The 72,089-nt window shown below is 39.2% G+C and overlaps 1 pseudogene; it reads right to left on the bottom strand.

Annotated features, from left to right (window-relative positions):
- Positions 1–30,083: 30,083 nt before the first annotated feature.
- On the bottom strand, positions 30,084–45,689 carry LOC130046069 (uncharacterized; annotated as a pseudogene).
- Between the last annotated feature and the right edge of the window lie 26,400 nt (positions 45,690–72,089).

Below are 72,089 nucleotides of genomic sequence, written 5' to 3' on the forward strand. Positions count from 1 at the left end.
GAATTTGATCCCCATTCTATTGCTTTTTGCTTACAAAACCATGAAAACAGTCCGTACCCATGGAGGCATGTCTCCTCTGTAACATATGTTCTCTTGAACATAGATATCTCCCTCTTTCTTTCCTGTCACATTTCCCTAAGAAAATCACTTTAAATAAAACTATTTAATTTCAAAGACTAAAATAAAATGTTTACCTCATAATGTTATGGGTAAAGCTAAGTAACAGTATGCTCAATAAACAATACCAAAGAATTATATGCTCTCTCTCTTTTCTCTTCTCTCTCTCTATATATATTATATATACACATATATATTCATATATACATAAATATACTTCTTTTTTCTATCTATAGATAGATAGACAGACATCTTACCCGCATGTCTACATTTGAAAACTCTGGAAAAATTAAGAAACTTCTCTGGACCAGTTCTGACTTTGAGGATTCTCCTTCTACCAGATACATTTTGAAAATACAGAAACCAATTGACTAACCTGATGGGTCTAGACCTACTTTGTTCAAGACTAGGTTTGGGGAAGTGAAATCTTCCCTAAATTGACAAGTACAAGGTACTCTGTTATTACTCAGAGATGAGGATAATTCAACTGTATTAAGGAACAGACAGAAAATCCATGCCTACTTAGGTCCTTACAGATTGTATTAATTGACACTCTCTTGAAAAAAATATTTTACTGTTTCCCCTCAGTTCACACTCTTTTTCATAAATAGGGTTTAAATTTCCTCTTCCTAGGTAGGTACCCAGGTTTTTTTGCAACATACATAAAGAAAATAAGCCATAAAATCAAGTATGTAAGACATTTTATTTTAGGTAACACCCATAAGAGTGATTCCTATAATCTACACTTAAATTAAAGTCTACCAAAGAATATAAAAGCTAAACTATAGATTCCAACAAGGCGGGAAGAAATAAAAAAAATATAGTAAATTTCATGAACAAGTGAAATGTTGAAGTATTTTGAGATTTCAGAACACTCAACCAGCCTTGCATGCAGCCAACAAGGCCGACCCGAGTTCGATTCCTCCGCCCCTCTCGGAGAGCCCGGCAAGCTACCGAGAGTATTCGATATGCCAGAAGAAGCAAACATTTTAAAATAAACATAAAAATGGTTACATTATACATGAGCCTATTTTTTCAAGGAAAATAGAAACAATGATTATAAGTGGCATCTTGTTAAGAAATCTAGACACCATATTCAAAGTAGTCAAACCCTTTCAAATGAACATGGCTTTATCATACCTTATTTATACACTCTACACAAGTCACAAAATATATTGCAATCAGTAAAAAATGTGATGTGAAGATATGCATATTAGTCACAATGAAATTTTTAATTTTCACCTTGTACTACTAGTAATTATATGAAATTGATATTTAAAAAGTCCCTGGTACAGTACTCAGCTTGTTATATATTTTAATCATTAATTAAACCTAAGCTTCCATTAAATGTATATTCATTGGAGTTATTAAACATCTTTTTATTTTAATTTGTTTTAAAGGAAACAATGTTTACACTTTATTATATGTAATCATTACATAGGAATACTTTTTTAAATTTTTTATTAGTGAAACGCCATGAGGTACAGTTGTCGACTTACAAATTTTTGTGCTTGGGTTTCAGTTATACAATGATCAAGTATCCATCCCTCCACCAGTGCCTATTTTCCACCACCAATGATCCCAGTATCCCTCCCACCCACCCCCATCCCTCCATCCCAAACCCACCTCTGTGGCAGGGATTCCCTTTTGTCCTCTCTCTCCTTTTGGGCGCTATAGTTAGAAAAAGAGGCATTGAGTGGCAATCATGTTTTGTCTATAGCCTACTTTCACCATGCATCTCCCATCCTGGGAGGATACCCCCAACACCCTTTACTTAGTGTTCCCTTCACTATCTGAGCTGCCCTTTCCCCTAACATGTGCAACTAGCCTCCAAGCCATAGAGTGAACATCCTGATACATCGGATATTCTTGGGTATAAGTTTCCTATTTTGTTACTTTATATTCCACAGATGAATGCAATCTTTCTATCTCTGTTCCTCTCTTTCTGACTCATTTCACTTAGCATGATATTTTCCATTGTAGTACTACTTGTATGTAAATTTCATAATTTCATCTTTTCTAATAATTGCATAGTACTCCATTGTGTAGATAGACCAAAATTTTTTTGACCAGTCATCTATTCTCGGGTACTCAGGTTTTTACCAGATTTTGGCTATTGTGAACAGTGCAGTAATGAACATAGACGTGCAGATGTCATTTTTACTGTACTTTTTTGCATCTCTGGGATATATTCCTGGGAGTGGTATTGCTGGGTCAAATGGGAGCTCAATTTATAATTTTTTGAGAATCGTCTGTACTGTTTTCCAAAAGGGCTGAACCAGTCAGCATTCCCACCAACAATGAAGGAGAGTCACTTTCTCGCCACATCCAATCCAGCACCGGTTGCTTTTGTAATTTTGGATATGGGCCAGTCTCTGTGGTATGAGATGGTATCTCATTTTTGTTTTGATCTGCATCTCCCTGATGACTAGTGATGTAGAGAATTTTCTCATGTGCCTTTTTACATTCAGATTTCTTCTTTGAGAAAGTTTCTGTTCATTTTGTAGCCCCATTTTTTGATAGTGTTGGATGTTTTCTTCTTGTGGAGTTCAACCAGTGCTTTGTATATCCTTGATGTAACCCCTAGTGAGATGGGTGTTGGGTGAATATCCTTTCTCATTCTGTAGACTGTCTTTGTATTTTGGTCTCTGCTTCTTTTGAGATGTAGAAGCTTCTTAGTTTAAGATAGTCTCATTTGCCTATCTCTGTTTTCACTTTCTTGGCCAGTGGCAAGACATCTTTGAAGATACTGTTCGCTTCAATGTCCTGGAGGGTTTTGCGAACCTTGTCTTCAATGTACCTTATGGATTCCTGTCTGATGTTGCGGTGTTTATCCATTTCGATCTTACCTTTGTACATGGTGTTAGGCAGAGATCTGAGCCTACTTTTTTTTCATGTAGCTGTCCAGTTTTGCCAGCACAAGTTGTTAAAGAGGCTTTCCTTGCTTCACTTCACACGTCTTGCTCCATTATCAAAGATTAGATGATCATATGTTTGGAGGAAGATGTCAGTATATTCAACCCTGTTCCATTGGTCTGCTGTCTGCCTTTGTTCCAGTACCATGCTGTTTTAATTATTACTGCTTTGTAGTAGTAGAGTTTGAAGTTAGGGAGGTTGATTCCTCCCATTTTCTTTTTCCCAATAATTGCTTTAGCTATTCGGGGGGTGGGGGGGAGGGATATTGTTCCATATAAATTTCAGGAGTGGTATTGTTCCATATAAATTTCAGGAGTGTTTGCTCCATTTCTTCGAAGAATGTCATGGGTATCGTAATAGGGATCACATTGAATTTGTACAGTGCTTTAGGGAGTATTGTCATTTCGACAATGTTAATGCTTCATCCATGAGCATGGGTTGTCTTTCTTTTTTCTCATGTCCTCTTTTATTTCCTGAAGCAGTGTTTTGTAGTTTTCTTTGTAAAGGTCTTTTATTTCCTTTGTTAAGCTGATTCCTGCACAATTGTAAATGGGATGTTTTTTATATCACTTTCTTCTCTCTCACTATTTGCATATAGGAAAAACATGGACTTTTGGGTATCGATTTTATAGCCTGCATCTTTTCTATACAAGTCTATTGTTTCTAGGAATTCCTGAGAAATTCTTGCAGAGCTATACATGTTCCCCTTAACACGGCTTTAGCTGTATCCCATAGGTTCTGGTAGCTTGTGTCTTCATTCTCCTTTGTTTCCAGATATCTTTTGATTTCATCCTTGACTTCCTACTTGACCCCTTCGTTGTTTAACATTGAGTTGTTTAATTTGTAGGTGTTTTATTTGGTTCTCCGTGTCTGTATGTGATTCACTTCTATCTTCAGTGCATCTGGTCTGAAAAGATTGTTGATACTATTTCTATATTCCTGATTCTATTGAGGTATGTTTTGTGGCTTAACACATGGTCTCTTATGGAAAATGTTCTGTTTTCACTGGAGAATAATGTGTATTCTTTCTTTATTGTGGTGTAAAGCCCTGCATAGGTGTATAAGTCCCTCTCTTTTATTTCTTCCTTCAAAGCCAATGTTTCCTTGGTGAGTTCTGTTCTTGTTGATTTATCCAGAGGTGCTAAGGCGATGTTGAAGTCTCCAGCTACTCTTGGGTTGTTATAAATATCCTTCTTAAAATATGTTAGCATTTGTTCTAAATATTTAGCTGCCCCCTCATTATGCATATATACATTTAAGAGTGTGATTTCTTCCTGTTGTACATATCTCTTGATAAATTGGAAATGTCCTTCACTGTCCCTTCTAATCTTTTTCAACCTAAAATTTATGTTGTTGGATACTAGTATGGCCAGCTGAGTTTTTTTGAGGGAGGTGTTTGCTTTCAGGATTGTTTTCCATCCTTTAACTTTGAGTCTGTGTTTGCTCTGACTGTTTAGATGAGTTTCTTGTAGGCAACAGATTGTTGGATTCTATCGCTCAATCCATTTTGCCATTCTGTGTCTCTTAATTGGTGAATTTATTTATTTATTTTGTTTTTTGGGTCACACCCAGCAATGCACAGGGGTTACTCCTGGCTCTGCACTCAGAAATTACCCCTGGCCGTGCTCATGGGACCATATGGGAATCTGGGAATTGAACCAGGGTAGGCTGTGTGCAAGGCAAATGCCAAACCCTCTGTGCTATTGTTCCAGCCCCCTTAATTGGTGAATTTAGACCATTAACATTGAGAGATTATTGTTATGGAGTTTTGTGTCATCTATCTGTATGGCTTGTTGTGCTTGTAGGGTTTTTCTTGTTTTATAATAGTCCTTTTAGCCCTTCTTTTAGGTTTGGTTTTGAGTCTATGAAGTTCCTGAGCTGTTGTTTATCCACAAAATAGTGCACCATTCCTGGGGCTGGAGTGATAGCACAGCAGGTAGAGAGTTCGCCTGCATGTGGCCGACCGAGTTTCAATTCCCAGCATCCCATATGATTCCCTGAGCACTGCCAGGGGTAATTCCTGAGTGATGAGCCAGGAGTGACCCCTGCATATAGCCAGGTATGACCCAAAAAGAAAAGAAAACAAATCAAACAAAAAAAACTAGTGTACAGTTCCTTCGAGTTTGAGTGAGAGTTGAGTGAAAGCTGGATAGAGTATTCTTGGTGAAGCGTTCATTTCAGTGAGATTTTTTACTATGTCACACTATTGCCTTCAGGCTTGGAGGGAAAATTCCCTCTGATAGGGGTGCTCCTTTGTTGAGACTGTCCCTGACCTTCTGGTACTCCAGTGATTCTAATGTTGTTACTCTTAGAATCATGTACTAGAGCTCTGATTCACTCTAGAGCTATTTTCAGGTCTTTTGCCGTTGTTTGTTTTTGTTGTCTGTAGGTTTCCTGCAGCTGATCTTCCAGCTCACTGATTCTGTCTTCAGCTGTGGCCATTCTACTGTTGAGGGCACAGACTGAGTTTTTTATTTCATCTACCGAATCTTTTGTTCATGACATTTCTGTGCATAGCTTTCCAATTTCTGCTCTCATTTCTTCCTGGATTTTCTCAATTGTCTGATCCATTGTTTTTTTCATGTCCTTCAATTTACTGGATATCTGATTCACTGTTTCATTGAGTTCATTGAATATCCTCATTACTTCATATCTGAATTTTTTCAGAGCAGTCCCTTAGGTGAGTAGCACCTACTGAGGCTTCTAGACTCTTTTCATCGTGCCCCCCTCATGGTGGGGATTTGCGTTGTTTCTTCATGATGATATAGAGGTATGGAGACTGAGATGTTACACAAGATTGCTGGGTATGGGTAATCTACCTGTGGTCACTCAGCTCAAAATTAGGCCATGCATCTTCTACAGAGGCCACACCCACTTTTGAAGATGCCATGCCCCCTACGGTTACCTGATGTGTGTGTGTGGGGGGGGTACAAACTGAGGTATAAAGAAGTCCTAGAGGATGCCTGGGGCTCAGACATGGAGAAATACAAGTCCTGGCTTTGAGTAAAGACTGACCTGAGGGATGAAGAAGACCGGGCACTAAATATCTTTTAAAAATGTGAATCCTTGTAATCTATCAGGCTGGAGCAATAGCACAGCGGTAGGGCAGTAGGGGGTTTGCCTTGCACAAATTCAGCTGAGCTGAGTCGGTTTGATTCCTCTGCCCCTCTTGGAGAGCCTGGCAAGCTACAAAGAGTATCTTGCCTGCACAGCAAAGCCTGGCAAGTTACCCATGACATATTCAATATGCCAAACACAGTAATAACAATTCTCAAAATGGAGACGTTATTGGGCCCACTCGAGCAAATCGATGAACAATGGGAGGACAGTGACAGTGACAGTGAATCCTTGTAAAATATTTGAGCCCATAGCCCTTTCACACTATTTTGCAAATATATGCCTTATGAAAAGAGGAGCAGGCCCAGTAATGTCTCCATTGTGAGACTTGGTCCGCTAGAGCAAATCGATGAAAAACAGGAGGACAGACAGACAGACAGAAAAGAGGAGAAAGAAATCAGAAAATAAAAATGGGACTAATGACTGACAGGCTCCACAGGGCAGTAAGTTCCCTAGTCCTAAAGACGGCGCTAAAGAGGCAAATATTATCTCAAGATCAGAATGCCTGGGGAAGTGGGACAGGAGACAGAGGGATGCCGAGAGAAGGGAAGGAAATGTTTGAAAGAAGCAACCGATGCTGGCGTGGATGTGGCGAAAGGGACACTCCTTCACTGTTGGTGGGAATGTCCACAGGTTCAGCCCTTCTGGAAAACAGTATGGACGATTCTCAAAAAATTAGAAATTGAGCTCCCATTTGACCCAGCAATACCACTCCTGGGAATATATCCCAGAGAGGCAAAAATGTATAGTCGAAGTGACATCTGCACTTGTTTGTTCATTGCAGCACTCTTTACAATAGCCAGAAACTGGAAGAAACCTGAATGCCCAAGAACAGATGACTGGTTAAAGAAACTTTGGTACATCTACACAATGGAGTACTATGTAGCTCTTAGAAAAGATGAAGTCATGAAATTTACATACAAGTGGTACAATATGGAAAGTATCATGCTAAGCGAAATGAGTCAGAAAGAGAGGGATAGACATAGAAAGATTGCATTCATCTGGGGGATATAAAGTAACAAAGTATGAGATTAATACCCAAGAATAGCTGAGATCAGCACCAGGAGGATTACTCCATAACTTAGAGGCCAGCCAGGTATCCTAGAGAAAAGGGCAGTTCAGATAGAGAAGGGAGCACCAAATAAAGTATGTTTGGAGGATCCTCCCAGGAGGGGAGATGCATGTCGAAAGTAGACTATGGACTGAACATGTTTGCTACTCAATGCCTCTTTTGCAGACCACAACACCCAAAAGGAGAGAGAGAACACAGGGGATTGCCCTGCCACAGAGACAGGGGGGATGGGGGGATGGGGGTGGGAGGGATATTATCCATGGTGGTGGAAAATGGGCACTGGTGGAGGGATGGGTATCTGATCATTGTATAATTGAAACCAAAGCACAAAAAATTGTAAATCTACAACTTTAAAAAAAATAAAATAAAATAAAAGGGGGAAAAAAAAAAGAACTGCTGATCCTAAATTTTATGGGCACCTATGACCAAAGTAGAAATCTGTTTTCTCTTACTTTCAAATGTCAAGTTTAAAAACTTATACTTTTTTGCTCAGTGGATGTCCAGCAAGCAATTTAAGTTTGACCAAAGACTTGATTTGTCACATTATTTATAGCCATGCTAAATTCCAACCACCTATTGACTTTTTTTTTATAATTTTACTAGCTAAATTCTTTATTACTTAGAACTTTTTTCCATCTAGGTAGTTGAAATTACAACCATATGATAGAAAACATAAAAACATTTCTGTATTTTATTTTTTCTTGGAAAAATATATTCAACTCTAATAATTCTAAACTCTAAGAATTATTTCATTTTTTAAAAAATTTTTTTCCCTTTATTTTATTTTATTGTTTTTTACAGTTGTAGATTTACAATTTTTTGTGCTTTGGTTTCAATTATACAAAGATCAGATACCCATCCCTCCACCAGTGCCCATTTTCCACCACCATGGATAATATGCCTCCCACCCCCTTCCCCCCATCCGCCCTGTCTCTGTGGCAGGGCAATCCCCTGTGTTCTCTCTCTCCTTTTGGGTGTTGTGGTCTGCAAAAGAGGCATTGAGTGGCAAACATGTTCAGTACATAGTCTACATTCGACATGAATCTCCCCTCCTGGGAGGATCCTCCAAACATCCTTTATTTAGTGCTCCATTCTCTATCTGAACTGCCCTTTCCTCTAGGATACCCGGCTGGCCTCTAAGTTATGGAGTAATCGTCCTGGTGCTGATCTCAGCTATTCTTGGGTATTAATCTCATACTTTGTTACTTTATATCCCCCAGATGAATGCAATCTTTCTATGTCTATCCCTCTCTCTCTGACTCATTTCGCTTAGCATGATACTTTCCATATTGTACCACTTGTATGTAAATTTCATGACTTTATCTTTTCTAACAGCTACATAGTACTCCATTGTATAGATGTACCAAAGTTTCATTAACCAGTCATCTGTTCTTGGGCATTCAGGTTTCTTCCAGTTTCTGGCTATTGTAAAGAGTGCTGCAATGAACAAACAAGTGCAGATGTCACTTCGACTATACATTTTTGCCTCTCTGGGATATATTCCCAGGAGTGGTATTGCTGGGTCAAATGGGAGCTCAATTTCTAATTTTTTGAGAATCGTCCATACTGTTTTCCAGAAGGGCAGAACCAGTGGACATTCCCACCAACAGTGAAGGAGTGTCCCTTTCTCGCCACATCCACGCCAGCATCGGTTGCTTTTGTTCTTTTGAATGTGGGCCAGTCTCTGAGGTGTGAGATGGTATCTCATTGTGGTTTTGATCTACATCTCCCTGATGATTAATGATGTAGAGCATTTTCTCATGTGCTTTTTTGCCATTCGGATTTCTTCTTTGAGAAAGTTTCTGTTCATTTCCTCACCCCATTTTTGGATGGGGTTGGATGTTTTCTTCTTGTGGAGTTTAACCAGTATTTTGTATATCCTGGATATCAACCCCTTGTCAGATGTGTATTCGGTGAATATCCTTTCCCATTCTGTAGACTGTCTTTGTATTTTGGTCACTGTTTCTTTGGAGGTGCAGAAGCTTCTTAGTTTAAGATAGTCCCATTTATCTATCTCTGTTTTCACTTGCTCGGCCAGTGGCATGGCATCTTTGAAGATACCATTAGCTTCAATGTCATGGAAGGTTTTGCCAACTTTATCTTCAATGTACCTTATGGTTTCTGGTCTGATGTTGAGGTCTTTAATCCGTTTTGACCTTACTTTTGTACATGGTGATAAGCAGAGTTCTGAGCCTATTTTTTTGCATGTAGCCGTCCAGTGATGCCAACACAATTTATTAAAGAGGCTTTCCTTACTCCACTTCACATTACTTGCACCTTTATCAAAGATTAGATGAGCATATGATTGAGGGGAGATGTCAGTGTATTCAACCCTGTTCCATTGGTCTGCAGTTCTGCCTTTGTTCCAGTACCATGCTGTTTTAATTATTATCGATTTGTAGTACAGTTTGAAGTTCGGGAGGTTGATTCCTCCCATTTTCTTTTTCCCAAGAATTGCTTTAGCTATTCTTGGAGGCTTATTGTTCCATATAAATTTCAGGAGTGTTTGCTCCATTTCTTTGAAGAATGTCATGGGTATCCTTATAGGGATTGCATTGAATTTATACAATGCTTTCGGTAGTATTGCCATTTTGACAATGTTAAGTCTCCCGACCCATGAGCAGGGGATATCTTTCCATTTCCTCATGTCCTCTTTTATTTCCTGAAGTAGCGTTTTGTAGTTTTCTTTGTACAGGTCCTTTACTTCCTTAGTTAAGCTGATTCCTAGGTACTTGATTTTCTGGGGCACAATTGTGAACGGGATTGTTTCTTTCATGTTGCTTTCTTCTCTCTCACTGTTTGCGTATAGGAAAGCCATGGACTTTTGGGTATTGATTTTATAACCTGCAACTTTACTATACGAGTCTATTGTTTCTAGGAGTTTTTTGGTGGAAGTTACTGGGTTCTCTAAGTAGAGTATCATATCACCTGCGAATAGTGAGAGCTTGATTTCTTCCTTTCCTACCTGAATGCCCTTAATATCTTTTTCCTGCCTAATCACTATTGCAAGTACTTCCAGTACTATATTGAACAGCAGTGGAGAGAGTGGGCATCCCTGTCTCGTCCCTGATCTTAGAGGGAAGGCTCTCAGTTTTTCCCCATTGAGGATGATGCTTGCTGTAGGCTTGTGGTAGATGGCTTTAATTATGTTGAGGAAGGTCCCCTCTATACCCATTTTGGCAAGGGTTTTCATCATAAAGGGGTGCAGGATCTTATCAAATGCTTTCTCTGCATCTATTGATATGATCATATGCTTTTTATCTTTTCTTTTGTTGATATGGTGGATTATGTTGATTGATTTCCGAATGTTAAACCATCCTTGCGTCCCTGGGATGAATCCTACTTGGTCATGGTGTATGATCTTTTTGATGAGTAGTTGGATTCTATTTGCTAATAGTTTGTTGAGGATCTTTGCATCTGTGTTCATCAGGGATATCGGCCTGTAATTCTCTTTCTTTGTGGTATCTCTGTCTGCTTTTGGTATCAGTGTGATATTTGCTTCGAAGGAACTGTTCGGACGTGTTTTTGATATTTCAATTTCGTGGAAAAGCTTAAAAAGCATTGGGAGTAAGTCCTCTTCAAAGATTTGGAAGAATTCACTAGTGAATCCATCCGGGCCAGGACTTTTGTGCTTGGGGAGACTTTTTATTACCAGTTCAATTTCCTTGATGGTGATAGGTCTGTTCAGGTATTCCAGGTCTTTTTGGGAGTCTGTAGGAGTCTAGGAATTTATCCATTTCCTCGAGGTTTTCATGTTCCGTGGCATAAAGCTTCTCAAAGTACTCCCTGAGGATCCTCTGAATTTCTGTGGTTTCTGTTGTAATGACCCCCTTTTCATTTCTGATTCGGTTTATTAGGGTTTTCTCTCTCCCTTTTTTTGTGAGTTTTTCTAGAGCCATATCGATCTTGTTAATTTTCTCAAAGAACCAGCTCTTGGTTTCATTGATCTTTCGGATTGTTTTTTGGGTTTCCATCTCGTTAATCTCTGCTATGAGTTTTATTATTTCCTTTCTCCTGTTCGGGTTGTGCTCCTTTTTTTGGTCCTTCTCCAAGCTCTTAAGCTGTGAGGTTAGGTTACTTATGTGTGCTCGCTCCTCCTTCCTGAGGAATGCTTGTAGAGCTATAAACTTTCCTCTTAACACAGCCTTTGCTGTGTCCCATAAGTTTTGGTAACTCGTGTTCTCATTTTCATTCATTTCTAGGAATCTTTTGATTTCCTCTTTGATTTCCTGTCTAATCCACTCGTTGTTCAATAGTGCACTGTTTAATTTCCAGGTGTTTGATTTAGTTTTCTGTTTTTGTGTGTGATTTACTTCTAATTTCAGTGCATTATGGTCTGAGAAGATTGTTGATACAATCTCTACCTTCTTAATTTTATGGAGGCATGTTTTGTGGCTCAGCATGTGGTCTATCTTGGAGAATGTTCCATGTACGCTTGAGAAGAATGTGTATTCAGCTTTTTGTGGATGAAGTGTCCTGTATATATCTACTAAGTCCCTTTCTTCCATTGTTTCCCTCAAATGAAGTATGTCCTTGCTAAGCTTGAGTCTGGTTGATCTATCAAGAGGTGACAAAGCAGTGTTGAAGTCTTCCACTAGTATTGTGTTGCTATTGATGTCTTTTTCCAAATCTATGAGTAGTTGTTTTAAGTACTTTGCTGGTCCCTCATTAGGTGCATATACATTTATTATTGTAGGTTCTTCCTGTTGTACAGATCCTTTGATCAATAAGAAATGGCCTTCACTGTCTCTTATGACCTTCCTCACTCTGAAATCGATGTGGTCTGATATAAGGATGGCTACCCCAGCTTTTTTATGGGAGCTGTTTGCCTGTAGGATTGTTTTCCAGCCTTTGACTCTGAGTCTGTGTTTGCTTTGACTATTGAGATGCGTTTCTTGCAGGCAGCAGAATGTTGGGTTCAATTTTCTAATCCATCCTGCCACTCTATGTCTTTTAATTGGTGTGTTTAGCCCATTGACATTGAGAGAGATTATTGTTATGGGATTTTGTCCCATTGTTCTGTTAAAATTTGGTGTATTTGAGGGGCCTTTTTTGCCTTAAAGTAGCCCATTTAGTTGTTCTTGTAACCATGGTTTTGAGTCTATGAAGTTCCTGAGCTGTTGTTTGTCTGTGTAACTGTGTGTTGTTCCTTCTATTATGAATGAGAGTCTTGCTGGGAAAAGTATTTTTGGGGAGGCATTTATTTCATTGAGTTTTTTTACTATGTCCCACCACTGTTTTCGGGCCATGAGGGTTTCATCAGAAAAATCAGCTGTGAATTTTAAGGATGCTCCTTTGTAAGAGATTTCTTTCTTCGATCTTGCTGCTTTCAGAATTTTGTCTCTGTCTAAGGTTTTGGTCATTTTGATCAGAATGTGTCTTGGGGTATTTTTATTCGGATTTCTTCTAGCTGGTGCCCTTTGGGCCTCCTGAATGTGGTCACAAGTTTTCTTCAGCTCTGGAAACGTTGTGGCAATGATGTCTTTGACAGTTTCTTCTTCATGGAGGTTTTCTTCCTGTCCCTCTGGGACTCCAATAATTCTTATATTACCCCTCTTGGTTTCATCACGATCTTCTCTTGCCATCTGTTCCCGAATTGTGAGTCTCTTTTCCATTTTCTGCTCTTTTCTGGAGAGTCTCTGAACTTCATCCTCGAGCTCACTGATTCTGTTCTCAGCAGCTGTTACTCTGCTGCTGAGGCCTTCCACTGAGCTTTTCAATTCGCCTATGAGATTTTTCAGGTCTGACATTTCTGATTGCATTTTCCTCATTTCTGCCTTCAGATCCTCTTGTCTTCTATTGGCATTGGTTTCCATTGTTTCTTTTAATTCCCTAAGCATCCTAAGTAGCTCCCTTCTGAATTCCTTGTCAGAGAGGTTGTCTAACACTACAGTACTGTTGGTGTCATCTGGGCTAGACTCTTCAATATGAATGTTTGGTGGGCTTTTGCGTTGCTTTACCATTGTGAGAGGTGTGGTTTAGTCCTTCACAATCACTGTTACTATTCTGCTTTATATGCAGTGTGAGTTAAGATAGGCTTATGAGTTATTGGCTACTGTGTTTCTAGTGGCTGAGCTAAAATAGAGAAGTTTCCATCTAAGAGGGTAGCTTATGGTTCCTATGGCATTCGTAGTGGGAAAATATTTCGCGGCCGCATCAGCAGCCGCGGCTCCGGAAAGAGTCCCTGGCACGTGGCGAGGAGTTGGGAACGTCTCCTGTTTGGAATTGGAGCCGTTCAGCTTTGTTGCCCAGAGCTGGGCCTCTGTGCCCGTCCCACGCAGATCAGGGGTTGAAAACCAGCTTTCTAGGGGCTGGTTCTAGCTGCGTGTGCCCAGAGAGGGACCCAGACCCTTGGGGGTGGGCTGTACCTGTTGGAATTGGAGCCGTTCAGCTTTGTTGCCCAGAGCTGGGCCTCTCTGCCCGTCCCACGCAGATAAGGGGTTGATAACTGGCTTTCTAGGGGCTGGTTCTAGCTGCGCGTGCCCAGAGAGGGACCCAGGCCCTTGGGGGTGGGCTGTACCTGTTGGAATTGGAGCCGTTCAGCTTTGTTGCCCAGAGCTGGGCCTCTGTGCCCGTCCCACGCAGATCAGGGGTTGAAAACCGGCTTTCTAGCCACCTATTGACTTTTAATAGAATTTTTAGAATATGACATTTTAAATTTTGTACCTACTTTAATAAACTATATGATTCTGTATTCCTGAACCTAAAGGTAGAGTTCTAAGAACATATGATATTAAATTTGCAGTAATTAATTACTCCATTTTTCATGAAAAATTAATAGTTTTACAATGTCCTCACATATATTTTAGTCTCTAAAACATAATGGTACCACCCTATAAGTTCAATAACTTTGCCTCACTTAAAAATGGGAATGATGGATGCTATACAAAAAACTTTTAGAAATTTGTACTTCCAGAATTTTTAAGGATTTCCGCTGTCATTGGGGGTAGATGAGAGGGTAGTGTTTGAGACCACGCCCAGCTCTGCTCAGGGAACACTCTGCAGTTTTGAGGATCAAATCTGGGTAGGCTACATGCAAGACACACCCATCTCTCTGGGTCCTTCCATTAGTGTATAATATGTATCCAGTTAATTTACTTTCCTTGTATGTAATACCAAGTTATTGCTATTTCTACTATATTATTCAAAGTTCAATACTTCTTGAGAAAAAATTTAAAAGGTAGCTGTCACTGCTGTTACTTATCCCATTACACAGATGGTGTCCAGATGATCCAGATGATCAGCATCTTTTTCTCTCCCCAGGTTTTTTTTTAATGTCTCACTTACGTATTTTTGATACATGAGTATTACATTTTCTCTACCAGGAACTCTCTTTTTTCTTACAAACCTCCACCATCCCCTTTTTCCCATTTTTACCGTTAGTATTTGTTCATTTACAACATTAGGATTTCTTTGAAGATATTAGAAATTCACCTGCAAATAGGGCAAGAAGGAACAGACAGGAGAGTCAGAACTCTCCAGGGTGTAAGTGGAAGATTTCACATACAAGGAAGCTTAAATGAAGGTTTGTCAGGTGACTGCAAGTGCCACGTTCCTATCAGCCAGACCTCTACAAGTTTGGATAAAGACTTAACTCACACTTGCAGACCACGTGTTCTCAGCAGCACATTACAGAACAAGGTTGCATTCTGAAACAACATATAGTGCAGAAGTAAACACAAATCCTAAGAAGAGGGAAACTGGGTCTAGCTCACAGGACAAATGGCAGTAAAATCCCCTCAATGACCTTTACCAATATTAAAACTCAAGTCTTACAGTTGCCAAAACTTATTCAGAAGTAAAGTAGATCTATTGAAATGTCAGTTAAAGGAAAGTGTGATGGGAAGAATATTATAAAGATTTATGTGCAAATATTTGTTAGAACCAGTTACTACATTCCAATGAAATTTTTTATCCATTAGTGAAGTCTTAATACATTGAATAACTTTTGTCTGTAGTGTGTAACTGCACTCCTGGTCATCTTTGTAAATATACAGACACACATGCATACAACCCGTCAGAAGCACTCAGAACAACACAGGCAGCCTATGAGAAGCCAGTGAAAAAGATGAGGATCTGGGGAGATCTCGGTTGTGAGGTGGAAAATGAGTCCCAATAAAAGAACTCGAGGTGTTTCTCTAGAGAACACCCTGGGTGCCTCAGAAGCTCAACTTCCTGGGCAGAATGTTTTAAATGGTAGGATATGGAGACCAGTGCAGAAGACTTTCAAATGCTGTTCTACATCAGAAGTCACTTTTAGACATCTATCATTTAAATAGATTTCTGACGCTGTCTCTCTAGGACATCCCCACCTACGAACTTATACTCACTCACTGAACAAGTCTGTGTTAAGAGACCACACCGAGGGCTGGAGCACTAGTACAGAGGGGAGGGTGCCAGCTTTGCATGTGGCCTGCAGAGATTCGTTCCCTGGCAACCCATCTGGTCCTCTAGCCTAGCAAGAGCGATCCCTGAGCACAGAGCCAAGATTAATCCCTGAGCGCTGCTAGGTTTGGGTCAAAAACAACAAAGGAATCATATCCTGGGAGTAGGGAGAGGCAGTCCAGTCACTCGGTGCCCGCCTTTATGCGTGAGACTGAATTTGCTCCCAGCACTGCTCTACATCCGTCTCAAACATAAAGGCTTCCATCAGTCGCCCTTGGACCCACCAGAAATTTCAGTAAACGCCAGCAGCAACTTTCATTATTGTGACAATGTAAAACTCTCCCACAAATTTCCAAAACATCCCTGATGAAAACTACAAACCTACTTAGTACCTATAATCCTGAAATTCAGTATCAGTACTAATTCCTCAAGGATGGCATGTGTGGAATGACTTGGCATATACCCTACACCATGCACACATTTGTGGGTTCTTAGCTTTCTCATTCACAGTGCTAATCTCAATCATATTTGTTTTTCAAGTCTTCATCTCAATTAAAATAGAATCTCCAGGAGCAAAAGGACTGTCTTGTTAACACTGCCATATCAAATGGCCAGAATTGTATGTGTTGGGTAAGTTTTATAGAATTGAGTAAATTCAAGTTACTTATATCAACAGTGAATTTAGTTCCTATTTGATCTTTTTAAGAGTAAACATAGGCTAAGTTTTTGATGCAAAAATATTTTTTTCACTTAGAAGGTGCTTTATTGGATTATATGGTACATTTATAAGCATAACTAGAGTAAAACCCAGGACACCGCAGGAACAACCCGGGCAAGTGGGAGAGGACAAAGAGAAGAGGAGCCTGTTGGCTTGGGAGAGGAATTTTCTCTAAAGGGACCCAACAGTGGGCCATTTTGGTGGAGGCTGGGGAGAAAACCAGGGAAGAAGAGCAGTACGAGGAAAACCTTGGCATCAGAAAATCTCCAGGGTAGCAGAAACTGGGGCATCACCAGCTAGGGCCTGCGGGTGCTGCTGTCACTAGGAACAGTACTTGTCGCACTCTCTGGAACAACAGCTAAGCTCTTCACGTCATTGCTACTGGGAGGAGGGAAACAGGGAACAGCAGCTCAGCTTCCCCTGAAAGGGCTGGGGACCAAGTAAGTCAGTTACTTCCTGCTGAAAACCTTCAGGAGAGGACGATGCTGTGGAGATTCTATCTACCCCGCTTCAGGATATTCCAGAAGGTATCCCGCAGATACCTGACCAAGTGCAAGACCTTCCCCAACAATGAGAAATGCCCCGGTTGTGCAGGGGATACACACAGGAAGGAACAGAACCTTTCCTGACAGTGGGGTCGACCTACGATTCCTGCTGTGAAAGGAAGTTTCAGAAACCAAGGAGATGAAGGAAGTTTCTGGATAACTATCTCCACACCCACCTCTGGAGGCCAATTTACAGCTGCTGCTCCTGTGGGTGCTGAGTATGTGGGGATGGCCAGGGAGGGAAATTGTGTCCCTAGGAAATTGCAATACAACACATTCTTTCCATCAATTCCTTTAATACTAAACTGAGTTCATGGGGTTTTTTTGTTTGATTTTTTGTTTTTAATTTTTATTAGTAAGACACCATGAGGTACATTTGTAGACTTACAAATTTTTGTTCTTGGGTTTCAATTACTCAATGATCAAATACCCATCCCTCCACCAGTGCCCATTTCCCACCACCACGGATCCCAGTATCCCTCCAACCCCCCATCACCCCCCACCCCACCCTGCCTCTGTGGCAGGGAATTTGCAAGAATATTTTAAATACAAACAAGATTAGTTAAAAATAAACTTTAAAGGGACCATATAGGCATTGGAAATATTGGGGTCAGTTTGTTTCTTTACCATTGTGACTTCTCCTTATATAGTTTAGGGGAAAAGTCACTATCTGCCCAGTCCAAGCTTCTAAGGTGGGGGTGGAAGGCACACGCTCTGCACTCAGCAGTAAATAGCACTGTAGCACTGTCCTGCCATTGTTCATCAGTTTGATCAAGCAGGCACTAGTAATGTTTCCATCGTGAGACTCTTACTGTTTTTGGCATATCAAATATGCCACAAGGGGTTTTCAAGGCTCTGCTCTGCGGGCAGTATACTCTCAGTAGCTTGCTAGGCTCTCCGAGAGGGATGGAGGAATCGTATCCAGGTTGGCCGCTTGCAAGGCAAACGCCCTACCTGCTGTGCTATCCCAGAGAGACTGAATTCTGATACACAGAAGATTTTTCAATTCTCCCTATTGTTTTCTTTATTATTTACATAATTATGGCATGAAGGATAGCTTGTACTTTCCATTTATGCAAATATGTCTCTTTTGGTGTTGCTCGGTTATTTAGATTAAGTTGGTAGAAACCTTTAGATAGGCTCTTGTGACATTCTGTCATGTCTCCAATCTTCTATTTGTTCAGCTTTATTTGTCATTCTTTACTTTCTGGCACTATAAGTTGCATCAGGTTTCTCTTGCATATTCCTTTTCCAACCCTAGAATTATTACCTGAAAGAGACCCGATTTCTTTTACCAGGAAATTGCACCTAAAATTAAACACCTGGAGACTAGATGCATCATTCATTCTACCCCATCACTGGGATCTCAATGATTCTAGCACTTCTTGGGTAACAGAAAAAAAGGTTCTATAACAAGTCTGTATACACAAAATTATATATATATATGTGTATATATACATATTGCATGTATATAAACTGTTCATATGCATCATGAGCAAGCAATCATAATTCTGTTCTGATATCTGTTTTATTTGGCACTAACTCAAAATGTTTTGACTGTGTTTTTGGAAGGAGAGGGACAGGCATATAATGATCTCTTTTGTATGTAGGATATAGTGGAGAGAATAACAAACGTTACAGAAACTGAGAACTGGGATCCACGAGGATGCTTACCATGGTGTTGGTGGTGGCGGTGGGGAACGATTGGGGATTTGGAGGCTCAGACAAGACATGGGGCCAATGGTGGAGGGGAACAGACTCTCTGGTTGAGGGTTAGGTGCTGGAATGTTTTCTGTATGGAACCCTATCATCAAGAGTATTGTAAACACAGTGCCCAAAATAAAATTGAAATAAAATCAAAGCACTAATTCCCTATCCTCTGGATCATCCTAGCGTTTTGCCCATTCCAAAGCCATACTCTTATACTCTAATGGAGAAAAAATTCTACCGACCATTTACTAATTCTTCAACACCAGTACATATACATATTTGTAGACTATATTGTCTTTCAAATTTTTAACATGGACCTGAAATGTAAAAGCTAACAACTAAAAATTTAAATGATCAATAAATACATTAATTAGTATCCTGTTTACAATTTTTCTCATCAACTTTAGTCATTTAAGTAACACTATGTACTTCGCTCCAGTGATCAGTGGTCATCAATTTATTTTAATGTTCTTCAATTTCACTTGTCAGCCAAGACCTGAACTCAGTCAATATTTTCATGTAAGAATGATTATAATCATTACTCAAGATCTCATTTAAATTAACAAATTGGTTTTTCACAATAGATGTGGAGAGCGTACCCTTGATACTTCATTAAAATATTTGCTCCAGATGACTGCCATTCTTCAGAATGGGTGAAAGAAAAGCACTTCTGCAAGACTTAGTCTTTTTTCCTGCCACTATTATTAAAGGTAGCACAGTAGCACGGTCCTCCCATTGTTCATCAATTTGTTCGAGAGGGCCCAGTAACATCTCCATTGTGAGACTTGTTGTTACTGTGTTTGGCATATTGAATACGTCACGGGTAGCTTGCCAGGCTTTGCTGTGTGGATGAGATACTCTCGGTAGTTTGACGGGCTCTCCAAGAGGAGTGGAGGAATTGAACCCGGCTCAGTCGGGTCAGCTGCACACAAGGCAAATGCCCTAACGCTGTGATATCACTCCAGCCCCATTATTAAAGGAGTTTTAATATTTTGAAAGGGACCTTTAATCAACTCTACTACCATAAATTCAATCATACTACATAAAGTTAATCTCACTGAAAGTTTTGAAATTTAAAAGCACTTCTTTATTGAGTATAAACTACTGGCTAGATATTACTCAGGATTTTTCTTTGCTTATTCTTTTCTTCCCTAAGAAATCCTATAGGTGTTGTTCTCACAACATAAACACTGGCACACATCAAAAAGAACAAAAGCAACTGGTGTTGGCATGGATGTGGGGAAAAGGGGACTCTCCTTCACTGATGGTGGGAATACCGACTGATTCAGCCCTTTTGGAAAACAGTATGGGTGTTTCTCAAAAAATTTAGAAATGGAACTTTCATTTGACCCATCAATGCCACTTCTGGGAATATATCCCAGAGATGCAAAACAGTATAGTCAATGTGACATCTGTACTTGTTTGTTCGTTGCAGCACTGTTTACAATAGCCAGAATCTGGAAAAAAAAAAACCCGAGGGCCTGAGAACAGGTGACTGGTTAAAGAAACTTTGGTACATCTACAAAATGGAATACTATGCAGCTGTGCATAGTAAAAGATGAAGTTATGAAATTTGCATATAAGTGGATTGACATGGAGAGTATCAAGCTAAGTGAAACGAGTCAGAAAGAGAGGGGCAGGCATAGTAGCACTGAACTAATCTGTGAAATATAAAGTAACAGAATGGGAGACTAACACCCAGGGATAGTAGCGATAAGGACCAGCAGGATTGTTCCATGGCTTGGAAGCCAGCCTCACATGCTGGGGCAAAAGGCAGCTCAGATAGAGAAGGGACCACCAAGTAAAGAATGCTTGGAGGGCTCACTTGGGATGGGAGATGGTGAAAGTATACTATAGACCAAAAACAATGGCCACCTAATACCTGTGTTGCAAACCACAACACCCTAAAGGAGAAAAAGAGTAAAAGGGAATCTACCAGCCACAAAGGCGGGGGCGGGGTATTGGGTTTGGTGGTGGGAGGAATACTGGGAACATTGGAGGTGGAGAATAGGCACCGGTGGAGGCATGGGTACTCGATCATTGTAGGACTAAAACATAAGCACGAAAGTTTGTAAGTCTAACTGTAGCTCATGGTGATTCATTGAAAAAATTAAAAAACAAAAAACAACAATGGCTCCCTCCTTGTCCCCTCCAGGCAGGGGAGGGGAAGAGAATTTAGGGACAAAAACATCTGTAGATGTTGCTTATTTTTTATTTTTTAATTGAGGTCTCATGATTTATACTAGTAATAATATTAACATGTTAGCTATATAATGCTAATGGGTGGTGTCACTGAACATCACTATTCAGATATTATATTATGGTCAATTCTCTCATCAGTTCTACAAAGTAAATATACCATCCCTTATTTTAGGAGATAAAAAAAATAATGTGAAGAGAAATTGTTATCTCAGATTAAAGAAGACAGTAAAAAGCCAAACAAATATGATTTCATGGACTGAATTTACTTGTCTACTATGGCAGGTGGAGCATTCACAAGAGTATCCTGGAGGTTCATGGCCTCTACTTATCCTAACATTGGTATAAGCAAACAGAAATATTTAAAGTGGAGAAATAAGACAAAAAGAATTTCACTGTGGATTCAATGATAGGAGTAACTGCAGGTCCCACAAGAAAAATAGTCCTAATAAATGACTGGAAAACTCAGTGACCATGTCAATATTCATTTCAGTCATCTCTAATTCAAACTGGAAAATCAATCTAGAGCTGAAAAGAGTATAAGGTGCTTATTTGTTTCCCACCAAACCCTATTCAAATCCCCGTCATGACATAATGTCCCCATAGAACTGCCAGTTGTCACTCCTGAAAACAGAGCAAGACAGGCAGATATGCCCCCTACACACACACACACACACACACACACACACACACACACACACACACACATACGCACACACACACACACACACGAATCAAAATCTATAAAAGAATAAAATTAAAATTAAACTAAAATTCACCAATTCTTTTCTATGGTTACTTTCCCCAGAACTCCAACTTCTAGTGACAATAAACTGATCACTAAAAGATGATTTGAACGTCTTATTAAATGTACAAATAACTCTAACAGAGAGAGCGACCCGTGACGTACTCGATATGCCAAAAACAGTAACAATAATGGGTCTCTTTCCCCTGACCCTGAAAGAGCCTCCAATACAGCAGCTTTGGAAAAGACAAGTAAGGAGAGGCTGCTACAATCTCAGGGCTGGGACGAATGAAGATGTTACGGGTGCCCATTTGAGTAAATCTAGGAACAACGGGGGTCACAATGATATAGCGATACAAATAACTCAGGGAAAAAGTATATAATTTCTACTTGTTTATAGTGCAAGTTTGATTTCCTTGCCTTTTTAATTCGCTTACCTTTTGAGGACTAAGTAAAGTAAAGTAAAGGCCCTCCCATTGATCATCGATTTGCTCGAGCGGGCCCAGTAACGTCTCCATTGGAGACTTTGTTGTTACTGTGTCTGGCATATCGAATACTCTCCGTAGCTTTCCGGGCTCTCCAAGAGGGGCGGAGGAATCGAACTTGGGTCGGCCATGTTGACTGCGTGCAAGGCAGACGCCCTACCCGCTGTGTTATCGCTTTGAGGACTAAATTCTAAAAATATATTCAACAAATTAAAATTCTCCCTTCACATCGTCTATTAATGATTTTATTTTGAAAACTTAGAAGCTATAAAGACAAAATTGTATCAGCTATAAGACATGGACTCTTCAAAGAAATTTAGAAGTGTTGGGGGTTTTGCATAGTCATTCCTTATGTACAAAAACTTTGGTCAGAAATTGACTTTTATACCTCTGAATCATTTCTTTGATATGAGGAAAAATAAAAGAGATGCAACCTTGTACCAAATCAAAAATGATCTTGGCTACCTGGCTTCAGGGAAGGCACTAGGACTGCTGGAAAGCCTGTAGCTTATTCATTTTTATAATGAGGAAAATAGTCTGCCAAGTAAGCTTATACTTTTGAATCTTTAATGATTATACTAATTATGTCTGAAATCATCCATTTAAAATGTCTAATCCAGGGTTAACAAAATGTACTTTTTACCAGCATAAATAAGCTACATTTCAAAGTAGGTAATTGGAATGGCCACAAGAAAAGAACCCTATTATAGAGGATTAAAACAGGTCTCCTGCACTCACTCTGGTTTCCCTGTATTTAAAGAGCTCATTCCCTTCTGTAATTTTCCTGAATCTCTGGAGGGGGGTGGGAGTTAGTAAAAACTTGAGCAGAGTTTATTGTAGACATATGCTTAAGGCAACAGGGTTCCAAGAAGAAAATGGTAACAAACGTAGATTAAATTATATAAATTACAGATGTAGCACTGTAGCACTGTACCCCCATTGTTCATTGATTTACTTAAGCAGGCCCAGTAACTTCTCCATTGTGAAACTTGTTATTACTGTGTTTGACATATCAATAAGTCCCGGGGAGCTTGCCAGACTTTGCCGTGCCAGCAAGATACTCTTGGTAGCTTACCGGGCTCTCTGAGAGGGGTGGAAGAATCAAACCTGAATGGGATGGTCAGCCGCGTGCAAGGCAAACACCCTACCCACTGTGCTATCGCTCCAGCCCAAATTGCAGATATTAAACAAAATTTTCTAGATCTAAAGACAATCAGTTATATACATACAATACTGTGATCTTAGCACCAGCAATTTAAAATTATTTTTAAATGTTATAAAACATTGTCTGTCACAGTGTAAACTTAGCTTCATAACAAGCTTACTCCAATAAAACTTGCTAAAAGTATGAAGCCCCCTATATTGCACTGCACGAGACATCAGGAAAACTGAACTCTGGAAGACTAGCTGTGTAATGGAGGAACTAAATTTTTTTTATTAAACTTAAACAGTCACACTTGGGAGTGGGGAGATAACTCAGCAGTCGAGGGGCACAGATGGATCCAAGTTCTACCCTCCATACAGCATGGACCCATGAGCACCACCAGGATGAGTGACCCTGGAGGGCCTTAGCACTGCCACTATGGTTCCATTGGTCCCCAACACAGCAGGGGTCATGCAGCTCTGCATCCTCAGCCCTAGCATCGAAGAGCTTGATAGTATTGGCTGAGAATCCCTGAGAGGAGCTCCAGAGACAACTGATCACAACTTGGGAGGCCTTGAAGTAAGCAAATAAGCAAATAATCACACATATTCTCAATAAACAATGCAGTTTCAAAATTTCTGTAACTTCACGTGTAGGGAAATAAATATATCTTGACTACTAAACTCTCAATTGGAAGAAAGACCAGTAGCTTTATGTCAATAACAGTGTAAATCACTTGGCCTGACCAAATTAGTTTATTTTTCCCTTCTCTGAGTAAATACTTGGAAGAGAGATTGTTGGAGAAAGAACTGAGTAGGTTAGAACACACACCTTGCACAGACGAGGCTGTGAATTCCATCTCCAGCATGACAGGATGCCCAAAGCACCACCAGGAGCAGTCTTGGAGGCCCCTGGGACTACAGTTCAAGCTAGCATCACACAACTGGGCCCAAACTGAGCTATTTGGGAAGATTATTACTGGAAGTGAATAAATACTCATTGGAAATAAGCTAATAATGGGTAACCAGATCTCTTTGTTGGGAGTAAAAGTCAAAGAAAAAGATGTAAAAACACATAGATTAAACTTTTCAAATGTGTTGATTACTGAAGTAAAATATTCAATACAATCAAAATGTTTATTAAGACTGAAAAACCTACATACCATTTCCTCATGTTTCATTGTTCTCTTTACAGACACAAAGCTCTTTCTCCATGAATGCTAGTGCTTCACAAAATCTTACTTCCCCCACTGCTTTGGTGATCCAATATATGTTTCTACATATAGTTTGTCATTAAAATTCTCAAAAGGCAGGCAAGGCGCAAGCAGTTCCACATACACTGAGTCTCATGAGGAACCTTTTGGATTTCTATCATCTTTTAAAATATAAACACAGAATGTAATACAAGAAACTATTCCAACAACAGATTTATCTTTCTCTTCCAGTAGGTGGTTTGAATAAATAAAACTGGAGCCTCTGTCAGAAGCCATGGCCTCAGTAAACTATATATACTTGCTTCCATAAATAGAAATATTCTAGTAAGACACATTGTAAGAAATAATGACTTAGCAGTCTAGAAAAATTTTTAAAAATTCAGGGACCTAGGCCAGACTCTTTTCATGAGTCCTGAGAAATCTCTTCACCCTGAGTAAAGACAGCCTCTTCTAGCAATCTCACTTTAAAAAACACTTCAGCATAAGGAGATAACTACACACACACACACACACAACACACACACACACACACACACACACATATATTTATATATATATAAAATTTTGGTTGGTGACCACATCACACACCATGAATGCTATAAATAACCTACACGTCCAAGAAATGCTTTCATTAACCCAAAATTCCCTATGTGTATTGTCACAGAATAAAGTCCATGACTTGGGGAAAAAAATATGTCATAGCATCATTCAGAAAGACACTCATCAATGTGTTTACAGTGGTTAGCAAAGGATGTGATACGTGGGGTGTTTTTCACACTCTAATTTTATCTATATTGTTCTAATGTTTATATCTAGTACAGATCATTTTCTTCAAAAACTGTAATACAATGTTGGAGAAAAAGACTGAAATATATGCTTACTGGTTGCCATTAGCAGAGAACTCAAAAAAACAAAACTAGCAGGAAGTAGAAACATGGAGCATGAGGAGAGAGATGGGTAAATGGGGGTGAGGGTGAGAGAGGGACAGAGTGTGAAGAGGAGAGACAGAGAATGGGAAAGGGGGAGAGGTACAGAAGTGGAAGTGGGAAGACCTGCTCTATGAATGGTAGCTGTCACTGTCACTGTCCTCCCATTGTTCATCGATTTGCTCGAGTGGGCCCAGTAACGTCTCCATTGGAGATTTTGCTGTTACTGTGTTTGGCATATCAAATACATCAAGGGGAGCTTGCCAGGCTTTGCTGTGTGGGCGAGATACTCTCAGTAGCTTGCCGGGCTCTCTGAGAGGGGTGGAGGAATCGAACTCTGGTAGACCATGTTGGCTGTGTGCAAGGCAAAGGCCCTACCACTGTGCTATAACTCCAGCCCTGCTGTGCTATCACTCCTTATTGAATGGTATTCTGTATTTTCAAAACTAATATAAGTGTTATTCTTTCCCCCTCAAAAAAACCTTCATATGACAGTCATAATAATATTTGGCCATTAGCTAGGTACTTGAGCCCACCCAAAATTGACACATCAAGTCATCCATTATATTGATTTAAAACCCGTTTTACAATTAAAGTTATCTTTTAAAAATAGTCTCAGAGTCTCAGAGTCTTGGCCACTGATGGGATTATACGGCGCCAGGGGGCCAGTTGGTGGGTGTGACCCCCGCCTACTGGAATTTGGAGGATCTGGGTGGAGGATGCTCGACTCCAATCCAAGTAGGCTTGGAGATCTCGGCCCCGGAACCCACGTCGCTTTATCCCTCTGCCAGTACCTTGAGGTATGCGGAGAGTGGTCTCATCATGGTGGTGGCTGGTCCTGGAGGTTTTCAGCTGCCGGGGCCCTGGCCAGGGCGGGGAGGAAAGCTCAATCCGCTCCCCTCCAAGGGCCCCGGCGAGGAATAGCAGGGCACAGGGGCAGGAGACTGCGCTCTACTCCCCCGGGAGCTGGTTTTTATAGTCTCAGAGTCTTGGCCGCTGATGGGATTACACAGCGGCAGGGGGACAGTTGGTGGGTGTAACCCCTGCCTACTGGAATTTGGAGGATCTGGGTGGAGAAGAGCGCAGTCTCCTGCCCCCGTGCCTGGCTATTCCTTGCCGGGGCCCTTGGAGGGGAGCGGGTTGAGCTTTCCTCCCCGCCCTGGCCAGGGCCCTGGCAGCCGAAGACCTCCAGGACCAGCCACCACCATGCTGAGACCACTCTCCACACACCTCAAGTACTGGCAGAGGGACAAAGTCACGTGGGTTCCGGGGCCGAGATCTCCAAGCCTACTCGGATTGGAGTCAAGCATCCTCCACCCAGATCCTCCAAATTCCAGTAGGCGGGGGTCACACCCACCAGCTGGCCCCCTGCCGCTGTGTAATCCCATCAGCGGCCAAGACTCTGAGACTATAAAAACCAGCTCCTGGAACCGCGCAGCCGCATTTGCGGCCCCGCGACTTCTTATTATGACATCTCATTCCTACTTTGACACACTCGCAGGCTACCGAATGTAGCCTGCCCATAGGGCAGAGTCTGGCAAACTCCCCGTGGCGTACCCAATATGCCAAATACCAGTAACAATGATGGGTGTCATTCTCCTAAAGAGCCTTGAATATAAACTCAGGGCTAGGATGAAGGAGACGTTACTGGGGCCTGCTTGAGGCAATCGACGAATAACAGGATGATCTGTGATCTGTGATCTGTTTAAAAATAGTTACTTAAAAATTAGCACAAACTTATCAGTCCTTAGAGGAAAGGTAATTTGAGTTATTAAAATAAAATATTGGAGTGCTTTATTGGATAATTATAAAATGAATTTTCTCTATCCCCTCTCTAAGTCACCAATTCTATCTGCACTCCATTTTGATTCCTTTTCAGAGGATTTCCAAGTATTTCACAGGAAAGGAAAAGAAAATCATCAGATTTCTTAGTTTACCAGGGCTGCCTTAAGGAAGCCTCACACAGTGGTGACAACGGAAATTAATGATTTCGAAGTTCCAAAGTCTAGAATCGAATTATCAGATAGCATGGAGGTTTTGAGACGTAATTTGTTCCACACCTCTTTTCTGGCTTCTAGTAGTTTTCTGGCAAATCTTAGTTTTTTCCCTGGATTGTAGGTAGATCCAATTCAAGGTTTGCCTTCATCTCATCTTTACATAGCATTCTTCTGGTCTATATATCTGCATGTTCAACTGTCTCCACTTTATAAACTTTTTATAAAGACATCATCATATGGCATTCAGTCCATCATAATGCTCAAAACTTACTATAGTCATCTGCATAAGTACTGTCAAAATAAAATCGCATGCATATATACTGGGGGTTAGGATTTTAACATTTTGATAAAATTTAGCTTTCCAATCTGCACTTACTGTCTCCAAAATCTCTCCTCCTGGGGATAAAGATAACTCCTTCCATCCCACCTTCTCTTTTAATGGAGAAAATGGCCAGTCTCTGTTATAGCAAATCTTCCCAGGGATCTTCTTGATACCATTACTTTATTGCTTAAAGCTCTAGTGGTTGACTTTTTATAAAGATTACTCCCATCCACCTTCTCATGAAGTAGTCTGACTTTGTTCCCATGGGGAAAGTCCTTCCATTAATTTGTCCCAGTTTGCTTTGTGTAAACAACTTATTTAAAATGCCCAGATATGTTGAAAGTAGGTAAAGTGATATACCAGATAAACTTCCAGTTTCTGTATTGCAAACCATTAATGCCCAAAGAGAGAGTAAAAGTGTCTGCCATAGAGACAGATGGCAGACCTGCTTGCCACAGGTGGGGCAGGAGGGAAACTGGGGATATTGGTTGTGGGAAATGTCCAGTGGTGAAGGAATGGCCCCTGTGGAGTACCTAAGAACGAGAAAAGTCTCCTAAACACTGTCCTTTCTTGGATCCCCCCTCTCTGTCCCTCTGACCAGTGTTTATTTACTTTCTGGACTGGTTTATTACTTTCAAATAAAGTACCACTTTACTCCTGTCTAAAGGTCTCACTTTTCAGTCTTTCATGTTTGTTTTGAGACCAAACCCAGATGTTATCAGGGATTAATCTTGACCCTGTTCTCAGGGATCATTCCTGGCCATAGTGCAGGAACTAAACTAGGTGCTGGGAATAAACCCAGCTCGCTCGACCTTATGCAAGGCAGCCTGCTCTACTCACTGCACTGCATTTCCCCTGCAATAACTGATGACTATTTTTGAGGCTACCCTTCTCTTGAAATTTGACTTTTTTTCAATAAAGACTTGACTGGGGGTACGTGTTTTTGGGAGAAAAGCCATAGAGGCAAAGGGACACCTTCATCACATCACTTCAAACATACATGCTGTAGGACACTGTTGTTGATATTCACCTTCATTACCAGGATAAAGAAGAGTTGGTCAAGTATCTCCACTATAAATTATTCTTTTCTTCCTCTAATATAAGTTCTTTGGATGGAAAAAACTATGCATAGCCCACATTTAAGGGGTGAGAAATTATGTTCCATGTCTTTGAAAGCAGGATACCTACATAAATAATTTGGAATACAGAGAAGTTGTCTCTTCTTTCCTATGTTCAAACACTGATGTTAAAAAGTACTCAAATATTTATTTTGTACTTTGTGTTATAATAAGGTACACTGTGTTTGTTTTGTTACCCAGATATTCAACACTGGAGTTCTTCTGATAGGTTCTTGTGTATATTTGACATATTTCATTCATTTGGGGATTTTTGGCTTTTTTGCACATGCTCATAATTATGACATCTTATTATCTCATTCCTTCTTTGGAGAAACTGGCAGGCTACCGAAAGTAAACTGCCCACATGGCAGAGTCTGGCAAACTCCCTGTGGCATACCCAATATGCCAAATACCAGTAACAATGATGGGTCTCATTCTCCTAAAGAGCCTTGAATATAGCACTTTCTTAAATATCTCAGGACTAGGATGAAGGAGACGTTACTGGGGCCTGCTTGAGGCAATCAACGAATAACAGGATGGTCATGATTCGTGACACATGCTCAACTTACAGCATTATTAAATACTATAATATCATCTTCCTTAAATGCCTTACCAGTCCAGAAAAGTTATAATTTTTAAAGATATGAATTGGCTACTCTATTTTTAATGTTATGAAGAAAACCATCATTTGTGACTTCTCCTTAACAATTTTAAGGTATATACCATACTCAAATATATTATTCATCATATACTTTCTGGAGGGCTGGAGTGATAGCACAGCGGGTAGGGCATTTGCCTTGCAGGTGGCCGACTAGGCCAACCTGAGTTCAACTCCTCGGTCCCCTTCTGAGATCCTGGCAAGCTACTGAGAGTATCTTGCCCGCACAGCAAAGCCTGGCAAGAAACCCGTGATGCCATCAATATGCCAAACACAGTAACAACAATTCTTACAACGAAGATGTTACTGGGCCCACTCGAGCAAATCAATGAACAACGAGAGGACAGTGCTACAAGTGCTATACTTTCTGGAAAATTTAATTGGCTAAAGTGGGCCAAAGAGGTGGTTCAGCAGGTAAATAGGGGAGAAAAAAATGATGTTTACATAAACCTCCAGGTTGGTATAACTGCACACTCTCATACCTGTAAGATGCATCCCAACTCACAGAAAAAGACTTTCCAGTACTCACGACCATACAGACATTGACCTACATACCTCTTTATCTGTGACTCATTGATCTTACATGGAAGCACTGTAGCACTGTAGCACTGTCATCCCATTAATCATCGATTTGCTCAAGCGGGCACCAGTAGAGTCTCCATTTGTCCCAGTCCTGAGATTTTAGCATCGTAAACTTTATGCTCTCTCTTGGATGATGCGGCATGGCAACTGGATGTCCTTGCTCATAATGGTGTTGCACTTGATTTGGATGGCGCACAGGTTGGTGTCCTCAAAGAACCCCACCAGGTAGGCCTCGCCCTCCCTGAAGTGCCATGATAGCCGAGCTCTGGGAGCGCAGATTGGTCTTGAAGTCCAGCGAGATCTCAAACACCAGCTGCTGGAATGGCAGCTTGCAGATGAGCAGCTCAGTGATAGCACTGGATCTCGTAGCACCATGGTGTTGGGCTGGTAGTGGTGTGGTTTCTTCACATCACTTGTGGCTGGCGTTCTCTTACGGGCCACCTTGGTGGCCAGCTGCTTGCAGGGTGCCTTCCTTCCCATTGACTTGCATGCTGTCTCTTAATACAAGCCCTCTCGTTCTTCCCAACTCATCTGGAGTCTCCTTCAGGGTTAGGGAAATGAGACCCATTTTACCTACTGTTGTTGGCATATTTAGTATATCATGGGTAGCTTGTCAGGCTCTGCCATGCAGGTGGTATACCCTCGGTAACTTGCCAGGCTCTGGGGGGGTGGGAGGATCTGACATGGCAACTCAGTAAATCTAGGGAAACTATTTTCTGAAGCTCTGTGAGTTGTTCAAATTGGGGGTGGGGGTGTTATGGGAATCTATGAATCTGACATTGGCCACACAGCTTGGGTACCTTCCCCATATAGCATCTGGGGTGGGAGATCTGATGTAGTTCTAAGACAATAGTGTCAAACTGAATGAAACTGAAGGTCGATCAATGACAAAACTGAAGAACTCATGTGAAAATATGCCACATATTTGATATGAAATAAAACTGCAGAAGTTTGTGAAAAATAAAAGTGTGATTTTAACTCTCCAAAACAGAAAAGAAAACATGCCTGACTTCATATTGGAAGGGAAAAAAAAGAAATGCAGACATACATGGGATCTGCCTAAAAACTAGAGTATGAGTTTTTTTTAATTTACTTGGTATTTTTGATTAGGTGTTTATTCCTCAGTATGTTGAGCCATTACTTCCAAATTGCTACTCTGATCAAGTAGCCTGTGGCTTTCAGTTCCCTGACTTTAAAGTCTTCAGGGTTCTTTGACAGAAGCTGGGAGGAAAAAACATTAACTAGCAGCATAAAGGAACCATTAAAAATCACAGATTCATATTTTTGAACTAGTGCATCCCCTAACTATGTGTTGCTCTTAAGGAAGTATTCAATTTTAGTGAGTCTCAGAAACCTAAGTAAGTTTATCAATATTAGTAATTTTAAATAAACTATATTGGAAGGGCTGGAGTGATAGCACAGCCGGTAAGGCATTTGCTTTGTGCTAGACCCACCCTGGTTCAATTCCTCTGTCCCTCTCAGAGAGCCTGGCAAGCTACTGAGAGTATCCTGCCCACACAGCAGAGCCTGGCAAGCTCCCCGAGGTGTATTTAATATGCTAAAAACAGTAACAACAAGTCTCACAATGGAGACATTACTGGTACCCGCTTGAGCAAATCAATGAACAATGGGAGGACAGTGCTGCAGTGCTAAACTAAATTAAAAAGTCCGTATCAGTCACTCTATTATTTTTTTTTATTTTTATATCACACCCAGCGGTGATCTAAGTTTAACCCTATTTCTCCACTTAGGAATTACTCCTAGTGTTGTTCTGGGGACCACATGGGATTCCAGGGATGAAACCCATGCCAACTTTGTGCAAAGAAGCACTCTACTCACCACATTATTGCTCCAGAAGTTCATTCAGTGTACTAAATCATTCACCTTTGTTTTCTCATTTAAATCTCAAAACATGTAAAATGGGAGATTACTTCCCGATAGAGGTGAAAAAAATGAAAAATAGAAAGCAGATAAATTAAGATATTGGCTAATAGAATATATCTAGTAAGTTTCAGCTCCTGACTCTGAACTCCATTTCAGAAACCACACACCACACCACTTCTCTAATTGAAAGAGCATGGGACTTTTTTGTTGCTGTTGTTGTTGGCATGGGGAGAGAGGACCAGGGAGACCAGGAGGTATCAGAGGGATTGGTTTTGGCTCTTACCCAGCTTGCTCTAGACTTATTCCTCACTCTACACTTAGGGGTCACTCCTGGAGACGCTTAGGAGAAATGCATGGGGTACCAAGATTGAACTCAGGTGGACATGTGTAAGGTAAGCATCTTGCTCACTGTACTATCGCTCTGGGCCTAGAGTGCATGCTTTAAATTAGCATTTATATCCTCAGTAGTTTCAGGTTTTGACTTTTCATTCTTTTTTAATACTATCCTCATTTTCTAGGCACATGTATTCTCAAAATGTGTCTCTGGGACACTGGTAGTGTCATCAGGTCTAGGAACCAGTCAAGAAGCAACTTATTCCAAAGACAACTGCAATGGAACATTTAGTTCTCATTTATCTAATAAATTCCACAGAGTGGAGAAACGTGCCCAAAACATATTTAACATTTTTGTCACCAAGAGAGTACAATCCCCCTTCCCTTGAAGCCCGCCAACTCTTTGTGATTTATTTTGTTTAAAAGTTAAAAAAGCCAGAAAAAAAATCAAGAAATAAGAATTGGTTTCCGATCTTCAACAAATGTTTTAAGTTTAAAGTTAAGAAGAGGATCAAAGAAACTTTCCGGGATCTCCAAGTCTGTATGACCAAAGAATCCTGAAAGTTTCCATTTGGGTCTCTTGATGCCCTAAACCTCTTCTAGAACCCAGCTACTCTGTTCACTATACCCAGAGAAGAGATCAGGAGACGAGTGAGATCAGTAACTCCAATTCATTAGCCTCTCAAAAACAAAGCAACATAGACCTGCCTGGAAAAAGGAAATCTACCTTTGTTAGACTAACAAACATAAAATGCCACCTACCACCAAGGAGGGGTGTGGGGAGGGCGGGAGAGGACATTCCAGTACTCCCTAGGGGTGATTTCACTCACTTTAGGAAGCACTGAAATCTAGGCATGGAGGGGCTCTATGTCATCCCAGCCTCTGTTATTCCCACTGAAGCACAAGGCATGCAATCCAGCATGTCAGCTTCCCAGCTACCAACACTGATTCCACTGAGCTGCAGAATGAGCCAACTAGGTGCCATGCGGGCCTAAAGGTCAACTAGCCTGAAGTCACCTGCCCAAATTCCTGCCCAAAGTCCCCCTCGTAGCACTGTGACACCTAAATTGGTGGTGTTTTGAGACACTGATTTTTGAGGTAGTTTGTTACACAGTACAAGAAAATCAGAACGATCCAATTAATAATGATTTTTGCAGAACCCTTGTGATAGTCTTGCTAATCATCATCTGCAAAGGTCATAGAAGTGCTTAAAAAATACACTGACCTGTTTTTATTGGCTGATAGTTGCTGGTAGCCTGCAGTCTAGAGGATGTAATCACATCTCTGTGTAATTGTTGCTGTGGTTAAAGGTATGCACACAACTATCATTATGCAACGAATCAATGACTCTGATTTCTCTGTAAACAAGAAAACTATACTCTAAAAGGCTTCTCCCATGAGCATGTGAAAAATATAGTTGAACCCAAATCCATAAAAAATTACAGAACTTGAGTTAGTACCTACTCAGTCATTTAAGTTCATGAGTATGAAGATTTACCATAAATAGTCAAAGCAGCAGAGTGGGAATATAAAGGACAGTGATAATTACCTGAAAATTGTTTTTTCCTTAACTGGTGATTCATTCCCCTATGCATTGTCTGTAATGAAATGTCAAAGAGTAACATGCAATCGTGTTCACTATTTTTAAACAAGGCATAACCACCTTCCTGACAAACTGATGGAGTTTGTCCAGAACAAGGACTCAATCATTGTACTGTTCCTGTGTGTGATTTAAAGCAGCTAAAACTAACTATAAAAACAAATGGGGGGGCTTAGATGAAGAATAATTAAGAGTGTATAACAGAATCTGCACAAGCCCTAGAAACTAGATGAGAAACTGTGTTAAAAAAAAAAAAGAATGAGGATTCTGCTCTGAGGGTCAAAGCAACGATCAGCCCACCCCATCTCCCTGCCTACTTCAAAGATCTGGGGAGCAAATAATCAGTTATTACTGATAAATCTCTATTGGAGATAGGGCTTCAGACAGAGTAGACTCCCCAAATAGACTTCCACACCTGCGAATTCCTATGTGGACAGTTCCCACGCTCCTGGGCAGAGGTGAGGGCACAGTGTAGCCCAGGCTTCCCGAATATGAGGGAAAGAAGGACTGACTAGGCTGAGTACACCACCTTTCTTCTTCCCAAACTCAGGAATCACACAGTCTTCTCCTTGCTAACAGAGATAGGAATATAGAGTCCTGAGGAAGACCAGGAGCTTTCTGCTAGTGGAATCCTGAGATGGGGAATGAGTGTGCCCTGTTACTGAGGTCACTCTCCAGGAGAGCCCGATTTCTTCAGACACTGCACAGCCACGAGCAGGAATCTTCCCATCCCATGTACTCTCATGCCTTGGGCTATTTTGACGTGGCCACCTCAGGTAGCCCTGAACACCCAGGTCTCGAGATCTCCCAACACTCCCCTACTTCAGAGAAGCTCTGAAGTCAACTTCTCCACGCTTGCGCCATGAGTTCTGAGTTCTTGTGAATGTGGTCTCCAGAGCAGCAGTATCACAACCACCCAGTAACTGCCGAGACATTTTCATTCTCGGACTCACGCACACGTGCATATGCACACGCACACACACACACACACACACACAAACACACACAGTCAAAATTCTGAGCCTTGAACCCAGAAATCTGCATTTTCACAAACCCCCCAGGTAATTATGAAGCTAGAGTTGAGAACCACTCTGTTAGACCAAGCCACTGTGTTCTAGAATCTTCTAGACCATTACTTCTCCCTTGGCGCCTACAGATCGATTTATACAGCAGTTATAGTTTTTTTTAATGTGATTTGTTTATATGACCCTTTCATACTCCTCTTCCCCTAAACTTCCTTTGACTTAAAATAAAGTATAATTTTTTGAACTTGCTAAAAAATAAATCCTATTTAATCTGACTCCCATGACCTATCTCCTAATTTTCTCCCTTGCCCTTTACATTAACACTGGCACCATAGTTACCCCATGTATGCATCAATTATGATGGTCCTGCTGTCACTGGTCAGAAATAACTGGCCGAAGAGAGTGTGGCACTTTCCCTGTGTGTGGGCAGCCCACGTTGGACCCTGCAAACATATGTTCCCAGCACTTCCTAAGTGAAGAAGTAAGCCCTGGGTACAGCTGGGTATAGCCACAATACACACCCCCAGCAAAAACATAAATTAATGATTGTTCTTTTCCAATTTTCAGAGTTCATTAGTGATGATCCTATCTTTAGAAATGATTTTTTTCACAGGGAAAGACTACAATAGATTGAAATTTACCATGAGGACATTTGGTAGGGAACCATAAGAACTTCCTGATTCCTATTGAAGGGTAGATCTTGCATTCTAAGACAGGAGTATGATGGTTTAAAACATCTTCCTACTGCCTACCTGAGGCAGCTGCTTCTCCTTCAGGACCTGCCCACACTTACCAGTGAACAAAAATAAATCTGTCTTTCATTTCTAAATGAGTAAATTCTCTTTTCAACCCATCTGGTACCACCAACAAACCTATACTGAGTTAGACTCTTGACCCTCATCTCCTCTTCCTCCAGGTATGCTGACAGCCCAGGGAAACATCTTCCCGACCCCCATAAGTACTTTTATGTGGGGAGAAGAGTGAGTTTGACACAGAGGGCAACATGATATTAAAACAAAACACTACACTGCAAGCTTTGAAAATTGAGGAGCACAAGCCAAGAACAGAAGCTTTAGAAGCTGGAAAAAGGAAGGAAATGAATTTTTCCAGAGATCTTTGGGAGCAGATTAACTCCTTCAAACACTATTTCAACACAATAAAACTGATTTGGGGGATTATAAACTTGTAATTGACTGTCTCTGACCAAAAAAAAAAAAAACCAAAATAATAAGTGCATTGTTTAATATAAGAAAACTTTTAAAAATATAGCAGCCATGGGAAAATAGTACAATACAGTGTGAGAGAAAAATTACTTCTATACCATTAATTTTACATTAATCAGATTTATAATTGCATAAATCCATGGATGTTCAGAGCAAAAATCTATGAGCTGGAAAACTCAATGAAACCAGCACTGATGAACACCAGCTATGTATATAGCAAGGAATATTAAAATTATCAAATTAAATATAAAACTGACAAATTCAATACAAAATTACTAGAGGAGTAATAAACTTCCTCACAAATGTCATAACTTTTTTATATAGCAAACTTTGGTCAAATCTTCTTACTTCATATTAAAGGGGGAAAGCATCTATTAAAAAACATAGACAAAACCAAGAGGTATACAATATTTCAGTGGTTCTGGGAAAAACACAAGCATAAATATATTACTTTAATGATGAACACTGGATTATTCTGATCACTTAATGGAATACAATTTCTCATCAGAGAAAAGATGAAAATCTTGATGTTATTGATAACTACAGAGTAGCTTTTTATTGTATGTGGCCTGATTAAGTAGCACATTTCTGTAATATATTCAGAATAGTTAGTAACTGAATTTGAGTTCTAAAATGTTTTGATTTTTATGCATTGAAAACAAAATACCAGATTTTTTCAAGAGAAAACTATGATTTGAATGGCCCATTCTAAAACAATTTTATTCTTTTCTAACACTTCATTTTCTTCAACCATTCCGGAATGTTGATGATAATGCATTATTAATATATTTTAAAATAAAAACATTGCAAAAGAATGTGAAACTGTCTCCATCTGACTTAAAATAAAGCAAAATACAATTCTCCATTCATTCTAAGACATATTCTTTCTGTTTTCAAAAGGAGTGCTTTGAGCATAACCATCACCAACAGAACTTGCTCCATCTGAAATCTGAGAAATCAATCCTGTGAAATCTGTGAACTTTTTTTAATTATCTCCCATTCCCACTGCCTAGACAAAGGCCAAGCTCTCTAGACACCGTAACAAGCTTTCTAACTGCCCCACTACTGTAATGCAGTAGCCAAAGCAATGCCAGTGAAATGTTATGCGACCATGCTTGAGGCTCCCAATTTCACTGAGAGTAAAGTCAAAATAAACTTTCTCCCACTGAATCCATTAAACTCTAAACCATTCTTAGCAATTTTGATTCACTCTAGTCTACCCCGGCCACCTCTTGGTTATTATTTCAATATGAGGATATGCTTCTGTCTCATCACTTTTCACTGCTAGTTTTCTGTCTGGATTATGTCAGCCCCTAGATCCTCAAGGCTCAAATGTCATCTGAGGCCTATCCTGACTTCTCTAAAATTTCAGTCCATCTCCCATATCCAGACCTCTAATGCTCATTCTACTTATTCCAAGTAATTATCACTTTCTAATACTATTTTGTAAAGCAAAGGCTTTATTTCCTTTACAATGTGTTACAGCCCTAAATCTATAACTAATATAGATTAATTATATGATAAAAATTGAGAAATGATGATGATAAAAATGCCCTCAATCATCTATAAAAATTTTGCACTAGGGCTGGCAGTAATATATCTCAAGTGGTAGAACACCAGGCCCCAAGTGTGTGAGACCCTGAGTCCCACTTCACTAGCTCTGACAATCTCTGCAATTTATTTAACTACATTACTGAAACCTGAAGCGCATCTCAAAAGCTGAGCTAATAGAATCCTGAGATAATAAATAACTGTATTGATTTTAAGGCCTTTAAAAATTGGGTTCAAACCTAAATCTGTCATAAAAGATAGATGAAAGTAATAGTTTGAAAAATGAAGAATTTAAATAGCATTCTAGATCAAGCTCAAAGGCTCTATTGCTCACTATATTCTCTTTTAACTCTATTCCTTATTAATGGGGAGAAAAAAAAACCCAAGACATTTAAGTATTCTAAAATTTAGTATCCTATAGAATTCTCTTCGCTGGAGATTAAATCTTTTTTTCATTAAAAAGGAAGCAATATTTCCCTCCTATTATAGTAGGAAACACAATCTTCACAATAAAGATATTTGAACAAAAAAATTGAAAATAAAAGTTATTATCAAGATTTTAAAGAATATACAAGCTCTGAGTTCTTGTTTTGATTTTTCTGCCTCAGCTTATAGTATTTAGTACCTCCCTTGCAGCTCCCTTTTTTTTCTCTTTCTTTTTTTATTTAAAAAAATCATTATTTCTGGGTCCAGGATGTGATTCGTCTGTCTTACATGAGTATTAATCTGACACCAACCCCTCCCCACATTGCCAAATCTAACTCTGACAATCCTGGTGCAACTCCAAATAATTTTGAATTGAAAGCAAAGTGGTTTTCTTTCAAAACCATAAGTTGAATCAATAGTTTTCTGATTTGCCAGGTGCCTGATAGTGAATGATTTAACTTTTCAGATGCTCTTCTGATAGTTTTTCCTAGACATTTTCTGTGCAGCCCATAAGAGTATTTTATCAAATGTTTTATTCTGTGAAGAAAAAGCAGAAAATATCCTGACTTTTCCTCATTGCTCTCCCACATCTTCTTATGTTCTATGTTTCAGGCAAAGAAGATAACAAATCAGTTGGAAAATATTGATTTCCCCTAATTTTGTGGAGTTGCCAAAAATGTATTTCAAGATCTCATTCATCCGTTTTGTGATACATAAAAAAAACAGTAAAAAGAACCATGACAAGAATAGTCAAATCTTTCCTAAGTTTACAAATAGTTTTAATTTAGTTTTCCAAAGTAAGTTGATATGACCTATCTAGTAAGAGTAAGTTTAGTTTCTTGGTTTATTGAAGCACATCCTTATGAAAGAGCTCATTTTATTGGAATCACAAAAGAATGGCTTGTTTCAGTTTCTACTCCTCTAAATCATCTCACAGATCAGGTAAGAAAACAAATAATAAATCCTTTAATATTTAAAAATTTCCACACAATCCACGTCCTCTTCACAATGCAGAAACACTTAAGGAAAAAGATGATCTCATGAGAAAAGTGTTTAAAATTTCTCACAAATTTAACTTTGAAGTTTTGATTTACACAAATTTAATAACCTCAATATTCATATCAAGTTAAAAAACTGAATTATACTCATAAAAATAATTCAAGAAAACACAAGAGATTTCTTGTATTCAAATGGAAACCCTTCCACTAGAACTACATGATAATGATAGCACTTTACACTGTCCAGATCTTAGAGACAATGCTTAGTTGTCATTAACAGGCCAAATATTAAAAATCAGCAAAGTCTTCAAATCTAGCCTAATATTGGTCTAACTCAAAGATGATGTAAATAGTCTCATTTGACTCTCTGATTTTGACTAGGTTCAAGTGGTCTTGACATACACCTTACCGTAAATTTACAAGTTATAGTATATGAGTGCTCACAATCCTATTCCAAGGGAAACTTCTCTGATAAGCTGATAACTCATTGAATAGATGCTTTGTATTCAGTATGGAACAAACAAAATAGCGCAGTCAACAAAACACAGAGCTACTCTACAACTCGCTTAGGTGAAATTTTAAACTCTTTCTCAAGAGTCAGTACTTCAAAGAGGTAGACTGAAAACTTCTCCATTTGGTAAATTATCGAGATTTTTTCATACTGCACTGATTCTTTAGTATAAAGAGAGTATTTTCCAATGAGTAAATACTAAATAATAGAAACATGAAAGATAGCATAATTTATACATCAAACATAATGTGTGAAGGATGATGGCTCAAGCTAAATGAATGAATTCTGTTGGTCAAATGTTAAATGTACATGATTATATTTACATTATCAAACATTTTAACTTAGATAATAATATTTCCTATTTTTATGTTTTAATAAAATCTTTCAGGCTCTGTATCAGACAAGTAATACTTTGATGATTATAAACAGTCCTAATTTCCAAATATGGTGGGAGAGGCTGGTAGGAAGTAAAAAATTTATTTTTAGATCTGACCACTATATAATGTATAATCCTGTATACCCTAGTATTAAAGGTACTATCAAAGTATACTAATATCCTTATATCAACTTCACTATGCTTCCCATAATGATTCATCATAGTTCTCCTATAAATTAAACTTCTCACAAACTTGGCAAATGTTCTAATTTGAAACAAAAGCTGAAGGATTTGCAGACATGATCTGTAAAAATGTTCAAAGGCACTTTCCTACCTAGATGGAAGATAAGAAGGTCCAAAAATTTGAACAAAAACAATTTTAAAAACCAGAAAAAAAAACGAATGGTTAGAGTATTGAATATACTCATCCTTGATGTCAATGGGCTTTATGCACCAAAATGAACAAAGCCTAGCAATGTGCTGCTTATAAGAAACTCACTTGAGTTATAAAATCAAACATAGTTAAGGTAAAGAGATGGAAACTGGTACTCCCAGTCAAAAAGGCAAAAGGTTTATACTTACATAAATAAAAGCTATCAAGAGTATCCTGCCCGCATGGCAGAGCCTGGAAAGCTCCCTGTGGCATATTTGATATGCCAAAAATGGTAACAATAATGGGTCTCATTTTCCTGACACTGAAAGACCCTCCAATAAGGCACCATTGAAAAGGACGAGTAAAGAGTGACTGCTAATAAAGCAATTCTTGTGAAAAAGAAAATGGAAGGAATCAACCTAACATCAAACTCTACTACAAAGCAGTAATAATTAAAACACATGGTACTGGAACAAAGGCAGAGCTGCAGACCAATGGAACAGGGTTGAGCATACTGACAACTCCACCCAAGCATATGATCATCTAATCTTCGATAATTGGGCAAGTAAAGTGAAGTGGAGCAAGGACAGCCTCTTTAACAAATTGTGCTGGCAAAACAAGACGGCTACATGCAAAAAAAGTGGGCTCAGATCTCTGCCTAACGCCATGTACAAAAGTAAGATCAAAGTGGATTAAAGACCTCAACATCATACCGGAATACATAAGGTACATTGAGGAAAAAGTTGGCAAAACCCTCCATGACATTGAAGCTAATGGTATCTTCAAAGATGTCATGCCACTGACCAAGCAAGTGAAAACAGAGATAGATAAATGGGATTATCTTAAACTAAGAAGCTTCTGCACCTCCAAAGAAACAGTGACCAAAATACAAAGACAGTCTACAGAATGGGAAAGGATATGCCGAATACACATCTGACAAGGGGTTGATATCCAGGATATACAAAGTACTGGTTGAACCCCACAAGAAGAAAACATCCAACCCCATCAAAAAATGGGGCAATGAAATGAATAGAAACTTTCTCAAAGAAAAAATCCGAATGGCTAAAAGGCACATGAGAAATTTCTCCACATCATTAGTCATCATATTGAATCTGTAAATCTGTAACACACAAAGAAGAGTTTTTTTTGGAGCAGCCACTAGATTATGTGGGGTTTTAGTTTGTTTGTTTGTTTGAGCGGGCCCAGTAACGTCTCCATTGGAGACTTTGTTGTTACTGTGTCTGGCATATCGAATACTCTCGGTAGCTTGCCGGGCTCTCCGAGAGGGGCGGAGGAATCGAACTCGGGTCGGCCATGTTGGCCGCGTGTAAGGCAACATGGCCATATGGGCTGGAGCGATAGCACAGCGGGTAGGGCGTTTGCCTTACACGCGGCCAACATGGCCGACCCGAGTTCGATTCCTCCGCCCCTCTCGGAGAGCCCAGCAAGCTACCGAGAGTATTCGATATGCCAGACACAGTAACAACAAAGTCTCCAATGGAGACGTTACTGGGCCCGCTCGAGCAAATCGACGATCAACGGGGGGGCCTTTACCTTTACCTTTACCTATTAGTCATCAGGGAGATGCAGATCAAAACCACAATGAGATTTATTTCACACCACAGAGACTGGCCCATATCCACAAGAACAAAAGCAACCAGTCCTGGCGTGGATGTGGTGAGAAAGGGACACTCCTTCACTGTTGGTGGGAATGCCAACTGGTTCTGCCCTTTTGGAAAATAGTATGGATGATTCTCAAAAAATTAGAAATTGAGCTCCCATTTGACCCAGCAATACCACTCCTGGGAATATATCCCAGAGAGGCAAAAAAGTATAGTCGCAGTGATATCTGCAATTGTTTGTTCATTACAGCATTCTTTACCATAACCAGAATCTGGAAAAAACCTGAGTGCCCGAGAACAGATGATTGGTTAAAGAAACTTTGGTACATTTACACAATGGAGTACTATGTAGCTGTTAGAAAAGACGAAGTCATGAAATTTACATACAAGTGGTACTACATGGAAAGTATCATGTTAAGCGAAATGACTCAGAAAGAAAGGGATAGACACAGAAAGATTGCATTCATCTGGGGAAAATAAAGTAACAAAATAAGATACTAACACCCAAGAATGGCCGAGATTAGTACCAGGAATTTTACTCCATGGTTTGGAGTCCAGCCACACATGCTAGGGGAAAAGGGAGCTCAGAAAGGGAAGGGAGAACCAAATAAAGGGTGTTGGAAGATCCTCCCAGGATGGGAGAATCAAGCTGAAAGTAAACTATAGACCAAACATGATTGTCACCCATTGCCTCTTTTGTAAACCACAACAATCAATAAGAGGGAGAGAGCAAAAGGGAATGCCCTGCCACAGAGACAGGGTTTGTTGGGGGGAATGGGGGGTGTTAGGGATACTGGGATCCATGGTAGTGGGAAATGGGCACTGGTGGAGAAATGGGTATTTGATCACTGTATAATTGAAACCCAAACACAAAAAATTGTAAGTCTACAACTGTACATCATGATGTCTCACTATTAAAAATTTTAAAAAATATACAGAAAAATAAAAAAGAGAGAGAGACTGCTAAAAAGATCTGGGACGAATTGATACATTACTGACATCCGCTTGAGCAAATCAATGAACAATGATATGACAGTGATAAAATGATACAGTGATCAGTCATAAGCATTTATAATACCAGCAAAATACATATTGAAAGTATTAATATAGCTAACGGGACATGGTGATAGTAACAAAAATGGATTAGGGCACTTAAAACTCCACAATGGATCGTCGAGGTGGAAAATCCATCAAGGAAAGAAAAGCAAATTAGATAAGATAGAAAAAATACAGAGTTTGTCAGCCCAATATACCAAGATACACACTACATTTTAACTACTCAGAGAAGTCTATTCAATAAGAGTGCCTATGCTGGGACATAGTCAAGTCTCTATACACTTACCAAGACTAAAATCAGATCAAGCATATTTAATATCATAATACAATAAAACTTAAAATCAACCAAGAGGAGAAAACTATAAATTTGAGGTGAATAAACAACATTATGCTGAATAACTGCTGATTCAATGCAGACACAAAGGCAAAAATTAAAAGTACTTAGAGATAAATGAAAGTGAAAATCAAATATGACATAACAAAGCAAAAGCAGGATAGAAAAAATAGAAGAAAAAATAAATGGCCAAATAATATTTGCACCTAAAGCAGTTAGAAATATTTAAGGAACCAAAACCAAAAGTTGCTAGAATAAAATAATTCTTTCAATAGCATGATAAAATGAATATAACAAAACATTATTGACAATAATATGGAAATAATAAACAATATAAAAATGAACAAATTCTAAGACTTGTACAATATTCAAAAACTGAATTAGATCAAAACAGAAAATTTAAACAAACTCTTACTCCAGTCATATTGTCAACCTTGACCTAAACTTATCTGAATTACTTGAATATATTGTTTTAAATAAGTTTTTATTCATATGTTCAAACAAGTATTAATGCTTATAATGAACCTCACAAATACTCTAACATAACAGCAAGTTATAAATATGTTGGTGGAATAATTGGTCTTAGTTTAAATGAAACAAAAACAAAGTGATACGAATTTTCTTTTCCTGATTTAGTTTTTTCACTTTGCATGTAAATGAGCCCTGATATAACATTTCATTATATACTTGCATATAATTCAATTCAAAAGTGACAGAATCCACATAGTCTCAACTTGAAAACACTGATAAAGTCCAAACATCAAAACAAAAGGGGAGACTAACACCCAGGAATGGCTGAGATTAGTACCAGGAATTTTGCTCCATGACTGGAAGGCCAGCCACACGTTCTAGGTGAAAAGGAAGCTCAGATAGAGAAGAGAGCACCAAATAAAGGGTGTTGTGAGGACCCTCCCAGGGTGGGAGAAGCATGCTAAAAGTAGTCTATAGACCAAACATGATTGCCACTCAATGCCTCTCTTGCAAAACACAGTACCCAAAAGAAGAGAGAGAGAACAAGGGGTAATACCCTGCCACAGAGGCAGGATGGGACAGGGGGGTTGGTGTTGGGGGGGATGCTGGGACCCGTGGTGATGGATGACGGGCACTGGTGGAGGGATGGGCACTTGTTCATGGTATAACTGAAACCCAAGCACAAAATTTGTAAGTCTATAACTGTACCTCATGGTGTTTCACTAATAAAAAAATTAAAAAAAACTATAAAAGCACACATGATCATTGCTGATATCACCCTATAAAATAGACTCCCTTTTACGTGACTATTCTCGTTTTGCATGAGAAACTTATGCATACAACAATTCTTAGGAATTCTACACCAAAATCATATGTCCCATTTGAAAAATAGTAATCTGGACATCCAGTTCTGCCTGTGATACTGAACCTCCCACTTTCTGAACTGGAAAGCAGTGATTAAAGTTGAGAATATGGGAGAATGGTGTCACCAGCAGGCCAACCTGTACCTTCAGGGCAAGTGAATCAGCAGCCTTATGGTGCCTTCAGGCTTCCTGATGCCCCAAAATTGTCTTTGTGCCTATGGCCACACACCAATGACTTGGGACCAAGTTTATCAAGAAATTAAATGGCCAACATCGCAAGACAATCTCATCATCAACCACCCTCCAAATCACATGGCTGCTTCTCCCAGATGGGAGCATAAAATGAGGCCCCACAATCATGCCACCATACTCCGCACCTGGCAGGGTGAGGACTGGAATGTGGGTGTTAGGAAATGTGCATGGTGGAAAGATGCGTGTTCCATCATTGTATGGCTGAATCTCAAACATGAAAGCTTTGTAACTCTATCTCATGGTGATAGAATTGAAAAAAAAAACTAAAATGTGTTTTTTTTTAAATCAAATAAATCAGCTTAATCAATGGCTGAACAAATAGCAATACTCCAACATTATTAAAAAAAACAGAACTGAAAATAGAATTAAGGAACCTAAAAACTGAGTCCATATATCCCTGAGCCTCTTCCTGTTCGTCCGCAATGCTATGCTGGTTTTCTTCCTCCCTCAGTCAGTTAGTCATCAGTATTGGAACCCGGGACTTGGCTTTCTCCATGTATGCGCCCCAGGCGTCCTCTAGGACTGACCCTGAGACACCCACCATCCCTGAGCCTCTTCCTGTTCGTCTCCAACACTGTGCAGGTCTTCTTCTTCCCCCAGGTCAGTTAGTCTGTCAGTATTCAAACCCGGGACTTGGCTTTCTCCATCCCAGGCATCCTCTGGGACCCTAAGATGTCCACCATCCCTGAGCCTCTTCCTGTTCGTCCCCACCACTGTGCCCTGTCTTCTTCCTCCCCCATGTTGTACCCCAAACACATACAAGGTACCTGTATGGGGCGTGGCCTCTTCAGAAGGGGCTTTGGCTTCTATAGAAGTGGGCATGGCCTAATTTTGGGCCAACAGACAACAAGCGGCCACGAATCTACTTATACCCAGCAATCTCAAGTAGCATCTCAGTCTCCATACTTCCAATCCAACATGAAGAAACAAGGCAAATCCCCACTATTTGGGGAGGACATGAAAAGAGTCTAGAAGCCTCAGTAGGTGTTACTCACCTAAGGACATCTCTGAGAAAGAATTCAGATATTAAGTTATGAAGATGTTCAATGAACTCAATGAAACAGTGAGACAGATATCCAGTAAATTGAAGGAGGACATGAAAGAAACAATGGATCGGAAAATTGATAAAGTCCAGGAAGAAATGAGAGCAGAAATTGGAAAGCTACACACAGAAATGTCACAAAGATTCCATAGATGAAATAAAAAAAACTCAGTCTATGCCCTAAACAGTAGAATGGCCACAGCTGAAAACAGAATCAGGGAACTGGAAGATCAGCTGCACCAAGCCACAGGCAACAACCAAAAATGGTAAGATCCTCAAAATAGCCCTAGAGCTAATCATAGTCCTAGGAGATGATTCCAAGAGGAACAACATTTGAATAACTGGAGTACAAGAAGGTCAGGGAAACAACACAAATGAAAAAGCCACAGCTAAACAAATCATTGGTGAAAAATTCCGAGAGCTGGACAATGCAGCCATTCAAATTCAAGGAGCGCGAAAGGTGCCAGCTAAAAGAGACCCTAATAAAAACGCTCCAAGACATATCATAGTTAGAACGATGGATGCCATGGATAGAGACACAATACTGCAAGCATCAAGGTCTAAGAAGGAAATCACATAAAAAGAAGCACCCCTTAGATTCACAGCAGACCCAACAGAGGAAACTCCCCAAACCCGAAGGCAATGGCAGGATATAGTGAAAAAAACCACTGAAATGAATGATTCACCAAGAATACGCTATCCGACTAAACTCTTACTCAAACTTGAAGGAAAGACACACACTATTGTGGATAAACAGCAGCTCAGGAATTTCATAGACTCAAAACCAAACCTAACAAAAGGGATAAAGGGGCTACTATAAGACAAGACCAACCCCACAAGCACAATAGACCTTTACAGAAAGATGGCATAAAAGCCCATAACAATAATCTCTTTCAACATCAATGGTCTAAATTCACCAATTAAGAGACACAGAGTGGCAAAATGGATTCAGAGATAGAACCCAACATTCTGCTGTCTAAAAGAAACTCATCTCAACCAGTCAGAGCAAACTCAGACTCAAAGTTAAAGGATGAAAAACAATCCTGCAAGCAAAGAGCTCCCTTAAAGAAGCTGGGGTGATCATAATAGTATCTGATAACATAAGTTTCAAGTTGAAAAATATTAGAAGGGACAGCAAAGACCATTTTATATTCATCAAGGAATATTCATTTTATATTCAACAGGAAGATATCACACTCTTAAATATATATACACCTAATGAGAGAACAGCTAAATATTAAAAAAAAAACTACTAACAGATTTTAAGTAGGACATTGCTAGCAACACAGTATTAGACAGAGACTTAAACATCACCTTATCACTTCTGGATAGATCAACAAGAACAAAACTTAGCAAGGAAACATGGCTCTGAGGGAAGAAATAGAAAGGAGAGGGCTTATAGACCTGTACAGGGCTCTACACCACCAAAATAAAGAGTACACATTCTTCTCCAGTGCACATGGAATGTTTTCCAAAATAGACCTTATGCTAGGACACAAAATATACCTCAATAGAATCAGGAAGATATAAATAGTATCAATAAACTTTTCTGTCCACAATGTACTGAGAATAGAAGTGAATCACACACAGAAACAAAGAGCCAAATCAAACACCTGGAAATTAAACAACTCATTGTAGAACAATGAGTGGGTTAGGAAGGAAGTCAAGGATGAAATCAAAAGATACCTGGAAACAATTGTGAATGAAGACACGAGTTACCAGAACCTATGGATGCAGCTAAAGCCATGTTATGGTAAAATTTATAGCTCTGCAAGCATTTCTCAGGAAGAAAGAAAGGGCCCACATAAACAACTTGACTTCAAAGCTCAAAAGCTTAGAAAAGGATCAACAAAAGTATTCCAAATCAGGCAGAAGGAAAGAGATCATGAAACTTAGAGCAGAAATAAACGACAAGGAAACCAAAAAAAAAAAATCTGAAAGATCAATGAAAACAAGATATGTTTTTTTGAGAAAACAAGATAGTTAAACTACTAGCAAGACTCACAAAAAAGAGAGAGAGAACCCTAATAAACCGAATGAGAGATGAGAAGGGGGATATCACAACAGAAACCAAAGAAATTCAAAAGATCACTAAAGACTACTTGGAAATTCTGTATGCCATGAAACAAGAGAACCTAGAAGAAATGGATAAATTCCTGGATTCTTATAATATCCCAAGGCTGAATCAAGAAGATCTAGAGTACCTGAATAGACCTATTAACATTAAGGAAATTGAAACTGTAATCAAAAGTCTTCCCCAAAACAAAACCCCAAGTCTAGGTGGATTCACTAGCGAATTTTTCCAAACATGTAAAGAGGACCTATTGCCAGTTATTCTCAAGCTTTTCCAGAAAATTAAAGGAACAGAAACTCTCCCAAACAAGTTCTATGAAGCCCATGTCTCTCTAACACCAAAAGAAAACAAAGACAACACAAGCAAAGAAAACCATTGGCCGATATCACTGATGAATACAAATGCAAGATTCTCAACCAAGCACTGCCAAATAGAATTCAACAACTCATCAAAAAAATCACACACCATGACCAAGTGAGATTCGTCCCAGGGATGCAAACATGTTTTAACATACAGAAATCAATCAACATAATCCTTTATATCAGCAAAAGAAATTATAAAAATCATATGATTATATCAATAGATGAAAGAAAGCATTTGACAAGATCCAGCACACATTTATGATGAAAACCCTTGCCAAATGGATATAGAGGGGACTTTCCTCAATATAGTTAAAGCCATCTACCACAAGCCTACAGCAAGCATCATTCTTAATGGGGAAAAACTGAGAGCCTTCCCTCTAAGATCAGGGATGAGGCAAGATTGCCCACTGGTGCTCATTATAGTACTGGAAGTACTAGCAATAGCAATTGGGCAAGAAAAAGATATTAAGGGCATTCAGGTAGGAAAAGAAGAAATCAAGCTCTTACTATTTGAAGATGATATGATGCTATACTTAACCCGAAACCTCTACCAAGAAACTCCTAGAAACAATAGACATGTATAGTAAACTTGCAGGCTGTAAAATCAACACCCAAAAATCCATTCCTTACCTATACGCAAATACTGAGAGAGAAAAATTGACATAAAAAAAAACCATTACCATTCACAAATGTGCCCCAGAAAATCAAGTACATAGGAATCAGATTAACTAAGGAAGTAAAAGATCTTTACAAAGAAAATTACAAATGCTACTTCAGGAAATAAAAGAGGACACAAGGAAATGGAAATATATCCCCTGCTCATTTATCAGGAGAATTAACATTATCAAAATGGTAATACTTCCCAGAGCATTGTACAAATTCAATGTGATGGCTATAATGACACCCATGACATTCTTCAAATAAATGGAGCAAATACACCTAAAATTCATATGGAACAATAAGCCCCCATGAATAGCTAAAGAAATTCTTGGGAAAAAGAAAATGGGAGGAATCAACCTTACTAACTTGAACCTATACTACAAAGCAGTAATAATTAAAATAGCATGGTACTGAAAAAAAGGCAGATCAGCAGACCAATGAAACAGGGTTGAAAATACTGACATCTCCCCCAACATCTGATCATCTAATTTTTGATAAGGGAGCAAGAAATGTGAAGTAGAGCAAAGAAAGCTTCTTTAACAAATTGTGCTGGCAAAACTGGACAGCTAGATGGAAAAAATGGGCTTAGATCTCTGCCTAATATCATGTACAAAAGTAAGATCAAAATGGATTAAAGACCTCAACATCAGACAGGAATCCATAAGGTACATTGAAGACAAGGTTCGCAAAACCCTCCAGGATATTGAAGCAAACAGTATCTTCAAAGATATCTTGCCACTGGCCAATCAAGTGCAAACAGAGATAGACAAATGGACTATCTTAAACTAAGAAGCTTCTGCACCTCAAAAGACACAGTGACCAAAATACAAAGACAGTATTCAGAATGGGAAAGCATATTCGCCCAATACCCTTCTGACATCAGTTGATATCAAGGATATACAAAGCACTGGTTAAAATCCACAAGAAGAAAACATGCAATCCCATCAAAAAATGGGTGACGACCCATTTCCTCTTTTGCAAACCACTACACCCAATAAGAGAGAGAGAACAAAAGGGAATGCCCTGACACAGAGACAGCTTGGGATAGGGGGGATGGGTGGTGGGAGGGATACTGGGATCTGTGGTGGTGGGAAATGGGCACCGGTGGAGGGATAGGTATTTGATCATTGTATAATTGAAACCCAAGCACAAAAATGTGTAAGTCTGCAACTGTACCTCATGATGTCTCACTATTAAAAAAATAGGTGACAAAATGAACAGAAACTTTTACAAAGAAACAATCTGAATGGCAAAAAGTCACATGAGAAAATGTTATACATCACTAATCATCAGGGAGATGCAAATCAAAACAACAATGAGATTCATCTCACACCACAGAAACTGGCCCACATCCAAAAGAACAAAAGCAATTGGTGTTGGCGTGGATTTGGTGAGAAGAGACCCTCCATCACTGCTGGTGGGAATGCCAACTGGTTCAACCATTAAGTGATAGATTTTTCTGATATATCTTACATTAAAAAGTATTTGGAGTTTTCTTTAGGTATTTCAAATGTATATATGTACATACACATATATAATATGTATATACATATGTGTATATGTAAAAAATAAGATAACTTTACAGAAATATAATAATTCAAACCAATTCAACTAGAAATATAAGCATATTAGCCAACAGAGTTATTGTAAGTAAAGATATAAACACCCAATGAAACATCTAAATTATTATGAGTAGTTCCTTATGCAAAACAAGCCACGAGAGAAGATGTCTACATTTATTTGATTTTTAAACTATAAACTCTTATAAAATTTTAAAAGACATATTAATGCATATCTTCTTTAAGGCTTATGTCTACTTCCTGGAAAAATTTTAAAGACAAAAATACAGCTAGTATGTTCATTATAGCACTGCTGCTTAGTAAGAAAATGAAAACAATCAAAACATCTAGAAATAGATTAATTTAATATGTATTATTAAATGCCCATATAAAATAAAAAGCTGCAGATAAAGTTCAAATTGTGTATTACACAGTAGAAACATGAATAAAAACTTTCATATAGTTTTAATTTAATACAGTTTTTAAAAGTCACATTGAAAAAAATCTGGAAGACTCTTAGTGAACACACAATAATAACTGAGTACAGTAGGACAGAGAATTCCCCCCTTTCCAAAGCAGTGCTCAATATCCAGGGCCCCTGAGATTCCTCTAGTCTTGACTACCTCCCGGGATATAACAGGTGATGCTCAGAGAATCATATGATGCTATGGATCATATCAGAGTCAGCTACGTACAAGTACCAAGCACCTGTGCCTCTGGCCTCTTATCCTGTTTTCCAGTCATTCTGGTTCTGTTCTACAGTATAAAATATATGGGTTGGAAAGGTAGTAACTTCCTGCAGCACTTCCTGTCAAGAAGTGAAGTATATGTCCTTATCCTCTTAATCTTGACCCAAGATTAATTTGTGAATTGCTTTGACTAAGAGAACATGGTAAAGGAAACACTATGTCAGTTCAGAACCTAGGACTTTTTTTAATCCTTTTGGTAGGGATTACTCTTGGCTCTGTGCTCAGGGATCACTCCTGGCAGTACTCAGGGGGCCATATGCAGTGCTGAGAATCCTACCTGGGTGAGTCTGGAAAAAGGTAAGCCCTACTGTAAGGGCGAAACTGACTCCATGACAGGTGGCAGAAATCAGCAAAATCAGCTGGGCCTCAGTTCAGTTCCTGAAACTGAAATAGTCTTGGTTTCCCAGCATTGAAACAACATGCAACTGGCCAAACTGAACCCACTTGGGAAAGCTCCTGGGCTCAGCAAGTGAGTTCAATCAATCAATCAATCACAATGCCCCAGAAATTGGCTTTTATTAACCCTAAAAGAATGAGTAGTTTATGTAACCATAAACCCCCCTAGACACTTGCCAAAACACCTTTGTTTGGTAACTCAGTGAGATTTTTCTGAAACAATAAGGCATGCACTGCTTATGTAACCAACCCCTATATAAACTGCTAGCACTTGAAGGTGGAGTTCCTATCAAGAGACCACGCTGTGGGTGAGATAGTTGACCCCAGTATACTGGAATTAAACTCCTACTGCTTTTGCATTATTGAATCAGTGTCTCTATCTGTCTCACTACTTGGGAACCCATGCTTTCACTGCTTTCACTGGAAAAGCCGTTTGCCAGTCATGAGTTTCACAGACCCAGACAATTAACACTAGTCCCCTGTGCTATCTCTCTGGCCCAGAGAATTGGGCCATACTGGGAGGGAAATGTTTCCTTTGCCAAGGTAGGTGCTTGATGTTTGCAAGTTAAGTGGCAGCAGAATGAAGAGGAGGAAAGCTTATTGTGCAGGCATGTGAATCACCCAGTGAGCATGACTAAACAGCAAGGAGTAGCTTTACGTTCCTGTTTAACCAAGAGACAGAGAAAGCGGCTTTCCTTGGGAAACAAATGAACCTCTGGAAGAAACCAAAGGAAGGTCTAGAAGCTGTGGATAAAGACTGCAATTTCTCAGTCTCCTTCCTGGTTAGAAACTCCCTCCAAGAGGAAATTCATGGTACCTTCATTCTGTGAAAGCTCTCCTTTAGTCATATAAGGGAAGTTCAGAGAGCTCTTCTTTCTTCTCCACTATACCTCAAATAGTTTCTGCTGACAGTCATCTTTATGCTGGTGTATTCGGCTTCTTTCTGCCTGAAAAGGTTGTGCAGATTCTCCTCTTGTATTCCTACTCTTGGTTGCAGAGAATTCACCATACAAAAAGGCATGCGCTAGCTTGCCAGAGAAGAACACCACCTGGAGAGCTTTCCCCCTTCACACCCACCACACTGAGGCATCGCAGACCAGCCAGCCTCAGCTGCTTTGACAACTGAAGTCAGACTCACGAGTCAAAACAGCTGAGCACAGTCAAACAGAGCCCAGACAAGAACCACCAGCTGAGCCTGGCCTAGAAGTGCCAGCAACAGCACCACCAGTTTATCCTATTAAGTTTTGAGATGGTTTGTTATGCAACTATAATTACATGTCACAAGAAATATATTTTTTGAGAAAATAAGCAATAATAATTTAAGTTCTCTTATGGCTATTTAAATACAAAAGTAGAATAGTTGATGGCCAAAAAAATCTTAAAATGATAAGCAAAAAATGTGTTAAGCGCTTGCCAATTGCATTTCTGTGAGAAGAGTAAGAGATGATATTATGGTTAAAGCCAATAAATGGAAGTCTTTCCTATCAACAAGGCATAGTAATTAGTGTGCAGCTTTACTCCAGACACTGAGTCAACTAGTTCAGCAAGAATCACTGGAATATTTAGTAGGCTTGTAATATTAATTTTAATGGGATATTTGAGGTTTAAAGAAAGAGATAAAAATCAAGGTAAAATGCCTTAAACATTGAAAGAGGAGGTGATGGAGAAGAGCCTGTTTGCCCTGAACAGCTGGTAACTCAAAGGGATTATCACTGGAAAACAGTTTGCCAGTCATGAGTTCCACAGACCCAGACAATTACTTCTGGGAGTTTGTTCATTTGTTTGTTTTGTTTTCTTTTATTACCACTATAGACTCCAGCCATTGCTACTATGTGCAGTTGGGCATCGGGGTGTAATGATGGGGTTTTAAAGCTTTCCTAGACATATCTGACATTAAATACTGCAGGCTAAGATAGAAAACTCATGGAAAAAGGCAAACCATTTCTCCACTCCTAATGTCACTCTGAATTATGTTACTACTTAATCAAGATACTGGAAACTAGCTGATGGTTAAAAAGTAAGAAGATAAAGTGCGTTTTCTCTCTACAGATTTCTGCCAGGAAACATACTATGAATGTTAAATGCACTGTGTCGCAGAGTATGTGTTTATATTCCTTGGAAGAATCGGTTAACAATGTTTTCAATGTTTTGTTTTGTTTGTATGTGGGAGAGACCCAGTCATTTTATTTTGCAGAGATATATGAGATTAGTTCCAATCAGTTCTGTTTCAATGTAGGGCAGCTGTTGAATGAGATACTTTTAATAAAACTCCTCTTACACCAGACAAATTTCTACCCAGTAATTTAAAAGTGCACTATGTCACAGTGTGAAATACAAAACTGCTTTTATGCTATCATTATGTTATCGAAGGATTATATGTGCTTATGCACAAGGGCTGAAAATATTATTTAAAATATAAATATGTAATTAGTGATAAAATAAATTTTCACATTTTCTTGGGCTCATCCATATTTCCTTAAAAATATTTTTTAATAGACCAATAAAGAGAACACAAGCAAATAGAAGGATTGAAATAATAAAACAGAGCAGAAATCAATGAAATAGAAGCCCAAAAATATTCAAAGGATCAATAAAACGAAGGACCCATTCTCTGAAAGAATAAACAAAACTGACAAACCATTACCTTTACTTATAAAGAAAGAGAGACAAGACTAATAAACTGAATCAGAAATGAAATGATAGATGTTACAGATGCCACATAAATTCAAAGAATCATCAGGGATTACTATTGAAGTCATCAGAGGTTACTAGAAAAATTATAACGTTTTTGCACTGCAAAATAAATGATGAAAATAATAAAAAATAGTGGGAAATGTTCACTGGGAAAGGGACTGGTGTTGGAACATTGTATTACTGAAATCCAATCATGAACAACTTTGTAATTGCGTATCTTACTGTGATTCAATTAAAATTATAAATAAAAATTAAAATAAAGAAACCCCACAGACTGGAATAAGATATTTTTCCACCACTTATTTGAGAACTGGTTGGTATCCAAGATATATAAAGTTCTAATATAATTTATAAAGAATAAAACTCCCTTTAAAATTGTGAAGAGACTCATAAATAAATCTCAGAAAAGATCAACAAGCTGCAGAGATGCCTCCGGACCTCACAACAGGTTGAGCCTCACCCAGGGCACCGAAAAATGAGGCAGGTTAACCCACCACCTGTCCACCCATTGCCCCGATAGTCAAAAGCCAAAAGTTCTCCATAATCCACCTCTGCCATGCTCATGGCCGGACCCCACAAGATCCACACGAGCCTCATCCAGGAATAAATCTATTGAAAAACTCAGGTGTGCAGGTTTTGTGACTGAAATCTCCAGGCTTTCACAAAATCAGTGAAGGGCGACCTTCCCCCACCCCCTGTTCATCTGGGAGTCTGGCAGTCATATGTACAAACTCCCTCTGACAACATATAAATTCATTAATGGTCATGATCTAGAGACTAATATATAAATCTTGAAAGAGATTAACAAGTTGCAGACATGCTTCTAGGCCGCAAAGTCACCATCTAGTTAAAAAAATTAGCTTCAGCTGTATCACCCCATTTATAATTTTAGAATTCCTGGAGCACATGGTTGCATTTATGTGACATTGCATACTCTACACCAATGATGTATCAGAAGTTACATACCACATAGGATGGGGTGTAAAGTAGAAGGCAACAATTCTCGATTAAGAAAATATTCCTGTTATTCGTCGATTGCCTCGAGCAGGCCCCAGTAACGTCTCTTTTATCCTAGCCCTGAGATTATATTCAAGGCTGTTTAGGAGAAAGAGACCCTTCATTGTTACTGGTATCTGGCATATTTGGTACGCCACGGGGAGTTTGCCAGACTCTGCCCTGTGGGCAGGCTACATTCGATAGCCTGCAAGGTTTCCCGTGTTGAGTCAAATTAAGCCGCAGGCTCCACTCCTGCGTACTAATAATAATACTAGTACTAATAATAATAGTGTACTAATACTAGTACTAATAATAATAGTGTAATAATAGTACTAATAATAATAATACTAATAATAATAGTACTAATAATAATAGTGTACTACTAATAATAGTACTAATAATAATAGTACTAATAATAATAGTACTAATAATAATAATACTACTAATAATAGTACTAATAATAATAGTGTACTAATACTAGTACTAATAATAATAGTGTAATAATACTAGTACTAATAATAATAGTGTACTAATATTTTAGTGTACTAAAATATTAGTACACTAGCCTCATTCTGTAACAATATGTTAGTAACATCTCATACAAGGGCTTAATGGCTCCAGGGTGAGATACAACAATCTTCACACACTTTCTTCTAAGGAAATATTTTTTGATCATTTTTAGCAAATTATTCATAACAAATAATGAAAAATAAATTATTTAGGACCTGCTCTTGGCCTGCAGTCTTGGGTGGTGTTTGGAAAAATTGGAAATAATGGTGGTGGGAAAATGTAATGGTGGTGGGATTGGTGTTGGAATATTGAATGTGATAAATCATCATGAACAACATTATAAAAGTAAATTTAAATTTAAAAAAATATTGTTTACGTATTTTAAAAAATTCTCTGCGTCATGATCAGCGGGGAAATGAAAATTAAAACAAATACCAATGTTGGTGTGAGTGTGGAAAAATGAACCCGCATTCACTGCTCATGGGAATGTCAACTGGTTCACTATTTGGGAAAACAATATGGACACTTCTCATGAAAAAGTGTGCTTCTATATGACTCAGCAATTCTATTTCTTGACTTCTTGATGCCAAGACCAAAACTTCTATTCAGAAAAGACAATCACTTTCTTATGTTCATTGCTGCACTGTTCATAATAGCCAGAATAGGAAACAATCCAAGTGCCCAAGAAAAGATGACTATAAAAAGAAACTCAGTTCATAAACTCTGTGGAAATTTGTTTTCCTAACCAAAAACCCTAAGGATGGGAGAGGCCCCTAGATAAGATAGTTTATGTATTAGAATGCAAAAGGTTTGCAGAAATACACCAGGAAAAAATAATATAGTAAGAAAGAAAAAAATAGACAACAAAGGCCTGCTACAAAAAAGTGCCAGAAAAGAATAGAATAAGACTGTTTAGGGTCTTTTAGGTGCAGGGACAACAAGGACATGAATAGAATATGAAACTACCAGGTCATTATAATTTTAAGAGTGCCTGCTGATTCACCATGTGAAATATTCTGGTACTTATCCTCATGTACCTAGTGTATATTAATGTTGCTGTCAAATGAAACTATGGCATCTTTGATAGGGGAGCAATGGGCTACTGAATAAATGGCCAATCTTTGAGACTGACTGCTCACCCTGCGACTGCTCAAGGGACCCTAAAGCTTGGACAACTCATGTGTTGTTCATTTGCCTCCTGTTCGTATGCCTCATTCTCTGAGAATATATAATGGAATGTTGCTGAACTTAAAAAAGAGGTGAGGGATCTGCACGGGATGGGGAACTGAGGCACATCTCGCAGAAACAAACCTGAACGGCTCCAGGCACTCTCTCCTCATTCAAATAGGTACTGCCTGGTGCCCACTGCCAGGGACGCTTCCCAGAGCCGCGGTCACTAATGTGACCGCAAATTATTCTCCCACTACATATCCCATAGGAACTATATATTACCCTATTAGATGGAACCTTCTCTAGGTTGGCTCAACCACTAGAAACACACTAGCCAATAACTCATAAGCCTATCTCAACTCACACTGCATATCAAGCAGAATAGTAACAGTGAACGTAAAGAACTAAACCACACTGGTCACAATGGTAAAGCAACGCAAAAGCCCACCAAACTTTCTTATTGAAGAGGCTAGCCCAGAAGACACCAACAGTACTGTAGTATTAGACAACCTCTCTGAAAAGGAATTCAGAAGGGACCTACTTAGGATGCTTAGGGAACTAAAAGAAATAATGGAAAGCAATACCAATAAAAGACAAGAGGATTTGAAGGCAGAAATGAGGAAAAAGCGATCAGAAATGTCAGACCTGAAAAACCTGGTAGGCAAATTGAAAAACTCAGTGGAATTCCTCAGCAGCAGAGTAACAGCAGCTGAGAACAGAATCAGTGAGCTTGAAGATGAAGTCCAAATACTCTCCAGAAAAGAGCAGAAGATGAAAAAGAGACTCATAATTCGGGAACAGATGGAAAGAGAAGATCGTGATGAAACCAAGAGGGGTAACATAAGAATTATTGTAGCCCCAGAGGGACAGGAAGAAAACCTAGATGAAGAAGAAACTGTCAAAGACATCATTGCTATGACATTTCCAGAGCTGAAGAAAACTTGTGACCACATTCAGGAGGCCTGAAGGGTACCAGCTAGAAGAAATCCGAATAAAAATACCCCAAGACACATCCTGATCAAAATGACCAAAACCTTCACGTTCACGGTCACGGTCCTCCCGTTGTTCATCGATTTGTTCGAGCGGGCCCAGTAACGTCTCTATTGTGAGACTTGTTGTTACTGTGTTTGGCATATTGAATACGTCACGGGTAGCTTACCAGGCTCTGCCGTGCGGGCGAGATACTCTCGGTAGCTTGCTGGGCTCTCCGAGAGGGGCGGAGGAATCGAACTCGGGTCAGCCATATTGGCTGCGTGCAAGGCAAATGCCCTACCGCTGTGCTATATCTCCAAAACCTTAGATAGAGAAAAAATTCTGAAAGCAGCAAGATCGAAGACAGAAATCTCCTACAAAGGAGCATTCTTAAATTCACAGCTGATTTGCCTGATGAAACCCTCATGGCCCGAAAACAGTGGTGGGACATAGTAAAAAAACTCAATGAAATAAATGCCTCACCAAAAATACTTTACGCAGCGAGACTCTCATTCATAACAGAAGGAACAACACACAGTTTTACAGACAAACAACAGCTCAAGAAGTTCATAGACTCAAAACCATGATTACAAGAACAAATAAATGGACTACTTTAAGGCAAGAAAGGCCCCTCACATACACCAAATTTCAACATAAAAATGGGGCAAAACCCCATAACAATAATCTCTCTCAATGTCAATGGGCTAAACACACCAATTAAAAGAAACAGAGTGGCAGGATGAATTAGAAAATTGAGCTCAGCATTCTGCTGCCTGCAAAAAACACATCTCAATAATCAAAGCAAACACAGACTCAGAGTCCAAGGCTGGAAAACAATCCTACAGGAAAACAGCTCCCATAAAAAATCTGGGGTAGCCATCTTAATATCAGACCACATCGATTTCAGAGTGAAGAAGGTCACAAGAGACAGTGAAGGCCATTTCTTACTGATCAAAGGCTCTGTACAACAGGAAGAACTTACAATGCTAATTGTATATACACCTAATGAGGGACCAGCAAAGTACTTAAAACAACTACTCACAGATTTGAAGAAAGATATCAATAGCAAGACAATACTAGTGTGAGACTTCAACACCACTTTATCAACTCTTGATAGATTAACCAGACTCAAGCTTAGCAAGGACAGACTTCATCTGAGGGGAACAATGGAAGAAAGGGAAGTAGTAGGTAAACACAGGACAGTTCATCCTCAAAAAGCTGAATACACAATCTTCTCAAGCGTTCATGGAACATTCTCCAAGATAGACTACATGCTGAGCCAAAAAACATACCTCCATAAAATTAAGAAGATAGAGAATGTATCAACAAACTTCTCAGACCATAATGTGCTGAAATTAGCAGTAAATCACACACAAAAACAGAAAATTAAATCAAACACCTGGAAATTAAACAGTTCACTATTTAACAACGAGGGACTTAGAAAGGAAATCAAAGAGGAAATCAAAAGATTCCTAGAAACAAATGAAAATGAGGACACGAGTTATCAAAATTTATGGGACACAGCAAAGGCTGTGTTAAGAGGAAAGTTTGTAGCTCTGCAAGCATTCCTCAGAAAGAAGGAGCGAACCCACATAAATAACCTAACCTCACAGCATAAGAGCTTGGAGAAGGACCAACAAAAGGAGCACAACCTGAACAGGAGGAAGGAAATAATAAAACTCAGCGCAGAGATTAACGAGATGGAAACCCAAAAAATGATTCGAAAGATCAATGAAACCAAGAGCTGGTTCTTCGAGAAAATTAACAAGATCGATAAAGCTCTAGCAAAACTCACAAAGAAAGGGAGAGAGAAAACTTTAATAAACTGAATCAGAAATGAAAAGGGGGTCATTACAACATAAACTACAGAAATTCAAAGGATCCTCAGGGAGTACTTTGAGAAGCTTTATGCCACGGAACATCAAAACCTCAAGGAAATGGATAAATTTCTAGACTCCTACTGACTCCCAAGGCTGAACAAAGAAGAACTGGCATACCTGAACAGACCTATCACCATCAAGGAAATTGAAATTGTAATAAAAAGTATCCCCAAGCACAAAAGTACTGGACCGGATGGATTCGCTAGTGAATTCTTCCAAATCTTTAAAGAGGACTTACTCCCAATCCTCTTTAAGCTTTTCCACGAAATTGAAATATCAAAAACACTTCCTAAGAGTTTGTACGAAGCAAATATTACCCTGATACCAAAAGCAGACAGAGATACCACAAATTAAAGAGAACTACAGGCTGATATCTCTGATGAACGGAGATGCAAAGATCCTCAACAAACTACTAACAAATAGAATCCAACTACTCATCAAAAATATCATACACCATGACCAAGTAGGATTCATCCCAGGGATGCAAGGATGGCTTAACGTTCAAAAATCAACCAACATAATCCATCATATCAACAAAAAAAAGATAAACACCATATGATCATATCAAATAGATGCAGAGAAATCATTTGACAAGATCCAGTACCACTTTATGATGAAAACCCTAGCCAAAATGGGTATAGAGGGGACTTTCCTCAACATAGTTAAAGTCATCTAGCACAAGCCTACAGCAAGCATCATCCTCAATAGGGAAAAACTGAGAGCCTTCCCTCTAAAATCAGGGATGAGACAAGAATGCCCACTCTCTCCACTGCTGTTCAATATAGTACTGGAAGTACTTGCAATAGCTATTAGGCAAGAAAAAAATATTAAGGGAATTCAGGTAGGAAAGGAAGAAATCAAGCTCTCACTATTCGCAGATGATATGATACTATACTTAGAGAACCCTATAACCTTCACCAAGAAACTCCTAGAAACAAAAGACTTGTATAGTAAAGTTGCAGGCATAAAATCAATACCCAAAAGTCCATGGCTTTCTTATACACAAACAGTGAGAGAGAAGAAAGTGACATGAAAAAAATCACGTTCACAATTGTACCCCAGAAAATCAAGTACTTAAGAATCAGCTTAACTAAGGAAGTAAAGGACCTGTACAAAAAAAACTACAAAATGCTACTTCAGGAAATAAAAGAGGACATGAAAAAATGGAAAGATATCCCCTGCTCATGGGTCGGGAGAGTTAACATTGTTAAAATGCAATACTTGCCAAAGCATTGTACAAATTCAATGCAATCCCTATAAGGATACCCATAACATTCTTCAAAGAAATGGAGAAAACACTCCTGAAATTCATATGGAACAATAAGCCCCCACGAATAGCTAAAGCAATTCTTGGGAAAAAGAAAATGGGAAGAATCAAGCTCCCTAACTTCAAACTCTATTACAAAGTAGTAATAATTAAAACAGCATAGTATTGGAACAAAGGCAGAGTTGAAGGCCAATGGAACAGGGTTGAATATACTGACATCTCCCCCCAAACATATGATCATCTAATCGGTGACAAGGGGCAAGAAATGTGAAGTGGAGTAAGGAAAGTCTCTTTAACAAATAGTGCTGTCAAAACTGGATGGCTACATGCAAAAAAATGGGTTCAGAACTTTGCCTAACACCATGTATAAAAGTAAGATCAAAATGGATTAAAGACCTCAACGTCAGACCAGAACCCATAAGGTACATTGAAGACAAAGTTGGCAAAAACCATACACGACGTTGAATCAAATGGTATCTTTAAAGATGTCACGCCACTGGCCTAGCAAGTGAAAACAGAGATAGAAAAATGGGACTTTCTTAAACTAAGAAGCTTCTGCACTTCCAAAGAATCAGTGACCAGAATACAAAGACAGTCTACAGAATGGGAAAGGATATTCGCCGAATACACATATGACAAGGGATTGATATCAAGGATATATAAAGTACTGGTTGAACTCCACAAGAAGAAAACATCCAACCCCATCAAAAATGTGGCAATGAAATGAACAGAAACTTTCTCAAAGAAAAAATCCTAATGGCAAAAAAACACATGAGAAAATGCTCTACATCACTAATCATCAGGGAGATGCAGATCAAAACCACAATGAATTACCATGTCATACCTCAGAGACTGGCCCACATCCAAAAAAAAAAAAAAGCAAGCAATTCTGGCGCGGAAGTGGTGAGAAAGGGATACTCCTTCACTGTTGGTGGGTATGCTGACTGGTTTAGCCCTTTTGGAAAACAGTATGGACGATTCTCAAAAAATTAGAAATTGAGCTCCCATATGACCCAGCAATACCATTCCTGAGAATATATCCCAGAGAGGCAAAAAATGTATAGTCAAAGTGACATCTGCACTTGTTTGTTCATTGCAGCACTCTTTACAATACCCAGAATCTGGAAAAAACCTGAGTGCCCAAGAACAGATGACTGATTAAAGAAACTTTGGTACATCTATACAATGGAGTAATATGGAGCTGTTAGAAAAGATGAAGTCATGAAATTTACATACAAGTGGTACTACATGGAAAGTATCATGCTAAGCGAAATGAGTCAGAAAGAGAGGGATAGACATAAAAATATTGCATTCATCTGGGGGACATAAAGTAACAAAATATGAGATTAATACCCAAGAATAGCCGGGATCAGTACCAGGAGGATTACTCCATGGCTTAGAGGCCAGCCGGGCATTCTAGGGGAAAGGGCAGCTCAGATAGAGAAGGGAGCGCCAAATAAAGGGTGTTTGGAGGATCTTCTCAGGAGGGGAGATGCATATTGAAAGTATACCATGGACTGAATATGACTGCCACTCAATGCCTCTTTTGCAGACCACAACACCCAAAAGGAGAGAGAGAACAAAAGGGAATGCCCTGCCACAGAGGCAGGGTGGGATGGGGGGGATGGGTGTCGGAGGGATAATGGGATCCATGGTGGTGGAAATGGGCACTGGTGGAGGGATTGGTATTTGATCATTGTATAATCGAAACCCAAGCACAAAAATTTGTAAATCTACAACTGTACCTCATGGTGTTTCACTAATGAATTTTTTTAAAAAAATAATGCACTTACCTTCATAACATTTCATATTAAATAAGATAATGTTGATAAATGAAACTGTCAAAAAACTTGAAAGCAGATACTCAGTAAATGTGAACATCTTTCTTTTAAACTCTGCATTTCTCAGGGCTGTAATAATAAACCTGAGTTGGTTAAAATATCCTTATAACGACAAACTGTGCATAAATGAAAGCATCTGTCACCAATATTTCATAGATCATATTTCTTGGGATAAGTTTTTCTGTACAATTATTAAAAAAGAAGAGGTAAAATCATGCAATTTACTGCTACAATGATAAAAGTGGACGATATTATGCTGAGTAATGTTACTCATAAGTAGAGCAAAAGATGCAGAATGATCTCTCATATGTGGACTATGAAAAAGCTTAGTAAGAGAATAAAAAATGTCCTAAAACAACATAATCTGAAAACTGGACTATCGAACTGAGTTTACCATAGCAAGGAGACAAGAAAGGGAGTATGGGAGGACCATTGGACAACAGCAGAGGAAAATGGTCACTCTAAAGGTATAGCATTGAGATGGTGATGCATGAAATCATGTCATTAACTGTACTGTAAATCATGACAAAAAAAACCCTAAAAGTTTTTATAAACTAAAATGCTTTATCACTGTATCACTGTCATTACTGTCATCCCATTGTTTATCGATTTACTTGAGCGAGTGCCAGTAACATCTCCATTCATCTCAGCACTGAGATTTTAAAGCCTCTCCTTACTCGCCTTTCCCAAAGCTGCCATATTGGAAACTCTTTCAGGGTCAGGGGAATGAGAACCATTATTGTTACTGTTTTTGCCCTATCAAATACACCACGATAGCTTGCCAGGCTCTGCAGGCTCAACGTGAATGAGAAGATACCAGTATCAAGTAATGAATCGAGGTACTTGGTCTCACAACACAATTAATTTTGAATTAAGTTTTGAACACTGTATTCAGAAACACCAAAGCCAAATTTTTCTCAAACTCCATAGATATATGACCCCATAAGGGATTGCAATCTATTATTTAAGAAGTTCAGGCTTATGCTTGCTCTTCAAGACTGCGTTCCCCCTTAAAAACATACATATCTTGCTGCTTATAAAATAAAAATTTCTGAAAAATTGAAGACAAAACTACTACCACATGATGCAGACTCAAGAACACGAAATTACTAATTTTAAAAAACATATGCAGGCCCCTAACACTACTCCGATCTTCTTCCCCACCCAAGTCAGTCTGCCCACCAGTATTCGAACCTGGGACTTGGCTTTTGCCGTGCACAGCCCCAGGCGTCCTCTAGGACCCTGGGGCAAAAGAAGACATGAGCCTCTTCCTCTTCGCCCCCAACTCGGCTCTGGTCTTCTTCTCCACCCAGCCTTTACTGCCCCCACACCAGGTTCCCTTGGCGGCATGGCTGAAGGGGGCATGACTTCCTTAAAAGTGGGAGTGGTCTGATTTTAGGCTGACACCGCAGGTAGTTAGTGTAACATCATAGTTCCTATACCTACACACCAACATGAAGAAACAACACAAATCCCCAAAACATGGGGAGGATGATGAAAAGAGTCCAGAAGGCTCAGTAGGTGCTACTCGCCTAAGGGACCTCTTTGAGAAAGAATTCAGATATGAAGTCATGAAGATGTTCGATGAACTCAATGAAACAGTCAGACAGATATCCAGTAAATTGAAAGAGGACATGAAAGAAATAATGGATCACATAATCGAGAAAATCCAGGAAGAAATGAGAGCAGAAATTGGAAAGCTACACACAAATGTCATGAATCAAGATTCCATACCACTGCAGCACTGTCCTCCAGTTGTTCATCAATTTGCTCAAGCAGGCACTAGTGACGTCTCACAACAAATTGTGAGACTTGTTACTGTTTTTGTCATATAGAATATGTGATGGGTAGCTTGCCGGACTTTTGCCGTGCAGGTGAGATACTCTTGGTAGCTTGCTGGGCTCTCCGAGAGGGGGGGAGGAATCGAACTCGGGCCAGCCATGTTGACAGCAGATTCCATAGATGAAATAAAAAAACTTAGTCTGTGCCCTCAAACGTATAATGACCACAGCTGAAGACAGAATCAGTGAGCTGGAAGATCAGCTGCACCAAGCCAACAGGCAATGACAAACAATGGCAAGAGACCTCAAAACAGCTCAAGAGCAGATCAGAGTCCTAGGAGATGATTCCAAGAGGAAGAACATCAGAATCATAAGAGTGCCAGAAGCTCAGGGAAACAATCCCAATGAAAAAGTCACAGTTAAACAAATCATTGCTGAAAAAAATCCCAGAGCTTGACAATTCAGCCATTCAGATTCAAGGAGCCCGAAGGGTGCCAGCTAAAAGAGATCCTAACAAAAACACTCCAAGACATATCATAGTTAGAATGATCAATGCTGCCAATAGAGACACAATACTGCAAGCAGCAAGGCCAAAGAAGGAAATCACATACAAAGGAGCCCCTTACATTCACAGCAGATCTATCAGAGGAAACCCTCCAAGCCTGAAGGAACTGGCGAGATAGAGTGAAAAAACTCACTGAAATGAATGCTTCACCAAGAATACTCTATCCGGCTAAACTCTCACTCAAAGTCGAAGGAACGGTACACTATTTTCTAGATAAAAAGCAGCTCAGGAACTTCATAGACTCAAAACCAAACCTAAAACAAGGGATAAAGGGGCTACTTTAAGACAAGACAAACCCTACAACCACAGCTGGCCCTTACAAAAACATGGCATAAAACCCCATAATCTCTCTCAATGTCAACAGTCTAAATTCACCATTTAAGGGACACAGAGTGGAAAAATGGATTTAGAGACAGCTCCCAACATTCTGCTGCCTACAAGAAACTCATCTCAACAGTCAGAGCAAACACAGACTCAAAGTTAAAGGATTAAAAACAATCCTGCAAGCAAGCAGCTCCCTCAAAAAGCTGGGGTAGCCATACTAGTATCCGACAACATCAATTTCACATTGAAAAATATTAGAAGGGACAGTGAAGGCTATTTTCTCTTCATCAAGGGATACATACAACACGAAGAAATCACACTCTTAAATGTATACACACCTAAAGAGGGAACAGCTAAATATTTAAAATCACTGCAAACAGATTTTAAGTAGGACATTGCTAGCAACACAATAGTAGTTGAAGACTTCAACATCACCTTATCACCTCTGGATATATCAACAAGAACAAAACTCAGCAAAGAATCATTGGCTTTGAAAGAAGAAATAGAAGTTAAAGGACATATAGACCTATATAGGGCTTTACACCCCAAAAAGAAAGAATACACATTCTTCTCCAGTGTGCACAGAACATTTTACAAAATAGACCATGTGCTAGGCCACGAAACATACCTCAATCGAATTAGGAAGATAGAAATAGTATCAACCATCTTTTCAGAACACAATGCACTGAGGATAGAAGTGAATCACACACAGACACGGAGAACCAAATCAAACACCTGGAAATTAAACAACTCAATGCTGAACAACGAGTAGGTCAGGAAGGAAGTCAAGGAAGAAATCAAAAGATACCTGGAAACAGGTAAGAATGAAGACAAGAGCTACCAGAACTTATGGGATGCAGCGAAAGCCATATTAAGGGGAAAATTTATAGCTCTGCAAGCATTTCTCAGGACGGAAGAAAGAATGCACTTAAACAACTTGACTTCACAGCTCAAGACCTTAGAAAAGGACCAACAGAAAGAACCCAAATCAGGCAGAAGGAAAGAGATCATAAAACTTAGAGCAGAAATCAATGACATGGAAACCAAAGAATCCGAAAAATCAATAAAACCAAGAGCTGGTTCTTCGAGAAAATAAACAAGATAGATAAACCACTAACACAAGAAAACAGAGAGAGAACCCTAATAAACCGAATTAGAAATGAGAAGGGGTATATCACAACAGAAACCAAAGAAATTCAAAAGATCATCATAGACTATATGAAAGTCTGTATGCCAGGAAACAAGAGAATCTAGAAGAAATGGATAAATTCCTGGATTCTTATAATAACCCAAGGCTGAATCAAGACGATCCAGAGTACTGAATAGACCTATTAACACCAAGGAAATTGAAACTGTGATCAAAAGTCTTCCCAAAAACAAAGCCCAAGTCCAGATTGATTCACTAGCGAATTTTTCCAAACATTTAAAGAGGGCCTACTGCCAGTTCTTCTCAAGCTTTTCCAGGAAATTGAAAAAACAGAAACTCTCCCAAACAGTTTCTATGAAACCCATAACTCTCTAATACCAAAAGGAAACAAAGACATCACGGAAAAGAAAACTACAGGCCGATATCCCTGATGAATACGGATGCGAAGATTCTCAACAAGATACTAGCAAATAAAATTCAACTACTCATCAAAAAGATCATACAACATGACCAAGTGTGATTCATACCGGGGATGCAAGGATGGTTTAACACTTGGAAACCAATCAAAAATAAATATCGTATCAATAAAAAAGATAAAAATCATATGATCATGTCATTAGATGCAGAGAAAGCAGTTGACAAGATCCAGCACCCGTTTATGATAAAAACCCTCCCCAAAATAGGGATAGAGGGGACTTCCAATATAGTTATAGCCATCTATCACAAGCCTACAGCAAGCATCATCCTCAGTGGGGAAAAACTGAGAGCCTTCCCCCTAAGAGCAGGGATAAGACAAGGATGTCCACTCTCCCCACTGCTGTTCATTTTCCAAAACAGACCATGTGCTAAGACACAAAACATACCTCAATAAAATCAGGAAAATAGAAATAGTATCAACAATCTTTTCAGAACACGATGCACTGAGAGTAGAAGTGAATCACACACAGACATGGAAAACCAAGTCAAACACCTGGAAACTACACAATGAAGTACTATGCAGCTGTTAGAAAAGATCAAGTCATGTAATTTATATACAAGTGGTAACACATGGAAAGTGTCATTCTAAACGAAGTGAGTCAGAAAGAAAGGAACAGACATAGAAAGATCACATTCATCTGGGGAACATACAGTAACAAAATAGGAGACTAACACCCCAGAATAGCCAAGAGATTTGCTCCATAGCTTGGAGGCTATCTGCACACTCTAGGGGAAAAGGCAACTCAGATAGAGAAGGGAGCACCAAATAAAGGGTGCTGGGAGGATCCTCCCAGGATGGGATTTCTGTGCTGAGAGTGGACTGTGGACTGAATATGATTTCCACTCAATGCCTCTGTTGCAAACCACAGCACCCAAAAGGAGAGAGAGAACAAAAGGGAATGCCCTGCCACAGAGGCAGGGTGGGATGGGGGTGGGGATGGGGGGTGGGAGTGATACTGGGATAAGTGGTGGTGTAGAATGGGCACTGGTGGAGGGATGTGTGTTCAATCATTGTATAACTGAAACTCAAGCACAAAACTTGTAAGTATACAACTGTACCTCATGGTGTTTCACTAATAAAAATTTAAAAAAACATGCATATCTGTTTATATTGCACAATTAACTATAATTACCAAGATTTGGAAACAAACCAGATGCCCCCCAAAGAAGAATACAAAGAAATTATAGTGGATATACTTAGTTATAAGAAATCTTTAGTTATAAGAAATCATTCATTTTTGCTAAAATTTGATAGTGTAGGACATCATATTAAACAAAGTGCAACAGAGGAATTCTGTAGTGTATAAAATGATCAAACATGGGACTAGTGATCAAACAAAATAAAGTGATCCAACAAAGGCCAATTAGAACAAAGCCTAACATTCTACCAACAGAAGTGAGTCCCCCATGCTGGTGTGAACGTCCCAGTGACAAATAAATGGCCAGTCTGTAAGACCATGATTGCTCAGGGGACCCTAAAGCTTGGAAAACCCATGTGTGTTCATTTGTCTTCTGTTTGTTTGTCTCATTCTCTGCAAATACAAAACAGAACACTGCTGAGCTCTAAGAAGAGATGAAATCATGCAATTTGCTGCTATAAGGATAAAATTGTGCAATATTATGCCGAATAATGTTAGTTGTAAGTAGAGCAAAAGATGCATAATGATCTTTTCAGTATCAGTAACCAACAAGGTGGATGGTTATTGGTTACTCTGTTGATAGGTTTTGAAGAGTAATGTTGTATTCCTAATCCACAAATAGAAGCACTAGTACAAATCATGATATGTCAAAAATAAAAATAACTTTCAAGAATATAAAAATAAGTAACAAAAGTAACACCAATATTAACTCTTAAATATCTATTAAACACTTCGTGCAGACTCAGACTTAATACATCAAATTTCCAATTTAAGACACATTTAAAGATTTGGTATAAACCTCTTCTGGGAATTCACATGTCTTTATACTATAATGAAGCAGATAAAGAACTCTTGAAAATCTAAGGCACTTCAATATGTGCTACATTGTGTTTCTCAAAGCACTTGCTTCATCTAAGCCTCTAAAAAGTAATGAATATGCAAGATTAAGTGAATAGATATGTAAATTTTACAAATTAGGTGAGCAGTTTGATGAGGACACTATTTTTTAAACTAAAAATTTCTGCTGCCTCAATATAATAATATTCCCTCTAGGGCCCAGCAGTAGCATATAAAAATGATTAACAGGATGAAATGATATACTATAAGTGGAGAGTTTTTATTAGAAGAATAAAGAATTTCTATAATTACTGGTACTGATATTGTATTAGTATATAAACAGTTACACCTTCTTTCTGAGTCATGTCATATTCAAGTTCCTTATTTTTTTCTGAATTTTCTGTGAGACTGAGTAATAATGTATATAACTTAGTCAACTCTTTGTAAAAAGAAAATTTGTTGCTTTACAATAGCTACTAAGTCTGAGAATGTAATAATCCTCACCATATTCTGTGTATGATATACAAATAAGCCTCAGAAAACTCACCCAAGATCAAACAGTAAATGGTGATTCTCTTTAATGTAGTAAGGCATACCAGGTAACTGGACTCACCTGATTTTTTAAGCCAAATTATCATTTTAAAGTCTATCTACATTAGAGGCTAGAATAATAGTACAGCGGGTCGGGAGTTTGTCTTGAAACCGCTGACCCAGATTCAATCTCTGGCATCCCATACCGTCCCCCAAGCACTGTCAGGAATAATTCCAGAGTGCAGAGCCATGAATAACCCCTGAGCATCGCTGGCGTGTGACCCAAAAGTCAAAATAGAATAAAGTCTATCTGCTTTAAAGCTGGTCATTGTCTTGAGAGTATTGAGCTAACTTGGGTTTCTAAAGCCCTCCAGAAACAAGAAACAAGAGACAAAGCCTCAGGACTGAACCCCACAGGAAGTTTCATAGAATAAACTCCTTTCCAAAGGCTGGGGCAACAGGGCCTATTATTCACTAGAGGAGTAAAAGGAGTCAAAGATAAAGTTATAAGAATAAGAGTTTACAATTAAAAACTATAGTGCATGCAAAGAAACAAAGAGTGAAAGCTAATAGAAAAAAAACAGAATCAGACCTCGAAGTCATCTAATATTTATATAATTCCCAAATATAAACTAAGAAATAAATGTGATTATTATATTTAATGATAGAAAATATTAATGAAATATCAAAAGGCTGAAACAAAGACTAGTAAAATAAAATGCTTTTTTAAAACTTCTAGGAAAGAGAACCTGATAGCTAAAATTTAAAAACAGTGTATCAAGACATAGGCAGGGGTCACACCCACCAACTGGCCCCCTGGCACTGTGTAATCCCATCAACGGCCAAGACTCAGAGACTATAAAACCCAGCCCCCAGAACCACGTGGCCACATTTGCGGCCATGTATCATCTTATTATGACGTCTTATTATCTCATTCCTACTTTGGACAAACTGGCAGGCTACCGAATGTAACCTGCCCACACGGCAGAGTCTGGCAAACTCCCCATGGCATACCCAATATGCCAGATACCAGTAACAATGATGGGACTCATTCTCCTATATTCGCCTTGAATATAGCACTTTCTTAAAAATTTTAGGGCTAGTATGAAGGAGACATTACCGGGGCCTGCTCAAGGCAATCGACAAATAACAGGATGGTCGTGATTCGTATCAAGACATGTTATAAAACTAAAGCTGCAAGCATAGTGGTATAGCAGCAGAAAGTTAAAAAAATTGTACAATAGAGGTCCCAGAAAGTATCAATACTTCACATATCCAAACAAGGAACACCATGCTTTTAATGTAAAAAACACCAGATGTTTAAATATTTTAAATTTAAGTTGTTAAAATATTTTTATTTTTATTAAGTTGTTTAAATATTTTTATTTTATTTATATACCATGACTTACTTGATCACTTGATCACTTCCTATTAATCGTCGATTTGCTAGAGCGGGTGCCAGTAACGTCTCCATTTGTCCCTGTCGCATGCTAGTTTAGACCAATGGCGTCTGTTTGTTCTAGGAAGAAGAGCCTCAAACTGATCATTCATGGTCTTGATGAAGAAGTCTGACATTCTGGTAGGTGGGCACCACGCGGTCTTTTGATATCCCGTGGAATCCAGTCGGTAATGGCTCTAGTCCAGCGGTTATCTCTAAATCTCATTTTTTGACCAGTCCATCTGATTTTTGATGCCTTGGCAAATGAGACAGCGTCCCTGATTCTTGATCGTCGACAGAGGTCTGAACTCCGGATTCCTTCTCTCATTTGAGTGAAACGTGATATTCCAAGCATAGCTCTTTCAATTCCTCTTTGGGAGACCCGAATAGCATTCTCACCCTGTCTTCTTAGGGCCCAGGTCTCTGAGGCGTATGTTAATGCAGGAAGAACAGTGGAATCAAAGATATGTGCCTGGAGGTGGAGGTTCTTTGTCCTCTTAGCTACTGATTCGACGCTCTTGAAGGCGTTCCAAGCCGCTCTTTTCCTCCTGCGCAGCTCGGGTGCCAGGTCATTTGTCATGTTGACTTCTCAACCTAGGTACACATAACTGTTGCATTCGGAGATGGTGGTTCCATTGAGAGCGAATGGAGTGTCAGGAACGAGGCTGTTTCTCATAAACATTGTCTTTGTAAGATTCAGCTGTAGTCCAGCCTTTCCAGACTCATGGTCGATGTAGGCCAGCATTAGTGCCGCTTGGCTATTGTTTGGTGTTATTAAAACAATATCATCAGCAAAGTGGAGGTGGAGTAG

The sequence above is a fragment of the Sorex fumeus genome, unplaced genomic scaffold, assembly GCF_029834395.1.
Source record: "Sorex fumeus unplaced genomic scaffold, SorFum_2.1 ptg000131l, whole genome shotgun sequence".
Classification (NCBI taxonomy): domain Eukaryota; kingdom Metazoa; phylum Chordata; class Mammalia; order Eulipotyphla; family Soricidae; genus Sorex; species Sorex fumeus.